The sequence below is a fragment of the Rhamphochromis sp. 'chilingali' genome (genome assembly GCF_963969265.1).
Source record: "Rhamphochromis sp. 'chilingali' genome assembly, chromosome: 1".
Classification (NCBI taxonomy): Eukaryota; Metazoa; Chordata; class Actinopteri; order Cichliformes; family Cichlidae; genus Rhamphochromis; species Rhamphochromis sp. 'chilingali'.
Window position 1 is genome coordinate 51,391,824 of NC_137929.1, and position 72,089 is coordinate 51,463,912.

The 72,089-nt window shown below is 39.2% G+C and overlaps 3 protein-coding genes and 1 long non-coding RNA gene across 8 annotated transcripts; 3 read left to right on the top strand and 1 right to left on the bottom strand.

The window, feature by feature from the left end:
- Positions 1–2,831: 2,831 nt before the first annotated feature.
- LOC308412123 (uncharacterized protein) lies at positions 2,832–14,381 on the bottom strand. The gene is made up of 6 exons (XM_080906239.1): positions 14,288–14,381; positions 8,539–8,889; positions 7,263–7,476; positions 5,823–5,887; positions 5,111–5,221; positions 2,832–3,850 (listed from the first exon to the last, which is right to left on the bottom strand). The coding sequence occupies exons 1-6, from the start codon at positions 14,334–14,336 to the stop codon at positions 3,186–3,188; spliced, it is 1,455 nt and encodes a 484-aa protein (XP_080762365.1). The 5' UTR covers positions 14,337–14,381; the 3' UTR covers positions 2,832–3,185.
- On the top strand, positions 12,302–32,904 carry LOC308412130 (butyrophilin subfamily 2 member A2-like). 5 transcript variants are annotated; one of them, XM_080906253.1, is made up of 7 exons: positions 12,302–12,437; positions 16,346–26,709; positions 27,597–27,696; positions 28,590–28,931; positions 29,965–30,246; positions 30,327–30,417; positions 30,730–32,904. In XM_080906253.1, exons 3-7 carry the CDS (start codon positions 27,606–27,608, stop codon positions 30,779–30,781), a joined length of 858 nt encoding a protein of 285 aa, XP_080762379.1. In that variant the 5' UTR covers positions 12,302–12,437; positions 16,346–26,709; positions 27,597–27,605; the 3' UTR covers positions 30,782–32,904. The 5 variants fall into 5 exon arrangements, with proteins under 5 accessions (XP_080762379.1, XP_080762376.1, XP_080762378.1 ...); XM_080906250.1 differs by having other exon boundaries at positions 16,346–16,501; XM_080906252.1 differs by having other exon boundaries at positions 16,346–23,339; positions 25,597–27,696; positions 30,730–32,903.
- A 13,019-nt stretch (positions 32,905–45,923) lies between these two features.
- LOC308406017 (ladderlectin-like) lies at positions 45,924–47,874 on the top strand. Its single transcript, XM_080896825.1, has 6 exons — positions 45,924–45,981; positions 46,076–46,153; positions 46,541–46,650; positions 46,751–46,885; positions 47,172–47,283; positions 47,623–47,874. The coding sequence occupies exons 2-6, from the start codon at positions 46,093–46,095 to the stop codon at positions 47,688–47,690; spliced, it is 486 nt and encodes a 161-aa protein (XP_080752951.1). The 5' UTR covers positions 45,924–45,981; positions 46,076–46,092; the 3' UTR covers positions 47,691–47,874.
- Positions 47,875–65,401: 17,527 nt separating this feature from the next.
- LOC308395603 lies at positions 65,402–66,357 on the top strand. The gene is made up of 3 exons (XR_013971419.1): positions 65,402–65,515; positions 65,802–65,913; positions 66,252–66,357. It is a non-coding gene; the product is annotated as an uncharacterized lncRNA (long non-coding RNA).
- The last annotated feature ends 5,732 nt before the right edge of the window (positions 66,358–72,089 follow it).

Below are 72,089 nucleotides of genomic sequence, written 5' to 3' on the forward strand. Positions count from 1 at the left end.
AGTTATAATTTTACATTTCACTCAGTTCATGCATGCAGATGAATTATGATCGGACATCATTTTCCAGCTAATTGACTTACAAAAGGTAGCGGCATCAGGTGAAGCAGTTTATATAAACACTTTCCCATAGCAGTGGAAGATAAACAGTAGCAGTACTGCTTGCATCTCCTCAGTACATACACTGAAACATCCTTGTGATGTGCTATACCAGCTTTAACCGGCTTTTCCGGTTAAAAAAAGAAAAAGAAATAAGGACATTTAAAGAAATCCAAACGCATGCTTGTTGTTTTATCTATTGGCTCCTGTGATTCTTATTCTGCCAACAGCAGAAAAAAAGCATTTTGCCGTCAACTGTTCTATTAATTTTGTCTTTCAGCGAAATGCTTAATTTGTTTCTCAAGTCACGTTTCCATTTGAATAACTGTAATTTAACTTTGACATGCGCAATGTTAATTTAAAGCAACCCGGCTCTCTTTCTTACCTATATAAGCTGACAACAGACCGGCAATCACGAGAAGACGATGATACATCATCAGTACACAGTTATTAATAAAACCAGTTAAATGTTTCGAAAGTAATCATTCTCTCCTCAGACACAAGCGACTCTTTAAGATCAGACTTGCGAAAACAGTCACACTGAATGAGAACTGAATTGTCAACTTCAGACTTTGGACCTGGGCTTGGGTGTGTGCTATGGGTGGGTGTGTTAAAGATTGCTACACTTTTACTTCTCATTCGCTTACACATGACACGCCAACACCAGCTCTAACTTCCCTGTAAAATACAACAACAACAACAACAAAACAAAAAATGAAAACACTAACTTGAACTCCAAGACGTTTAAAGGATGGCTGGAGGTCCATAATATTGAATTTGCAAGTCAAGTGGGTGGGTGGTGGTTCCGCTCTTCTATTTAGAGCGGTATTTCCTGAGATGAGCTAAAACACACACACACAAATATTTATGAATATTTAATGTAGCAGGTTCACAAATAATAATTAAAAGGCCTCAGCTACAAAAAGTAGAAAATACAGATTTATCATGATAGTATTAGACAAGCTTTCACTGACAGATCCGTGTTGGATTTTTTTCCTTTCATTAATTGTTAGAAGACTTTTTTGTGTAACCCTGACTACACTGCAAAACGAGAATTCATTTATTTTAACAGGTTAGAATGAGACGTGCCATCAAAGGTGGTGTGACAGCTACCTGAAAAATCTGATTAAAAATTATCTTAAAATATAGTGATTCTTTTTTTTTTCTACGTTTAATTAGACAATCCAGCAATATCCACAATAATACTTCAATAGAAAAACTTAACACTTAACATTTTTTTCAGATACTGAACTATATTAAGCTATTTGGTAATTTGACTCCAACGACCCATCAAAGCAGAAATAATTCCAGTGGTGACATGATTTAGGACAGGATCCCCAGACTCTACATGGGAGTGAAGATGAAGATTGCAGCTTGGACGGGTCCAGGATAAGACAGAGATGGGGAGGAGGCTTATTGCACGAATTGGAGAATGAAAGACAGAAGAACATTAAGAACTAAAGCAAGCAAAGTAGAGCCTGGTTGGCGCGGAGAAGGCAGGCAGGAACATGATTAGATTAATGACATCAGTCACGAGTTTGACAGCGTCATTTACAGTGGAATGTTTCAGTTCCGCCACAAGAGGGTGCTCTTCTTCTTTAATCTGTCTTAAGGTGATCATTTAAATGTTCCTCAGTTTCACATTAAAACAAACAATTGATTTATGCCAAATAAGATGAGGAAAAACGGATGAATATTAAATGTATTATTCTTTTTACCTTTCAAATTGCTCTTAACTATAAAGATTCAGTAGAACTTAAAAATCATCTCAACTGTTAACAGGTATGTCAAAATATAAAGATTAGAAAATCCAACAAACTCTTAAACTGTGCAAGGTCTGTGTGTGTGCTCGCGTGCATGCATGTAAGTGAGTAACTGAGTAGTTACAGAAACTTTCTTCACATAGCATCAAGTTAATTCATGTTTGAAGTCAGAGTATCGCACTTCATTAGCTTCTTATATTCAGGAAATGTCTAACCTGCCCAGAGGAGGTGGTATTTCTGGATCATTTTCACATGCTCAATTTCCCTCTGGGATTAATGAAGTTTCTCTGATTCTGATATGTCTTTTCAGCTGCAACAACATGTTGTTGCATCTCTGGCCGATGCAGTTCCGCATTTTAAGTGTTGCACTGAATGCTTTTGTGTTCTTTTTCCCTATTAAAGCCCAAAGATGCCACCCAAATACACATTTAGGGGTTGAACTATAAAAAATAGGAATTTTTTGCAGTTTTTCACAATTCGCAGGTGCTCTATGAATGTAATCCCTGTGAATTTTGGAGGTTTCCTGTACTTCAGTAGTGTTCACACTTTATTTTCTTTCAGGTTTCAGACTAATATTGTCTGAAGAAATAAACAATGAACTTGAGTGTGGAAGACATACAAAGCATAAGCTTGAGAAAATGATCATTTTTGTTTATATAACACATACAAATATTTCATTAAGTATTTAGCTTTTGAAACCTGAAACATTAAGCCAAATAGAACATTTTAAATTTGTATTACAAAGCAGTTTTAAATAATGTAAACCCTCAATACAACCTTTGACATCAAATGTTATGGTAACATAAAGCAACATTTACAATACAGTAAAACAGAAATCAAAATTAAGGTACCAAAATTCAATAAAACATCAACACACACACACACACACACACACACACACACAAAATATGTTGGTTATATAATACATGCAAATCTAATTCATTCAAATAGTCTATGTTTAATGCTCATTAGCTTAAAACCCAAGACTTCATTTTCAGCTCTTACCTTTTAAATATCTGTTGGTGTAAAAAAAATAACCATCCATAAACAAAAATACAAAGAGCAAATAGGAATTAAAACAGTCGGTTCATGAATGTCTGTCTATGTGTTATCCATCAGCATTCTAGCCATGCTTTACATGGATTTTTCCCCATAGCACAACCAAATGCAAATCTTATAAAAGAACTATAAGGCCAAAGTAATTTCAAAGTTGATATCTTCTAGTTTCTGAAGCCAAGCTTGTAAAACATCTGGCTAAGATGCAGTCATTAGTAGATGTTAACTGAAAGTTTTCCAGTTTTTGTTCTCCTTTTGTGAATTGGCAGCTCATGACTCTTCAGTTAAATCTTCCAGTACATAAAAGCGGTTATTACTGCAAGCTAAATGAGAACCTCCTGAATAACTTCTATGCAGTGGTGAGAATGCATCTTGATCTAGCAGGGCTTCAGCTTCACTCTTTGAGCTGCTAATGTGGTCCAGCATTTTCTCTGCATTGCTGGTTAAAGACAAGCTAGGTAACGCTAAAGACATAATAGCAGGACTACTTCTGTTGCGATGTTTTCTTTGGATTGGTTGGCCCGGTCCTGGATTGCTGTTTTGCCTCTTGACTCCTAAATGTGAACCTTTGTGGTGTAAGCTGCCAGATTTTGGAGGGTAAGTTTTGGTTGAAGCTGTGGATTTTGGATTATAGTCATCAGCACAGTAACTAGCGTTGGAGTCAAGGTCAGAATAATGATTGAAAGGTTTTTTGGGGATGTCTGGTTTGGACGTGAAAAGGCCCCAAATTGGTTGGTCATGCTGGGTAGCAACAGCACGAGACGGCTGATCATTTCTTTTTAGCTGGCGAATGATCTCTTCTTTCTCCTGAAGCTCTGACTTGAGTCCAGCCAATCTTTCTTTTAGCTGCTCAGTTAAACTGTTTAACATATTTTCAGTGCTGCTATTCTTTCTTTGGTCTGATGACTTCCTGTGAAGACGCTTCTTTTTTTGGGCTGTGTAGACAGAAAAAAAAATGTGTCATTAATAATGTGACATTAATTTACGGATTAACAAGAAGGGAAAGTAAAAGCAACCCAAACTATTTTTGTAAAAGAAGACATAATTTTAAAGTGACTTTAGCTGTGAAGCAACAAAATGAAGATTTTTCCCACCAAACATTTGAATCTGAAGGTAATAAAAACATTAAAACACTTATAGGCAACTTTTCACAAGCTTGTCGCCCGTCCTTAACTTCACTGCATAGTTGTACTTTCTTTTTTTTGATTGGTGACAGATACAGGACCACCAACAAGGGAGGCACTGGGCACCCACCAAAATTTGCTGGCCCCCCAAGTGACCCCCAGCACCAAGAACACAAGTGAACACAAGAGAGGGCAAGACACCCTACAATGAGTTGAAACATTAACTTGTTATTTATTCCTGCCTATATCATTTTTGTCACTTTAGATGTCCCTCACTGTTCTGTCTTTGGTGTGCCACCCCCATATTTTTTTGGCCCCCATATGAAAGATTTCTAGAGGTGTCCCTGAATAGACATGAAACAAGTAGAGGTACTAAATAAATATATTTTGGTGATTATGGAGAAGTAAATGTTATGGACTGGTACTTGTATATCACCTTTCAACTCAGTTGAGCAGACATCTAAGTCTCATTCACCCAATCACGTGTTCATGCAGCGCTTAAGTACTTTATAGCATTTACATGAATGCACTGGGGTCAAAATGGGGTTCAGTATCTGAACACGGATACCTCAGCGCGTAGTCAGTCAGACAAATCCACCAGGCTTACGATTGGCAGATGACTCGCTCTAACACCTGAGCCACAGCTGCCACTATGTGTGCCCCTTTGGCCATTAAGAGCACTGCAACTATATTTCTAGCTTTTGTTTTATAATATGTGACATTAATAGACTTTCACAAGTCTTACAGGACATTGTTTTTTTTTTTTTCTTTTGAAGAGTGGGTTGATGTTTTTGATAGCACTAAAAGCAAAGCTGTTGCTATTGTTTTTTCTACTGAAACAAGCTGTCTTTAAGTACGAGTAAGTACTCAGCAACAGCACTTTGAGGTCTGTGGTCTCTTTGAGCATGTGGTTCTTGTTTGAGAGGTGCATGTCTGCCATCCTGTGGCAGTTGGACGACACTACAGACGTGAACCTTTTCAAGGCAGAGAAAACACTTAGATGCTCACCACTTCGCTCATGTCCTCACTTTTTAGCTGTATCATCTTTGTTAAATGAAGACAGTGACTTACTTGATTTATTGTGTTCCTTATATATCAGTAGAGCTAATATAGCTGAAAACAAGACAGAAGCCAGCCCTCCAGCAGCAAAGGCAGCGGTGCAAATGTCGGAGCTGCAGGTGGCTGAAATAACACCATGCATGATGTTAACATCTGATCACATTATCTGCTAAATCACAAACATGATGTCTGCAACATAGAACTGGTTTTCCAATATCTAGGAACTATGGCAAACTAAGCAGCTTCCTTTCTTAAGAAGTGTTGCATAATCACATAAATGGCTCCATGTATACAAAATAAAACACACTTATGTTTTTATTTTATTACAACAAGATGTTTCCCGAGCTAATTATCGGAAGACTTTGCAGACTATACCTGAAAACAATTGAATCACCTTCGACTTCCTACAACTCAGATGTGATATAATGCAAGAAAACTGTTTATTTAATGAACAGATTAATCAAAATGCATATGATTGGATTTGAGGTTGGATATGTGTGGTGGTAGTTCTTTTTTTATTTGTTTTAGTTAAAAAGGGACAATGTATTATATAAAAATGATTGTTGTCATTTGATGCACTGTTCCAGAGTTTAACACTAATTTGCATCTGCAGTTCCTGAGCAGATTGGAGTTTTTAAAAGTAAGTGAACTTCCTACAACAGGCTGCATTTCTCTTATTCTGTTAGCCAGCAGGTACATGTGTGATGTTGAAGTCCCCGTGTACCTGATATGAGGATCTTTGTCTCTCTGGTCTGGTTGATCTCTGGCTGGTGAACCCTGCAGGTGATGCTGTGAGAACAAATATGGCACATGCAAGTTGGTTAGTTTTAGAGTAAATTAGTAACATTTTATGTGGACAAAGGTGTTTTGTTTTCAAAAGATTTTTAACATTAAGTGCCCTTTGTCACCGATTCTGTTTAGAATTTTTATGGACAGAATTTCTAAGCGTAGCCAAGCGGTGGAAGGCTTTCACAGAGAATCTCATGTCTGCTTTATACAGATGATGTGGTTCTGTTGGCATCATCGGGTAATGGCCTCCAGCTCGCACTGGAACGGTTCGCAGCCAAGTGTGAAGCGGTGGAAATGAGAATCAGCTGGAAAAGGGAGGAGTGCCCACTCAGGGACGAGTTCCTGCACCATGAGTGATTGCAGTGATGCAGACGCCATACTGGTCCGTCATGATGAAGGGAGAGATGAGTGTCAAAGTGAAGCGCTCTGTTAGCCGATCAATCTACCTCCCTACCCTCAATTATGGTCATGAGCTGTGGGTAGTGACTGAAAAAACAAGATCGCAGATAGAAGCGGCAGAATTGGGCTTCCTCCGAAGAGTGACTGGCCTCTCCCTTAGAGAGTCGGGCCATTCGGGAGGGGCTCAGAGTAGAGCCGCTGCTCCTCCACATCTAAAAGAGCCAGTTGAGGTGGTTCAGGCATCTGACAGTGTCAAATGCCTGAACCACCCGGGCCTCCTCCCAGTGGAACACTCAGCTGCTTGGGAATGCCTTGGTGTTGCTCCGGGCAAACTGGAGGTGGCTAGGGAGAGACAGGTCTTGGCTTCTCTGCTTAGACTTCCAGCCCCGGATAATTGGAAGAAGATAAATGGATGGATAGATGTTTTTTAAGAAATTAAATATAATGATGAGTTGGGAAAAAAACTGGCTGCTTGTGTCTGATTTACTTACCAAACATGGTATATCACTGGTTAAATCTTTTAAGAAAACAGGATCAATTTAATAGAACCAAATTTAAATGTTGTTTTTGGGTGCTCCCTTTAAGGGTGACTGCAGCAAGTCATCCATGCACATCTCACCCTCTGCCCTCACTCTTTTCTTCACATCTCTTGTGTCTATTGCTTTGGACGTTTAAGACTTCACAGAGAGAAATACGTTCATACACAAGAGTTTTACCTTTAAAGAAATTCCAAATGCCAATGACCAGTCAAAATAAGGTCATAAGATTTAAAACTATTCCTGTTCACATTGCACTAATGATGTCTTAACTCAACAACAAGTCTGTTTCATGATACATGATGTACTGCATTGCAACCTCTCGCATATGAGAGAGCAACTTCTGATGTGTCTGAGGCATAAGGAAACCATTTTGTTTATGTTACATAAAATAAATTATCAGTGAGTTTTGAAAGACGGAGCAATGATGTCAGTTGAACCTGCTGTTTCCTTCCTGCAGAGTAACTCTTTGTTTGATGATGAAACGTCCGCTGGCATCTCGATCTCTTTCTGAACCTTGAGCAGGGATGTCATTTCCTTGGTGATCCAGAAATGTTACCTGAGGCTCTGTTGGCCAGAAGTTCACCTCACACTGCACAGTCACCCCACATCTTTCAACCGAAACCACTGAGAGCTTTGGCTCCGAGACTGCACCTGTAAACAAAAATAATCTAATCAGGTGTGCCAACTGAATCTTTCATCTGTCATCACTTCCTGAATAACCAGCTTCATGACTAGTTTTATGTGCATAATTCAAGCCATCGTCTTAATTAAGCTTCAGGCAACCAACTATACCAAATGTAGTTCACTGCGAGTAGCTAAAGATAACCAAGTTATCAAAAGGTAAATAGGTAAAGATTAAAATCTTTCTTAATAAAATTAAACACTATAAAAAGTCTTCTTTAGAAGCTTCATTAGAGGGAAAAATCGACCAATTAATCACATAAACTTGGTAAACAACTTCAAAGAGACATGATTTTTAGAATAACTACATGGGGAAAAATAGTGTACACAGTTTACTCTGTACGCAATTTAAAGTACTGGAGAGAGCACATAATGACAACATAATGAGGACAAAACCAGTTGAACCTGAGACACTCTGACGCACATGTGTGCACAGACTGAACTCTCAGCCTTTGTTGACACAGTACTTCACACAAGCTTAGAAGTGTCAGTTACTTCTTGTCCATTCACAAGCTTCATTTCATACTCACAGTAAACACAGGTTCTAGATTTACCCACAAAGTGTAATGGAGCTGCTAAAAAATGTTTTCTATCATGAAATTACTATTGAAGTATTAACAACTAGCTGTTTTTTGGGGGGTTTTTGTCATTTTTATGGGCCAAAAATTGCTTAGCACTGTTGCCTCACAGAAGCCAGCTGTACTGCAAAAATGTCTATCTAACCATGTGTTACAATCTTACAATCAGCCAAAAAGTCTTTTTGATGCTGTTTTGAGAGGCGAATACTATGAAAATTACACTCAAGCAAGTGTGTTATCCTCTTTCATCATTTAGACGTGACTTGGCTTAATCCATCAAAATGCCGTCGCTGGGTCTATTTGGACACTGAATCTGAATAATTCACAGAAATGTATAAAAGGAGTCATTCACATTACTTGGTTCGTTCAGCCTACGATTTGATAAACTAGACAAGGTTCGAGGCCTGTGCAGCATTCCTAGCTTTGGTTATTAAGTGAACTTGAGAGGACGTACCAACAACAAGCTCCACTACTGTGACCTCCCGAGGAGCATTCTTCCAGAGCTTGAGGCATTTGTACTTCCCTGCATCAGACATTTTCACATTGGAGATCCTTAATGAGATGTTTCCATCTTTCAGTTCTTTCATGATCAAGCTTGTCCTGTACTCAAAGATTGGATTCTTTATCTCGTAGGTCTCACAGCCATCCCGATACAGGAAGACCACGTCTGGGTTCAGACCTTCTTTGGACCACTCAACAGTCGGAAAGTCAGTGCTGTCAGAGATCCTGAAGTTGCATGGTAGAATAACATCTCCACCAGCAAATGCTAGAACCTGCCTCTGTTTACCATGTGCAGCATGTTCACCTAGGAAAAAAATACATAAATATATGAATAAATGTATTTATTTTATACTGCATTTTATACTACTTATCTCTGGGTGAGGGACGAGCAGTCTAAACAGACCTGCCCAGACCTCCTTCTCCATGGCATTCCCAAACCAACTTAATAATGTAATTACTCCAGTTATTTTCAGGTGTGTCCTCAGCAATTCTCATACCCGAATCCACCCAAAACACCCCACCTAGGAGTCATCCAGTCATAATTACTTCAAACGGCTTCTATGAAGGAGAAGCAGTTCTACTCTGACTCTGAAGGCCTGAATTTGTCACAGTCCCGGGTCGGTGACCCAGTGTTTTTGGTTTTTGTACTTTTACTTTTGATACTATTATGAATTATGACTGTTTTGTGTTTTGGTTTCCCAGTGTTTATTCTGTGCTCCCTCTGTTTTGTGTCACCCCTGCCTGTGTATCCCCTCTAGTGTAGTCAGGTCTCTAAGCCTGTGTCTTTGCATGTGTGTGTGTTTCCTGTTTTACTTTGAAGGTCCGTGTCTGATCGCAGTGTGTTCAGTTATCACCTGTCCCGCCATGTCAGACTACTCCCAGCTGTGCCCTCCTTCTGTGTCTCAGTCCCTTGTTATCCCTCTGTGTATTTAAGCCTTGTGTCTGCCTGTTAGTTGCTGGTTCATCTGCGTTATCTCCCTACAGCATGTTATGGTTTTCTCTCTGTGTCTTCCTGCATCTCTGTTTCTGGCTTCAGGTTTGTTTTATGCTTAGTCTTCCCAGTTTAGGTTTTCTCAGTTCTGTTTTTTCGCCACCGTCGCCTTTTTGTATTTTCAATCGCCACAAATAAAGCTACCTCACATCAGCAGTGCCTGCATCTTGGGTCCTTTACTAATTCTACACGGCTCGCCCCACCGGCCTTGACAGAATTCTTCTTCTTTCAGTCACTATATTTATAACTTGGGCTTGTTTTCATTTATTTCAGTTATGCAGTTAACAATCAGACAAATAATAAAACAAAGACATGATTGTTTTTTTTTAAAGCTGCACTGGATAGCACTACTATTCCACTGACTCCTATAGGATGGTATTGCATTTACTTGTAATAATGAGACCTTGGACCTTATTTGTGCAACCTTAAAGGAATTGAACTTTTTATTTTGCCATACTTTTCAGTTTTTTATACTAGTCAGTTTCCTACTTGTGACCAGATTGAGATATAGCATTTGCATTTGCCAATTGCTGTTTGGCTCTTTAAATTATTCAGTGGCTTGCATTTGCTTTCTTGCGCAAGAACAATTGTTTGCTTACGCAATCTTGTGTTTTTCCTTCCTTGATATGGCAGCAGATATCATGTCATCATGATTGTCTCATCAGGCTGCACAAACGTGAGATGATTTGCAGCCACCGACTGTAAAAACTATAAAATAAAGAAGGGCTGAGTGACTTTCTTTGAGCAACACTGTATCACTCACAAATGGCAGTGCATAACCAGATAAGATAAAAGAGATGGTTAATTAATAATGATCGAGGAATTACAAACAACTGTAAAACCAAAGACAAACTCTACCACCTCACGTGGCAGATAGAGAGCGCTTCCTCATACTTTCAAAATCAAGCAGCATAAACAAAAGTTAAAAAAAAAAAAAGTCCACTGCGTCAGACTGACAACTTCATAGTTTTATGCTGCGATAATTTAGTGCAACAATGCATGTAGGAGATTAAATAAACAAGATCCTTTTTCACTTGTGACACAACACAGGTAATAAGATAATGATTATTATTAGTAGTGATAGCTAAACAGTAAAGCTATGGGTTTTTGTTTTTTTTTTACCTATGGCGCTCATTCCGACTGTGAGACTGATGGAAACTCCAGAGAAATGCAATGTAATTGTGCACATCTAGGAAATCTTTCGATGAATATGCCTCAAGAAGATTTAAATCATAAAAATCATGCTAACATTTGTGGATGCAAGAAAAATGCTTTAACAATCAAATACATTTATTTTTAAAGAGTGTTCAATTAGCTATACTTCATTAATTTCCAGGACATTAAAAAAATGCAACACTGTACTTATTAACACCACATCACCAGTGGATTAGCTTTCAAATAAAGATCTTACATTTCAGGAGTCCCCAATTTTTTAGATTGTATAGTTGTTTCTGTTAAAGGTTTTTCCATAAACATTCTTTAAAAAAAAGTTCTAAATGTGACCCGATTAATGTTGATTGATGTTGCAAAATTTTCCCATAAATTTCCATTAAGGGTGCTTTGAGTGCTGGATCACTCTTGTGCCTTTGCTTTAACTGCATAAAATCAAAGGCAGCTTGGTCTTTGTGACTGAAACGATACTCAGAGTTAGATACACAAACAACTGCCACAAAAATAGTGCAGTGTGATAAGGCACAATAGCAGCAATCCCTGTAAACATACAACTATTCAGAATATCTGGACAAGGGACAAACATTGTGGTGCTGCACACTTTCGGGTTTCCTGGTTGGGGTTCCTTTGATAAATCATAGGCGCACCAAATATTCCGGGCCACCCATGAGATCCAGAAAATTTGGCTGTTGCCCTTTAATCCAAGTTAGCAAACTAGCACGGACTCTCAAACGACACTAGTAAGGAATAACAGTAGCAGTAGTAAAATATTAAAATATAACAATATTGTAAGCTGCATTATTACAGTGATGATCACATGAAACAGCCGGAGGCATAAAGCAAAATCTCTGCTCCCGGAAAAATATTTGCACCTCTTGCAGAAGAACAATGATTTGTATTGTTGACATAACCTTTTGCATACATCCTACCACAAGGTATAAATGTGAAAACAGGTCTTAAGTTAATCCGACTCATGAGTGGAAACTATGCAATAACTTATCTCATATTCCAACACTGTGAATGCAAGAATGTGTGAGTCATACCTAGGGATGGGCATTGAAAACCGGTTCTTGTTGAGAACCGGTTCCCACTGTTTCAATTCCTTGGAATGGTTTGCCATTTTAACAAACGATTCCCTTATCGATTCCAGTCGCCCTGAATGACGTCACCACGTTGCAGAGCGTCATTTACCTGGCAGGAAACATGGCGGCTCAAACGCTAAAAAGTTTGGTTATACTTTACAAGAACGGATGACAACAGGGCAACTTGCAATACTTGCAAAGTAGATACTTAATTTAAGGAAGGAAACACCACGAATATGCAAAAGCATTTGCTCACAAAACACGTGATAGCCTTAAATGAATGTCGTGTTTTTAATTCTGCTCCGGACTCGTGAATCTCAGCCCAGCAGCAGCGGTAACGTTTGTACGTCCTCTCCCGTTAATGCGGCAGGTAAATAATCAACTAACAGTGCATATTATGTTAGCGCGATCTGCCTTATTACAAACCTGTCATTACTGTGCATTTAGGTGACCATGATGAGAGAGACAGAGTCTGGCTGGCTCAGATGCTGGCAGTTCTTGCTGCAGTCTACCGGTAGCATCTCCTTTCAGGCCAGGATAGACGAATGTCACCGAGCAGAGATTAAGTTTGTGGTCAAAGGCTGCCACAGCAGATGCCCCCGATTTTCGGTAAGTGAATGTGTTTAATTGTAGGCAGGGACATTACTGGATATTCTTGTGTAATTGCTACAGAATAATTTATGTTATACTTTGTTATTGCTACAGAAGAATATTTATTTTATTATTTTACATTTACAATTTTTTTCCTGGGGACCCTGTGACACCCCATTGAAGAGCCGTAGGCTGGATCTCTTAAGATCTCACTGTTGGGTTTGTAAGGCTATGTTACGCCTAAATTTCTATCTTGTTCAAAGAGAAGATATAAAACAAAGTTCTAAGCTAATCGACCTTAGTGTTCTCCTTTTTAAAAAAGAATCAATAAAGAATCGAATCGTTAAACAGAATCGAAAATGGAATCGGAATCGTGAAAATCTTATCAATATCCATCCCTAGTCATATCTCCCTCGTATCACTCTGTGGGCCTGTAATTACTGTTATAATAGCAATAACACGAAGGTGGTTCTGTCAACATACAGTTTATGATGTAATTGCATTCCCATGTAAACATTTTGCACTTATAAAAAGATTTAGGAAAATCCAATTAGAATCGGGGACTTTGTTGGGACACCGAGGCCATCTGAGAGAGATAATCTCTCCAGTGTGTCCTGGGTCTGCCCCGAGGCCTGCTCCTGGTGGGACATGCCTTGAAGACCTCACCCAGGAGGTACTGTCAGTGCGCCCCAGGGCAGCTGTGGCTACAATGTAGCTTGCCATCACCAGTGTGTGAATGTGTGTGTGAATGGGTGGATGACTGAATGTAGTGTGAAGCACTTTGGGGTCCTTAGGGACTAGAAAAGTGCTATACAAATGCAGGCCAGTTTGCTTTTACACTCAGCTGTCTCTTCACCACAACAGACCGGCACAGCATCCGCATCCCTGCAGCCGCAGCACCAATCCGCCTATTGATCTCCCCTTCTCCTGTCACATGTGAACAAGACCCCGAGATACTTAAACTCCTCCAATTGGGGCAGGAACCCGTCCCTGACTCATTCTGAGACCACCCAGTTGAAAGCCTTCCGCCACTTGCTGCACCTAGAAATTCTGTCCATAAACATTATGAGCAGAATAACTTTTATATCACTCCATTTCAGGCTTTTACACTGGCTTTGTGTCAGGTTTAGACTTCAGTTTAAAACCTTGGCTCTTACTTTTATCCTTTATGGCTTTATGGGGTGAGGTCCCCACCCTTATTGTCAAACTACTTCACCACTACTCTCCGACGTGGTTTCTTAGGTCTTTTTTTAGTGATTTCACATGACCACCTGAAAAACTATGGATCCAAAACTTTGGAGCAGCCTGACATATATTCTTGGCCTCCTTCACTCTGCAGGCTGACTAAAGGAGGCAGGAGAACCAGCCTAAAACTCATTTGTTCAGACAGGCTTGTGTGTTGTTTTATGTGTATCTATCTGGACTTTGTAAAGCACTTCTTTTCTTGAAATGTTCTGCATCAGATTTTGCTTTTTTACTAAACAGAATTACTGTCATTACTCTAATATGCTAAGCACAGGAAATGAGTTTTCTGGCTCCATTAAATAGCTTCACTTGTAGTAGACGGTTTGTACAAACAACAGCAAGACTATCATTTTAACAATAACACAACGATCTTCTTGCTGTCATGTTCATGGAATTTAAAGCTGGTAAAACAAGTTTGTCTTATTTGTTATTTAGCCTTAAACTTTGTGTTACTCAAACGTACAAATCATGGACATTTGCCTCTTTGCTCTTCTGTGTAACTTCATTTGTAATCTTTTTTGTCATTACCATTGGGATTACATAAATTTGCAGCTCATTTATATAGCTATAGACACATGTAATATAAGTAATAATAGCAGCTGAAGTAGTATTCCCCTCCTTACCTGTAAAAAATAGCAGCAGCCTGGCACACAGAAAAAGGCGCTGATACATCACCAAGGGGGAAAGGCTGAAGTTTCCCTTTAGTCTCTGAAATGGTGTAAAAGTTCATAGAAAGTGTACACCGGTCTGAAAACAGGACGAGCCCATTAAAGATGGTACGGTAGACAGGACGCACAGAGACACTGCCTGGAGTTCATTCATGAGGTTTCACTATCGGTGTGTGTGTGTGTGTGGTGCGTTCAAGTACACTCCGTGTTTATAGCTACCTAATGTGCTAAACTGTCATTAAAATATAAAATAAAATACAGTGATAAAAGCATTTTGTGCTACCAGTTTCACTGTAGCACAATGGACTAAACTTGCCACTTGATGCCTTGACTTTTTTCTTTCTTTCTTTCCGTTTATGAGTGTGGGAGAACATTTTCTCCCTCCACACAAGGACGTTCCAACCTGAATATATACACGGATGACACAAGTCACATGACAATGCATTGGGAAAATGTATGAAGTGGTTATTTTTGACTGTGAATGCACTTCAGGAAGCCTGAGGCATATTCTTGAAGACTACCTAAAGAAATTACAAGAAACATTGCCTAAGAGCGTTCGGACTTTGTACCCATTTGTGTTTGTACTTTTCAATGTATTAATCGTTGTCGTCAGTGTGTGCAAATTCAACAAATGCCCTACAAACTTTACAAACTACAACTTTTTAATTTTAATAATAATAATAATAATAATAATAATCACAGTTGAAGACATAAAAGTAATACCAAAGACTTACATCAATATACATTATAGATATGAAAAGATACAATGAAATAAATAAACACTTAACACCTGGGTTAAGTGTTCCTGGTGGAGTCATCTGACACTTAAAATCGGGGCAGCGATAAAAGCATTTCCTGAGTAAAAAGTAAAGTCAGGGAAATTAGCTCTGATTCATGGCAGCAGAAAGTACACTGGGATAATCAGGGCAGCAAACAAAGGCACAAATGACCTTGTGCAAAACATTAGCAAACAAGAATGATTTGGGAGCCTTTTTCTTTTTTTCGGATAACAAAACATTTTTGTTACATGAGCCACTGAAACAGAGCTCAATGTCCAATGGTTCATCTATAAAAATACAAACATATCAATTTCCATTTGCACAGTTTATGCAAAAACATAATTGGAAATATATTTTTTTTCCTCAAGCACATTAATACATAACAGTATACAAAAAAATACAATAGCAAGTAAAAAAAGGCTTTAAAGTGCAAGAAAAAAATTAGCTAAAATTATTTCATCTATTGGAAAAGCACTCCTATATGTTAACAAAGTGATGGTGAAATGGCCTGCATTTGTACAGGTTTACTAGTCCCTAAGGACTCCAAAGCGCTTCACACATCCAGTCATCCACACATTCACAAACTGGTGATGGCAAGCTACATTGTGGCCACAGCCACCCTGGGGCGCACTGACAGAGGCGAGGCTGTCGAACACTGGCGCCACCGGGCCCTCTGACCACCACCAGTAGGCAACGGGTGAAGTGTCTTGCCCAAGGACACAACGACCGATACTGTCCAAGCCGGGGCTCGAACCGGCAACCTTCCGATTACAAGGCGAACTCCCAACTCTTGAGCCACGATCTCCCCACAGAGTGTTAACAATGTTAACAAAGAAATGGTTTTTTTTCTCCAAACAAACAAAAAGATACAAACTAGCCCCAACTCTTAATATGAAAGTAAAAAGAAACAGCCTTTTATATATAAGCAAAAGTATCGCAAGCACCATACATCATGGTCTGGTCCCATTTTTTGACTGGTAATGTAAAGAAAAAGAAAGAAATCATGCTTAATATTAAAAACATTCAAAGAACAGGAGACACTGCAGCTGACTGTCAAGCCCCTACTCCGTGCTTCCATCACTGGTGTGAAATTTCAGTTTCTAGTTATTGCTCAGTTAAGGAGTTTCAGTCATTTAAACCGAGCAAGCATTGTCTTGCCTTATGCTTGAAATGTACAGCTTACATTTCCTTTACTTTTCATTTCTTAATAAACTTCTATGTTCATCTTCTTCAGGTAAATTTCTCAGGAGGCTGTGACGGTTATGAAATTCAGCTAACTGTGGAAGTACTGACGAGTGTCTACGCTGAGGATGGTGGGTGCTTTGATGGGGTGAGACACTGGAGTTGATCATCTGGTGGCTACTGAGAGCAGAAGAAGGGTTGGATGTTGGTAAGTGTAGTTGTAAAATATCTGGACTGCTGTACATACGGTGGTTTCTTTGAGATATGTGACCAGGTCCTGGAAAGCTGTTTTGCCTTTTGATGATAAGCTTTGAACCCCTGCTTTTGGGTAAGTCATCAGATTTTGGAGTTTTAAAGCTGGTTGAAACTGAAGATGGGTTTGGATTGTACACACTGGTCAAGCTCTTGTTGTCAGGGCCGTGAGTTAACAGTAGTTTGGAGGGTTTTGAAACGTCTGCTGTGGTTGTGGAATGACATTGGACAGTTGTTCCACTGTTGTAGGAAACAACTTTGCTGTCCTCTAGTTTTTGGGTCTCATCTTCGATAAGAAACCCAGACTGTCTTTTCATCTGTCCAATGCTGCCATTTACCGAGCTGTCTGTGCTGTTAACTCTTGTCGGGTGGAGGAGGCTTTGATTTGATGTCTTTCTGTTCACTGGCTGCTTTACAATAGCTGTGTAAAATAAAATACAAAAAAGCTGAATCATCTTGTGGCAAATAGAATTCAAACTGTATAGCTGGCTATAGGAAAATTATCCAACCTTTCACTTGATTTATGACTTCAGTAAAACAAAACAAAACAAAAACTATGATCACTGTACAGACAAAGGAACTCCAAGAAATACACAGATCAGGCAAAACAATATGATCACCCATTGAATATTGTTTTGGTCCCTTTTTCACTGTCAAAACATCAAGATGTTAGAAAAATGTCTTTCAAGTCGTGGAAGTTGTGAAGTGGACTGGACTGGACTTCTTTGCCCAAACACATGTCACAGACGAACAGATTGGATTGAGCTTCATAAACCATTCATGATCCGTTTTTGCTTTATTACGTTGTGTATTATGTTGCTAAAATGTTCAGGGAACCATTTCCACGAAAGGGGTACATGGTCTGCAAAAACAATTCTTAGGTAGGTGGTACGTATCAAAGTATTACCCACATGGGTAGCAGGAGCAATGATTTTCCAGCAGAACACTATAACAGGATCTGCTGCTTGCCTTTTTCCAAAAGTACATTGTGGTACCAGGTGTTTCCCAAGTGTTTCCCAGTGTATGTATTCATACACCTTTTATCAGAAACAAAATTAACTTTAATTAATTCTTTAATTTGAGCTCCAGTAGCTCGTCTGTTGGATCGGATCGCGCATCCATCAGTGAGCCTTGGCTCAACATGAACTCGTTGGTGCTCTGACTTCGTCATCTAGCCATCACAATTTAGGCCCAAACTAATGCTCAAATGCCTATACCAGTTGTTCCTGCTTCTGACATTAAGTTTGAGGACAAATGTTCACTTGGCTCCCACTTATCCCACCCACTTACTGGTGCCATGTCAGTTATTATTAATGTTATGCCTGATCAGTGTATACTATTGAGTCAGTCTCAAAACTCCTGAGTTTCCACCTTAAAGACTTGCACTTCTGTCTTTGTGTTCTCTATGTAAAGAGCAGCTACATTTTTCTTCATCCTTAAAACAACAACAATAAAAAATAAAACACCAAAACCACTTTGCTGTCATTTCAAAATGTTTCTCAACTGCTCACTGGCAGTCTATATCAATGGCCCTTGCTATGCATTTTTTTGTATAATTCAGAACTGTGACTCACCAAATCTGAAGCATTTTATGCATGAAAGGGCAATGAATCCAGCTGCAACTAAGAAAAGAAGTGCTGTTCCTCCAATGGTGATGGCGATAGTGTGAGGATCAGACTTCATGCAGACACCTGAAATGACATAACATTGTGTTGACATATGAACAGATAATTCTCAGACAGACAGACAGATCTGCCAACAAAACTCAACAGGACTCCAGACAATGTCAAGAATAGAGGCGATATGCAAACTGGCAAGCATGTGGTGCAGAGGCTGTACATAGGTTGTATTGGAGTAAAGATACAATTTGTTATCATGATCTCTAAGTAGCACAGTGACACGGTGGTAAGCACTGTTGCCTCACAGAAAGAATTCAATTTCAGGGCGGGGTCTTTCTGTGGGGAGTTTGCATGTTCTCCCTGCGTTTGCGTGGGTTCTCCACAGGTAATCTGTCTTTCTCCCAGCATCCAAAGACATGCATAAGCGGAAGAGAATGGATGGATGGATCGGTTTCTAAGTATAGATATTTTGGCTAGAACTACATTATCAATCACAGGTGTGTTCTGCGGTGCCGCTGCAGGGAAGGCAGACGCACCTGTGCATTGCAATCAGCCTAGAATCTGTGTAGGGTTGTATGTTTGGGGTTCATCGTTGATGTGTATGACTGGCAGCCAAGCGTGTACAACAAGCGTGACAGAGATAATAAAAGATGCGCAAAGCATGAGGGTACACCCAGATCTGGTGTGGATTTCTTACAGCTTAGAATAAAGACAACAGTGGGTTAGGGTGTCAATCCTGGTGTGAAGTGACATGTGGAAAGCAACAAGAGAGCAAATGGTTAACATAGGGGTCATCTGATAAAACTCCACACACGAAATCCCAATAAAACCTACACATAAACCCTAAATAGATAGCAAATGCATTAAACAAAATGTGAATATGGGTGTTTGAATGCACACGTGAAGATCTGGCATACCTGGTATGAGGATCTTTGTTTCCCTGGTCTGGTTAAACTCTTGTAGATGAACTCTGCAGGTTATACTGTTTGACAAATACACAGTTTATAAATCACATCATATAAGTGAAAATCTAATTTTACAGTTAGTTGGTTAAACATAATCTGCAGTATTGTGCAAAAGTCTTGAGCCAGTCTACGTGCAATAAATCACTGCACTTTTTCCCACCTAAAGAATTCAATGGGGGGAAAGTGCAGTGATTTATTGAAAAGTACAAACACAAATGGGCACACAGTCTGAACTCTCTTAGGCAATGTTTCTTGTCATTTCTTTAGGTAGTCTTCAAGAATACTCATCGGGGTTTCTGAAGGTCACTGAAATTCTCCTTTGGATGTTTATTTTGTGTTGTGTCATGATGATCTCACAGTGTGAATATAGGGGTCCTGGCTCTCAGGAGGCCAGTCCTCAGTAGATAGGGTTACACTGCACGAGAACTACTCCTGACAGTTACTTAATGAGATTAAAGCCAGAGAAACAATGAGTTCTGACGCTGCGTTTTCCTGTTGTCCTATCAGAATATAAAGAGAGAGATTCAAGACTTTTGCACAGTACTGTAATAAAATTAAAAATGCTTATCCAATTATTAATGTCTAAAAAAATATGTATAACCTGCTGGTAGCTCTTTGCAGAGTGACTCTTTGTGTCACAGTGAAACATCCACGGGCATCTTGTTGTCCTTTGGGGTTTTCCCCATAGATGTTCTTTCCATTGTCATCCAGAAATGTTACCTGAGGCTCTGGCAGCCAGCATTTTGCTTCACAATGCAGAGTTATGGCATCACCCTCCGCTGAAATCACTGAAAGCCTTGGCTCAGAAACAGCCACTGTAAAAACAACAAAACCAGAAGGTGTGATCATAAATCTTCCATCCGATGCACCTGTCCTTATTTCTGATAAACCTGTTATTGTTTTTATGTTAAAGTTACATCTATGACGTCAATCCCACACTTTATAACACTCTTGGCTTCTGAAGAAGAATGAAAGACACTAAGTGATACACAGACAATACAAACTGCTTTTACACAATTAAATTACACTATTTATAGACAGTGTCAAATCACAACAGCAGTTGCCTCAGAGCGATTTAAACTGTAAGGTCACGACCCTATGATAATTATATGGAGCTGTGCTTTTTATAAAGTAAACAACTTTTCTAAAGCTCCTTGAAATTGAGCGTTTAAGTAGATGAGTGTCTCCTCCTATAAAAAGACATCCTGAAAGTCTGTTCCTCTGATGAAAGAAAGATTATCTCATGTGAACCAATCCTTAACCATGGCAACTTTTACAGAAGTTTAAATCTTACATTGGACAAATATTATTAATAGTATAATATGCACTTCTGAGCAAGGCCAACTGGCCATATTCCCAGTAAAATAATGAAATAAAGCTGGTGTCATTTGAAAGTTTAGCACACACAATTTACTTTACAGACCCCCCCCCCAAAAAAAAAAAAAAAAATGATGCAGGTATCACCATGGTTTCTGGTTGTGTTAATATTTTTCATTCATTAGGGACAAAAATATATCCAAATTTGTAACAATAACAGAATTTTATCAACTACCCCTGGCAGAGGTTTGGTGATGCAATGGTTGCTTGTTTAAGGTCTAATGACTGTGACTCAACTTCAGGGATTTAATGAAGACACGAATGAAACAAGAATTTCAAGAAATGCAATAGTCTCATTTCCTGTTTTTCATTATTGGCAGTGGCAGCTTGATTTAATGTCCACATTTGGTCTAAATCACATTTAAACAGAGAGACATGAAACCAAATGAGGACACACCGGATATGTTCTTCCGGTCCAGCCCACAGGTGGGCGATTGCTACATGAGCAATGAGGCTAATGATCAACCAGTTCAGCCTGTTATGAAACACCCAACTATTAAAAAGAAAAGAAAAAAAAAAAAGAGTCAAATGTGTACACACACTGAACTCAAAGGACATTCCTGTGGATGAAGCTGTTGTTTGTACTTTAAGCTTCAGAAATGACGCAGAATACAGTCGCGTATTTTTAACCCATAGGATTAAATGTTATGTACACAATGTATTACTTAAAGAGCAAAGTGGAATTGATTCTCGGTGTTTTTCATAACTGCTACTATATTTACAGCCTATACTCGGGATACTTGCCACTAAAGTGTGATATTTAGCTGAAAGTAGTGGCTTGTTCTGTGTTTAAATAATCTCTGTTCTGTTCCTTCCATTTGGAAATCTGTTTAAAGTTTCCTTTTTTGGATCTATTATGTTATGTTTTTATCTTTGAACTCAACTAGAGCAGCTTTGTATATGTCACAGTCAAAATATGGTCTACTCCTCTTTTATTGGTCGTTGGTGCAACTCTTCTGTTCAGCTCCACTGTCTAAAAGAAGCTAGTTTCCCCTGTTTCCTATGCTTTCGTCTGTTGACCTCCATAAACAGAACATTTGAGCAGAAGGAAAGTTTGCTCTAGCAAGATAGTGGCTAACCTTATCAACCAATAAAGCTCGATACTCATCAAGACTCATTTAACTTTGAAGTAGTTTTAGACTGTTGACAACCAAAGGCTGAAATGTGAGAAGTTTTACAAGTGTGTGGATTTATGGACGTATCATTGATTTTTATTCAGTTGCTATACGACCCGAAGAATGGATTCAGATTTTTAGGTATAATTAATAGCTCAATTGTTTATTCAAAAGGAAAATCAAATAGATAGAAGATGAAATGAGATACAGATGAAGAAAAGAAGCAGCTCACAGATACTGTCTATGTTTAAAGCCAAGAGCTCTGTGCTGTTAGGGGTAGGGTCAACTTATATCAATGACCACCATCTAACCTAGCATAAACTTTGTGGAGCATAGTTTATCCTCCTGTAATTCAAAATTGTGCCCCTTCAAGCTCTGACTCTAAAGTAAAACCCAGATCCTGATCGCATGTTAAATGAATTTAGCTGAATTGGACAAGAATCCAACATTTAAGTGGGTGGAGCACACTTAGGCAATTCAATGGTGAACTCTTTGTGTAGAAATGAACATGAGTGGACATACCCACAAACAGCTCCACTGTTGAAACCTTCCTGGCGACATTTTTCTGGAATACGAGGCACTGGTACTTTCCAGTATCAGACACCTGCACATTGGAGATCCGTAATGAGATGTTTCCATCTTTGAGCTTTTTCATGATGAGGCTTGTCCTGTACTCGAAGGCTGGATTCTTCATCTCGTAGGCCTCACAACCATCCCGGTACAAGAAGACAACATTTGGCTTCAAGCCTTCCTTGGACCACTCAACAGTCGGAAAGTCTTCCTTGTCAGAGATATTGAAACTGCACGGTAGAATAACATCTCCACCAGCAAAGGCAAGAACGTGCAGTGGCTGATCCTGAGCAGGGGATCCACCTAGAAAAAAGAAACGAAAAGGAAAAAGAAACACAAAAAGGATAAACAACCATATTAAAATGATAAAAACTAAAGTTATTGAAGTAGGCAATAAACAATGTGAGTAAAACTTTACGCCTCCAGGTGGATTGACTCCTATATGTTATTCTATAGGTGAAGAGAGCACGGAGCTGCAAGGCAAACTCTGCAGTTTACCAGCCTTTTTCAAATCCTGATCAATACTCTGAGTATTGACCAGCAGGATTACAGTTACATTACAGAGACAATCAAGTCTATCCCATATATTTTTAATGCCACATTAAAGCTATAAGGGCATACATCTGTAACAAAAGTACGACATTCAGAAGAGAAAGCCCCTTTTTAAGAGAAAAAAAAATATTCTGACACATTAAACTGTTGTTTTTTTTGTTGTTTCTTTGTTTGTTTTTTGGTGGCATTGTTGATTTATTTTTTCTCTTATCCAGGTTTGGCCATCGTATCTTATTTGAAATGAAAGAAAATTGCCACCCAAAGAGCCCGACAGAAAACAAAGCTGCAAGACTGACAAGGACGTTTTGTTTCTGAGGACTTTGAATGCCACAATCAGCTGCTTGCACTTATTATCTTTTTCACCTGCATAACATTGCAGCAGTACTTTCCTGTGACGCAACAATGACGGCTTAGTCACTCAAATATTCTCTCATCCAATTAATCATGAACTTCTGAATGCACTGCATTTCTGATGGCATTTATTTTTAAATGCATAGTATTTGGTTAATGATACAACTATTGGCACGAGTCCATCTATTGAGGTTTGCACTGGTTGGTTCAGCGTGATTAAGATATTGGCCAGTGATGTTCATGAGGTAAGGTGGGGAAGTCCCCAAACCTGTAAGATGTATACTTTGTACATACATGAAAATGTCCCACACTGTCTCACACATACTCTATGTCCCACACTTTTTCAGGACACAGATAATTGTGACATTTACGTAAGCAAGATGCATAGAAACACACTTTATTTGGTACACCAGTTCAACTGCATGTCAGTGCAAATATCTATTCACACAAATCACATGGCAGCAACTCCTCATTAAGACATGCAGACATAGTTAAGACTGAACATCAGAAACTTTGAACATGGTGCACAGTTCTGCACCAGTTAACAAACCGTACATTTCATTTGATTCAGGCATGCAGTGTGTGCATCTTTAACAATTAAAGAACAATTATGATTAAATGATTGCACATCATTGCTGTTCACAATTATGTTTGTGTTTTTTCCTCTTTCAAGTCCCCCAAATTCCCTCTGCACTAGACTGTGGCATATTTAATTGACATATCTGTTATTTTCTCTTCCTCTCTTATCCATTTATAGATATTATATTCGTATTGATTTGGGGTTACTTTTAAATGCATTATGGTTTTGTTTTTTTAAACTTTGTGAGTAATTACATTAAATAACCATAATTTCAGCACTGGTTAAAAATACTATGACAACAGTGTTTGTAGTAATTATACAGCACGACTACAGAATGTATAATATGAAATCCTGTCTATAATGTTGAAAACTATTATTTTATTCTGAAAATCTCTTAACAACGTCCTGAGATCACTGCAGATTTGAAACTTGACCTAAGGACGCTGAGTTATTATTTTTCAGCTAACTGGTTTGGCATGATTTACACAGGTAACGGCAACAGGTGAAGTTTAAACAAACACTTTCTCGCACTAGTGGAAGACAAACAATCACAGTATTGCTTGGATCCGCGGCACGTGCAATGAAAGGTCATGTTGAGCTTGTGCTGTTAAGTATCCTGTTGACGGCCAGGAATCACTGTTCACCGCTTGGAAAAAGTTAATTTAAAGAAATCCTGAAAAAAAAAAAAAAACTGTTGGCTCCTGTGATCTTTATCTGATAACAGCGATGCATGACGAGGGCGTTTTGCAGTTAACCGACCTTTTAAATTTTCCTTTCAGTAAAATCCCTAACGTTCTTTGGCACTTCTGATTTAGGGGAGACCGGGATAGTTGTAACGTGGGTCAGTTGTAACACTTCCAATTTCTCCAATCAGGGCTAAGTTTCAAATGATGTGACTCATCCTGTGCATGCCCAATTCAGTTCTGCTATCACATGTGAAAAATCAGCACATTTTGTCAAACACAGACAATTTAACATGAAAAAAAGTAATTTGTATGACAAAAAGTACGTTTTTCTACTTAATTTCAACTTCTAATAGCATTATCTGCTTTGCAGTTAAACTCATCAAACTTAAATTATGTTATTTGTATGTCTATGGGGATATATTCTGTGTAGGTCTTTAGTGCTAATGTTTTAGCTGTTGGCTGTAATGTTAGCTAGTTCATGGCTATAGGAGTCTGGGTCAGTTGTAACAGCAACAGTCTGGGTTAGTTGTAACAATAATGCAGATGTTACAACTTTGCAAACCACACCAAGGTAAGCCAGGATAAAAAGTAATGGAATTGCGATGCTGGTGAACAACTACATTTTTTCAGCTTCATTGTTATGTTCAAAATTAGTGCAAGAGTTGTAGGTTATAATGCCCACTGAGCCAATGAGGCCAAACTCAAGGAAGACCAACCAAAATTAATGAAATATTCAGTTGCAGAAAATTACATAATTTGTCTTTTTGGGGGGTTGGAATATGTTCAAAAGCTGGATTTCTGCATTCTGTCACACACACACACTGCTACATAAATGGCTCTAAGTGCATTCATGTGTTGAATAAACAAAGATTACACGTTAATGTTTTGTTAGTACCCTTATTTCATTGTGTTACATTTCACCCCAGGATATGTTACAACTAACCCAGACTATGGGGTTAATTGTAACATTTCACTCTTCGTGTTTGAGACCATACCATGCAATGGGTAATTGTGCTGCAGAGAAAATAGCTGCACTATTTAATAGCAGAGACATGTAAATACTTTGCATTACATTTTGAATCCACTACCTTAAACGAGCTCCAATTTACAGACAGAAATGTCAAAAATGTTACAACTATCCCAGGTCTCCCCTACTTTAGTCTTTGACTGAACGTGAATTAAATCGTTGCACTAAACAAAATCAGCATAACCCAGCTCTCTTTCTTACCCATATAGGATGACAGCAGACTGGCAACCACGAAAAGACGACGATACATCCCTAAAGGACAAAAGACTTTCCCCCTCAATTACTGAAGAACCAAATTAAATGTTTCGGAAGTTATCATTCTCTCTGCAGACACGAGAAGCCTTTCAGATCAGTGTGATCATACACACTGACTGACACTCACAACCTCAGACTTTTGATCTTGGTTTGGCTGTGGGCGGTGCAGCAGTTACGCTGTTTCTCACCTGCTGACACACTGACGCTTCAACACCAACAAAAAAAAAAAGAAGAAAAAAGGTGGTGCTCCTGACCTCTCCAGGGGTCGCCATCTGGTGTTAAAAATGAAACATTACACTCGATTTACACAGTAAACGGGCTGGTGGTGCTTCATCGACGTGTCAACTTTCCAGCTCTATAGTTTGATTCGTGGAGTCTGCCATAGTATATAGTTTACTTATCTTTGTCGAAGCCCTGTGTATTACTTTAGTTATTATTAGGTCTGAGGCAGCTTCAGGCTGAATTACAGAGCAGGTAAAGCACGTCGTTTTTGCAAAACCTCAATGCAATTTTGCACTGATAACGAGGCTTTGTAGGGTGTTTCTGTTCTTATAGAGAGACTGTACGAGTCCAGTTTCACGTTTATGTACAAAAACGTGTTGATCTAACCCAAATAAAATATATTTTTAAAAGAACGTTATTAAATCGATTTATTTTACAGCCTTCAAACAAATTTGTCAAAATATGAAAATGATGAAATCAAAGACCACAGTGTGTGTGTGTGTGTGTGTGTGTGTGTGTGTGTGTGTGTGTGTGTGTGTGTGTGAGAGAGAGAGAGAGAGAGAGAGAGAGAGAGAGAGAGCGTTATAGAGAAAAGTGACACCAGAAATGCCATATCAGTGAAAGCTCACGGTAACGCTGAGACACGAGGTTTTATATATATGTTGCTATATATTTACATATACATGGCATCTGCAAACAACGTTTAGCTTAAAAACACTGAGCTATATTATCGTCGTCACGATTTCCTCGTTTTAGACAGGAAGCTCACGCGGCTGATCGCACGTGACAGTGTAAACAAACAACAGCTCTTGCGCAGCAAGTCGTAGACTTTTGTTCTCTTTGAGGTAAGAATTCCTCTTAAATACTTTTGATTATTCTCATCAGAACTGTTATAGAAGTAAAACACCTTACAGTGTCGATGTAAAGGTTTTAACGTTTATGTGCAATTATATAAATATATCGTAACAAATAATACAAAGAAGAAACAGACAACAATACAGTGAAAGTGAACGTGGTATCCGTAACTTTCAGATAGGGTCCAACAACAAAAGAGGCATCAATGCCTTATAAAAGATGAATGCAAGTAAACAAGGACACAATAGCAGTAAGTCGCAATTCCCAAAAGGTCGATTCTGTCATCCCGCTGTAGCGTTTTCAGTGGGAGAAACATTTCGTTACCTATCCAAGTACAGTCGATTTAAATGTTAGAGTTTTCTCAGCTGACGAAAGGGGTCACAGCAGTTCGGGGGATTTTAAAACCGTCCAACATCGTTTATATGTCTTTGTCGTTTTCTGGCTTTGAGATTAAAACAATAGAATAGAATAGAATAGAATAGAATAGCTTTTTTCGCATTATATGACATGATAAAATCACAGTTAAGTATCTCTTGTGAGTATAAATTTTTGATTTAACTTTGATACTTAATGTCATTTAACACAAAAGCAAGAAGCTTATGACTACAGCGACAAAACTAAGTCCGGAGTCAATGCAGAAACTTAACAATCGGTTTATATGAAAAGATCTGGAAGGGGGAGTTCATTGTTTTGAAAGCAAATATAAAAAACGAATTAAAAACGACCAGAAGAGGGAGAAAAAACAGTCAATGATGAAGAAAAGAGGACAAAACAAACAGAAAATGCCTTTTCTCTTGGAGCAAAATCGTACAATTAGCATGATTTATTTCGATTGTCTTTAATCTCGTTAATTTTACAACTTTTCTTTTTCTTTAAGATTTCCAAGATGCATCTGTGGAGATATAAGTTATCGTTGAGAGGCTACAGAGCCATGATTTTACAGCACATGATTTTCTGCCTTCTCCTGATACACAGAGGTGAGTTCATAGTTTTATCAGCATGGTGTCACTTCACATTGCACACGCTGCCTCTTAACTGCGTGCAAAACATTTGTGGTTGAGATCAGTAACTTCCTCCTCCAGAATCAAAGAGCCAACCCACAAAGCCTTTCACAATACAACCCCTATCAAGCATTTCTTTGTGTAGTCTTTTGTGTTTTGAATACTCTTTTCTACTGAACGCTCATTTGATGTCGCCATTGGATTATTAGACATTTTTACTGCATAATTGCATTATATGTTTTGTTATGCAACCTTTTGTGTTTCTCCTTCTTAAACCAAAAAACAGAAGCAAAGGCCACATTTTTGGTTGCCTGAACAGGTCATGATTGTTGTCATATATTATATTATATTATATTATATTATATTATATTATATTATATTATATTATATTATATTATATTATATTATATCGTAGTTTGTTTGTTTTTTATTATATCCTGGGGTCAGATGCCTTCTGTGTAAACGACTGTCATGTGGTTTGACAGCAGTTTACAGTACAGTTTGTACATTTTTTTCATTTTCTTCTCTGAGCTCAACGTCACCAAGGTTAAGTGCTTGGTAAGTTAAGATAAGATAAACCTTTATTAGTCCCACACATGGGAAATATTTGGGTCATGTAAGAAAGTACAAGTTTAAGACGTGAAAAAACCCCCACAATAGGTTAGATTATTATTATTATTATTATTATTATTATTATTAGTAGTAGTAGTAGTAGTAGTAGTAGTAGTAGAAGTAGTATTTCCAGTTTGGTCTAATTTTATACAGTATAAATGTCAACTTGTTTGTAAACTGTAAGAGGTTTGACAGTAACTGTGACTTACACTGTCAGGAATGCTCACTTTACTCCGCTGTTTCCATTTCCTCCTCAGGGCGGCCTCTCATTGTCGTTCCATTGCGAGCAGTCGTGGCCACAGTTGGGGAAGAGGTTGTTTTGCCGTGCCACGTTAAACCAGAAATGAATGCTAATGGGATGAGACTGGAGTGGGCGAGACCTGACCTAACACCCGGGTTTGTTTACGAGTGGGCAGACGAAAAAGAACACGTGGTGAACAAACAGCCGTCGTACAGAGGAAGGACATCAGTGGTTAAGGAAAAACTGGAACATGGAGACATTTCACTGAAAATCTCAAACGTGACCATCTCTGATGAGGGAATATACAGATGTCTTGTGCCACAAGTGGGACAAGAGGCCTTCATTAAACTCATTGTTGGTAAGTAAATGCACGTTATATTATTTTTTTATGTCCTTTCTTTATGTATTAATGTGTTTTAAAGTACTTTGAGTGCTCAATTTGAGTTTAAAAATCTCATGTAACTGAAAGAAAAGAATGGAGACACTGGCTTCTTGTTCTCATGGAAACATTACATCTACTCATTACAACTACTTCAGATCAAGTTATCCTTTAGTGTCATGGGACTGGATCCCTGCATGGAGTAGAAGGATTTTTCAACCTTGAGGGAAGAAAGCTTGGGATCCTCTTGTTAATATGTATGCATGACTCAGGATATGTCATTAACTTCGAGAGATCTAATTCTCCACTGATGACCTCAACCAGATCTCAAACCCAAACCATAACTTTTGTCAAAAAAGCAAAAATTAAAATAAGACTTTTTTTTTTCTGTGCTTTCTGTGCGGCTTAAGAGGTTAACTTATTTATTGCCCCCTTAATAAGTCAACAAATGAATACATTTATGATCAGCATGCTGTTGCAGTGATACCTCACAGTAGTGTTTTGGGTATTAGCTCTGATGGGTTTGACTGGTGTTTTCAGTGTGGCGTTTACATGTTTTTCCCACAACTGTGTGGATTCTCTCCCAGTACCCCCACCTTCTCCCACAGTCTAAAGACATGCAGTTAGTGGGGTCAGGTTAACTGGCAGTTCAAAATTGTCTGTAGGCGTGAATGCTTTTTGACTTTATGTGTTAACCTTTCCACAGATTAGCAAACCATCCAGGGTGTACCGTGTCAAAATGCAATAATATTTTCTTCAAAATGCAACACTATGATAGTAATTTGCTTTCATAATAACTAACTTGTATAATTAACTTAAGTGTATATGTGTCTCTTTGGTTATTTTAGCAAAGTTGTTCCATCGATTCATTTTCTTCTGCTTTTCCTGTTCACTTTTCTAAATTACTGGTCACACTGATACCTTTTACAAACATAATCAACCAATAACCACAATGTTGGTGCTGTGAATTTAAAGTATTTCTCCTGGTCTTGGTTTTCTTTTCTTTTTTTAGGTGCTGTCTCCTTTCCTAAAGTCACTGTAATAAGTAAAACCAGCAGCAGGGTGGTGTTACAGTGTGAGTCTGCAGGCTGGTATCCAGAGCCTGAGCTGCTGTGGTTGGACGGTGAGGGAAACCTCCTCTCTGCTGGCCCTGCAGAGACCCTCAGAGGTCCTGATGACCTCTATACTGTCAGCAGCAGAGTGACCGTGGAGAAGAGACACAGCAACAACATCACCTGCAGAGTCCAACAGAGGAACACCAACCAGAGCAGAGAGACACACATACATGTTCCAGGTAGATTTCATGATGAAATGCTTCATATGCCATATGTGAAACTACTGTGGTTTTTAATAATGTTACATGATATCTTCCAGTCCCGTCCTGGTCTTTGAAATTGGTCTTAGTTCCGGGCTTACTCGCCGTGTTTCTGAGTATTCTACTGACCATTCACAGATGCCGAGTAAGGTAAACAAGTCTCTCTTTTTTTCCATTTTAAAATAGTGTTTTTGTCATTACAAGAACATTAAATTTTCTCTACTGAGATCTGAGACAACATGGCAAGCATGTCAACAATGTGCCATGACCCTAAACTTCTTTTTTCATTCATGAAGAATCAAAATAAAACCAATTCCAAATAGGGGGTAAATACTTTAAAAAGCCTGATAAACTAAGCCAATATTCAAACACAAGTGAATCCTCTTGTCTGTGAATTGTATACATTGTTCTATGTGACCACAAAGAACACAAAATGACAAGTTAACACTGTATGTTTACTAGGATTCATGAACATGATGAAAAAGAGGTGATGCTCAAGAATCCAGATGTGTAAACACCACAAGGAACAGCTTTGATAGATAACCACACAACTCCAGAGGGGCAAGAACTTCAGATGAAGTAAGATCAGGAAGTGGAGCTTCTGAAATATCTGGAGGAAGCAGGAGAGCAGCTGAAGAAGCTACACATTTCAATGACAGGGAAACAGGCTTTGAAAAAGAGTTTACATGAATACAGTGACTGTCATTGTCAATATCCCTGAACAAAGCACCTGTGCTTAAACAGTCTTCAGCATGGCTTTAGTCTCTCTGTATGTATTTCTAAATGGCAATAACTCAACTCAGTTCATCTGTGCAAATTGATTGTTACATTTCTTACTGTGTTAGATGACCTGTAGTATCTGTTTCATGTGATGAGGTCATGTAATCACTTTTATTGCATTATAGAGAGTGGATATCGTCAATATTTTCATCTGAGACATGTAGTTCTGACCATGAGCACAAAAGGTCCCCTTACCATTCAAACCTTCTGTTTATGAGGGAAACCAGTCAGTCAGACAAAAGTTGGCTTATAGGGAGAGGAGCCAAGAAAAGACAGAAGACGAACTGAAATGTCAAACTGAGGCTTAAAAACAAAGATAAATAAGTATTATTTTGAACTGTGAACCATCCGAAGCTGCTTAGGAGTCCAAGAATAAAACATATTGTCTTGGAAACAAGGAGAATATGCTCCATTTCCCATTCCAGTGCATTATTGTAACTTTGTAACTACTTTTCTGGTTGTAGTCGCACCATTTCAGAAAAAACAGCTACTTTGGGTCTCACCCAAAGTCACAGACTGACAATCCTAGTGTAGCTAATTTTGCTTTAAAATGGCCAATCAGGAGCGGTGAGCCTCAGGATTGGACCATGTCCATGGCCATAATATAGGAAGTAAAATTAAAATCACTGTAGAAACCTCAAAAGACCCAAAATGTTTTAACTTCATCTAGGCAACCAAAGAAGGGCTTCTTACCTCTAACCTACAGTCGATGACTGTCACTTTCACCAGCTGTTAAATTTGCACTGAGTCTAATAATCTGTGATAGCTACAATGCTAAATCAGAAGCAGCACTTTTCTGTGAGGCACCATTCATAAAGGTCTTGTATTAGAAAGAGTTTTCATAATGAATTTAAGTGCCATGCATGGCAGAGTCGATCTGACTAATAAGAGCCAAACAACATCGTTTTAAGGTCTAAATAGGCTATATTTATATACAGTCCAAATCAAGAAAACTTTATTTGCAAATGAGGCAGCACAACTGTACAATATATAATCTGTAGATAAATAATAAGTTAACAGCTTTATTTATTTTGGTTCTCGTTGTATTGACCTATTCTTAATTGTTGTGACAGTCTTCCTTTTTAACTGTATGCACCTCTGTTTCTCTCCTTTAATACCAATTAATGTATTTCTATTGAAAAATAATATTTGTTAATACAATCTTTGTAAATAATACATTCTTTCTCATTTTTCTTAAATATAAGCCTATTTATTTACTGTGCATGTATCTTGTAACTCGAGCAGGTGCAGCTATGTTACAGCTGTGCTACTTAGTGGTGCAATGAGCAGCTCAGCTTCAACTGAAACTGCTGTTTTATTTTATTCTGAGAGAGGACGAGTTGCAACATGTCTCTTGTCATCTTGTTATTCCAGTTTCGTTTTTTTCTTGGAATAAATACAGTTTGGTCGACCACATGCTAAGCCCTGCTTCACTAATGTCATTTTTCCTTTTTTTAAATTTATGTCCTGTCTGGCAGTTTTTGCAATCAGAACTCTGATCTGAATGCTTGTGGGGCCAAACACATTTTACTTTTTGAAGATCAGCTCTATACATTCTCTATTGGCTCCACTTGTGTTTCTTTTATCTGTTTCTTTATTCATTAGTATTTGTTGTTTCCATTATAAAATTTTATATGGTATGGTATTATAATATCTAATCAGGGACAGGAAGAAAAAAATATCTAGGCCACAGCCCCCAAAACTACTGAAAACCTGAGACAACACATTTCTTCGACATCCTGTGAAGAAGGACGGAGGCACCAGATGGGGCAGCCATCCAAGAGACCAGAGGCAAGGGAGGGCTGTTGCAGGGGTGTTATTAGTATCATTATTATTGTCACGGTATGGCATGGCAAACCGTGGGGATGTGGGGAAAAGGAGGACCCAGGCGCGGTACTCTGTGTATAAACAGTGCGTTTATTTACAGTGATGGTAGAAAGTAACAATAAACCCCAGTGTATTCCCCAGACTCCCGTGTCGTGTCTCCCTCGTGCTCTCTGCTCCCGTGTCAGCACCCCCCGGTGCTCGCTGCTCTCCCAAGCCTTCCACGCTCCTCCTGCGGGGAAACAATAGCGGCAGCTGTCAGGACACTCCGTAATGGCAGGCATACACTTTCAGACTAAACAGAAGACTAACGTGGAGTCTCATGCAATGATCCCGCGCCAGTGGAAGCTCCAAGACTCTCTTAAGTAGCTCCCCCGACGAGGCCTGATCAGCAGCAGGTGTGTGGCTTCGGGTGTGGCCAGTCCCCTTGCAGGGCCACACCCTCCAGGCCTGACGCCGCCTATAAACAGGTGCTCAGCCACACACACACACAACAGATATCAGGTTCCTGATGGAATTTTCCAGTCATACCTTTGGATCATGACACTTGGTCTGTGTTACAAAAAAACAACTCATCTTCCAGTTCCTGCTGCTGATACACATAGTGGTAATAGTATCATGCAGTAGGGCATGACACCACTACCACTATGCTTCACCGTGATGATGGTAGCCAGCTCCACAGTCCTTTTATCCTCTAGATATATTGACCAGAAAATTTTGTTTATCATGGTCTGGTCATGGTTTCTCTAACCCTAAAATATGTATGAAAAGCATTAAATTAATTAATTAATTAATTAATTTCAAAGAGTCAAAGCATTTTGTATTCTGAATAATCAGTGTTTTGTTACATTCACTACAATCTTGTATTTTTTGGCTAAGTCCACACACAAATATTTTTTACACATACAAATCCTGATTTACAAGTACAAAATATTTATAACCACAATTTGAGCCCATACAAAACACAAACTTAACAATGTGGTGTATGCTGTACAGTGCAGCGAGGAATGCCCAGACCTCTACATCGGAGAGACTAAACAGCCACTTCACAAGCGCATGGCACAACATAGAAGAGCCACCTCCACAGGACAAGACTCAGCAGTCCATCTAAAGGATAAAGGACACACTTTCGAGGATGCCAATGTCCACATTTTGGACAGAGAGGACAGATGGTTTGAAAGAGGAGTGAAAGAAGCCATCTATGTCCACTGTGAGCGACCATCTTTGAACAGAGGCGGGGGTTTACGACACCAACTCTCTGCCATCTATAATCCAGTTTTGAGATCCCTTCCCAGACGCCTTAATGCCCACTCACATCCTGGGCCATCTCATCTCAGGAATTCGCATGATAAGGTGGGGCCAGGTTTCACAATGAACACACCCGAAACTCTGGCTGATTGTGACCCACACCCGTTTTCAAACCTTGGCTCAGGTGATTAGAGGATCATCAGGGGGTCCTTTGTCCCTCTGTGGGGGGATACTCCCACTAGATTTATATCTGGGACTCTCCACCATTTGACCTTAGAACTGAAGAAGCTTCTCGGATGAGAGGTGAAACGTCTTCAAGCAACTCAAAGAAGTCCAGACGCTTTTCTTTGCAAGCTCCTTAGACTACAATCACCTGGATGACTGTGTATGTGACAAGCAAAGCCACTAGAGGGAAGCAGAGTATCAGATTGATAACCAGTGATTTCCATTAACTTGGTCTTTTCTAAGAGTGCAACAATGATTAGTTTAATAAGAATTTAAAAACACAGATTTTAAATAGATATTTAACTGATGTTGCTTTCTTTTTTCTTGTTTTCCAGCAATTCACAGAATAAAAGTATTTGTGTAAGGCTTTCTCATTACTGTCAACCAATTGGCCTGGTTTGCTGGCTGCTTGGGGCAATCTGCTGTGGGAGCGATAGCGGTTGCTAACCCGTGGCCGCCCTGATTACACAGGCGTGGCTAGCTACAGGTTCATTTGAAGTCTTTTAGATGCTGGTATGGTTTGGTTCTTGTATATGCATCTAGTTATCTCAAATCTCTAAATGATTTCACACTGTTTGTTCTAAAATAAGATGAAGCGAGAATCCTTGAAAAACTGGTAAGGTCAGAAATTATAAAGAATAATTCTGCATGTTCTTGAACTCTTGCCGTTTGCCTGCAAGCCAAAAAGCTGAGTAGAAGATGTTGTGTTAACTTTATTTTGCTTGTTTTTAAGCATCTTGCAAACAGTTATATATTAACCAGTTAAAGGGATTTGAGACACCAGGGCTATTATATTTTTATAGACCAGTCACCACCCATGTAAAATCTAGGAGGACTTTATTTTTTTTTGTCTGTGAAACACAATATCATTCTCTTCTTAATAAAAGTGGCAGATAAAAGCATTGATAATGGAGAATAAAATTTGTAATCATTACTTTGTTTCAGCATGGTTTATATTACTACAACCAGTCACCATCTGATAACCCCCTTATGTATTTCTTAAGTTAAACATGCAATTTCCTGTTTTAAAGCACTTTCATCCAGTTGAGGAAAACTGGTTAGTATAGCATGAAAATGATCACCCCAATGTGAACTTTAGGCCAGTTTTATTGTGACCAGTCAAAAGTTTTGATCAGTCACTGCAGAGGTGCATTTTTCCCAAGTAGTAGCATGTGCCTTTAAAAAAAGAGGAGCCACTCCAGATGTTACTTTGAAGCAACACGAGGAGTAGGTCGGCTGTTACCCTTCAGGTAAATTCAGCTTTCATTCTTATTTAGCAGTTTTTAAATGAAACAAACCAGAGCAGAATGCTAGAATTGGCTATCTTTGATTTGTGGAGAAGAAAAAGACCCAAAGGAAACAAAGATTTAAAAAATTAAAAAATACATTAAAAAGTTGAGTCTTTGGTGTTGATCTCTAGTTTCCAAACTATAATAAAAGAGAAAGAAAAAGTCAAAATTCCTTCTCCACCAGTTCTTTCAAAGCTTTGAAGTTTTCAGTATGCAAGCAGGTGGCTTGGTGATGCAGGGGAGGCTGGATCTTTGCATGGTTAGAGGTCAATTATTGATGAATGCTGCACAGGACAGTGGTGCTGCGCCTTCCACAACCCTGGATTGGACAAGAGAACATGGAAACATGGATGGCATCTCATTTTTGTGTACTGCACATTTTAAATATGTGTTCCCCTTTCTTTCTTTTCTTTCCTACCAGAAATATTTTGAAATACTTTGAAATATTTTTCAGGTTGACAATTGTATATTGTCAATTTGTATTTATATTATATTGTATTGACTATTTTCTGGTAACATTTCTGTAAACAGACACTCTCTATTTTATAAATACAGGACAGGTTGGGCAATGAACTGCCAATTAAAGAAATTAAAAATACTTTATCATCATTACACTGAACTGTCACACAGTTAGTCTGAGAAATAAAATATGCATACCTACTGACTTGTGAGATAAAGCAACAGAAACTAACATTGGAAATATAACGAGACGTTTCAAAATAGATCAGTCATACAGCAAAGTTAATAATGAGCTGTGATGACATTGAGCTGTGTTTGTTCAATAGGAGTTGGTAGCAAATGGAGAGGTGATTCTTTAACTGATACAGTGGCTTTGTAAACATTCTCATATTACAGTACACAGAGTGAATCATATATTATTATGTGAAGTGGCGCGATATAAATAAAACTGAATTAAAAATTGAAAGGAATCATTCTGTGCTGTAGTTGTGTTTAACTCCTGCATCTCTGTGATCACTTCTAATGACACATAAATCAATGTTCAGAATTCTTGAAGTTCAGAAGTCATGCTATTGCTGAAACTGACAGAAAAGATCATTAACCTCTTTTTCTCTTCGTGTCTTTTGAGCAGCTGCTTTGATAAACTACTTGTTTTGATTGTCATGATCACCATTGCTCTCACTGCCTGTGTGTGAGGAAATCTGAATTCTGTTTTTATGTGAATGACGCTAATCTCCCATCTGTCTTTGGCACTGCTGTCATGTGTTATCATAATCTGTTATCATTCCATCACTGAAACAAACTAACAGTTCACCTGTAATTCAGTTAGTTTGTAATCCATATGTCTGAATTACAGATGAACGTGATTGGCTAATTTTTCTGCATTTTTATTCTCTCTTTTGTTCTGCAGCTTAAGGAATGAGGTAGTGTGTGCATTACACCAGAGATTTGGGTTTTCTTCTGCTTTTAATAAGCCTGAATAAAAAGAATGCTTTCTACTCCACTCTATTTTGCTTGTAACTGTAGGGGTTTTTTTTTAAATATGAAATAAAACCATTTAAGCACAAACATCATAAATTATCTAAACATCATATATTATCTGAGGAGTACCAGTGAGATATAGTCAGGGTCACCTTAATGCACAACTTGGGCTCTTGAACCCAAAATTTTACCATTTATATAAAGAAATTTAAAACGTTGACGCACTGATCATCAGACACCTTCACTAGACAGTGACTAATAAATCAAGCATGAGTATGAGTACGCAAATATTTGTGGAGATTTTTTTCTGAGGTAGGGTTACACCGAAGGACTGCTTTGTCACTCACTCAATGACAAAGCAGTCCTTCATCTGATGCAATATTGACCTGTCAAGGATGTGCTTATAGTTTTTGTTATTGCCAATCAAGCCAGTAAAGCAAGATGTTCTTACAGCATTTAGTCAGTTGAGCAAGGTTAATAAGGTTTGTATTTTTCCACATATGTTCAGCTTTTCTAGATTATCATCAATGAATATAATCATGCATCTAAGAGGAAGGATTGACAGTTTGAAATAAGCTGTATTTTTAAGGGGCTACACAATGGAGAGCTAATCAACATATATTATTAAAACAACAAAGGTTATCACAGGTTTTTGAAAGCTTGGATGTTTAGATGGATAAATAAGTGCAGAGATTAGAATATAAGTGCAGAATTCAAATATCGCTTCTGAACTTCAGAATTAATTCAGAATTTAAAAAAAATATATATATAAGCCATGTCTTCAGTTGTAAAAAAAAATATAATGAAAGAAACCAATGCGATGAAGGAGGTGGTTACGTTATTGAGCTTAAATAAATGAATAACCAAAATGGTGCAAGTAAATTATTTATAGACAGAGCAGTTAAAATATAGTAACATGAAAACTGTTTGAATTGAATGACTGAACAACCCTTTGGATTATAAAACAAAAAGAGAAAAATGTTTTTTCACATAAACTATTTAAAAAACACTTTCTATGTGTTCGTTTAACTGGAGATTTGAACATTGTTTTGTGGGTCCAGTGTTTGTATGTGTGGATCTGTTATTTCCAAAGAAGAAAAATCACTGGTATTCTTTATAAAATACATAAACTGTATATCAGAGTAAAACAAGTTGTACTTACAAGGTGAACTTGAGTTTCTGCCTGAAATAAAAAGAAAAGAAATCAAAAAAAAAAAAAAAAAAAGAATTAATTCTGGAAGTAGTAACTTGGTGGACATTGAGTATTTCTTATATAGCTTGTTTTTGCTCTACCTGATCACTCACACCACTTTATACAACATGCCTCATTAATCACAGAAGCTTTTTTTCTATACTTAAGTGCTTTCTATCCCACATTCACACACATTCACACTGCAGTGGAAACACTGGAGAACAACTTGGGGTTAGTATCTTGCCCAAGGATATTTGGCATGCAGACTGGAGTGCACAGGGATTAATAGATGTGCTACCTTCGTAGCTCAAAAGTTGGCAGTTCATCTTATAATCAGAAGGTTGCCAGTTCGAGCCCTGGCTTCGACAGTCTTGGTCGTTGTGTCCTTGGGCAAGATACTTCACCCGTTGTTTACTGGTGGTGGTCAGAGGGTGGTACGAGTGTCTGGCAGCCTCGTCTCTGTCAGTGCGCTCCAGGGTGGCTGTGGCAACAATGTAGCTGCCATCAACAGTGTGTGAATGTGTGGACGACTGAATGTAGTGTAAAGTGCTTTGGGGTCCTTAGGGACTAAGTAAAGCGCTATACAAATACAGGCCATTTACCTTCTGAACCACAGCCACCCTATGAGATCATATCATTCTAATTACAAGGAATTGTATGGCCACTACCAGCTCCACCACCATCATCAAGTTTGCTGACGACACCGTCGTGGTGGGCCTGATCTCTGATAACAACGAGACGGCCTGCCTGAAGGAGATTAGGAATCTGGAGAACTGGTGCCAGAGGAACAACCTCCTTCTAAACGTCAGTAAGACAAAGGAGCTGATAGTGGACTTCAGCACTAAGCAGGAGAGGAACTACCAGACCCCTGTCATCAACGAGTGCCCAGTGAAGAGAGTGGACAGCTTCAAATACCTCGGAGTTCACATCACGCAGGACCTGTCATGGTCCTGTCACATCAACACCGTGGTGAAAAAGGCCCGACAGCGTCTCTACCACCTCAGACGCTTGAGAGACTTCCAACTGCCCTCCAAGGTGCTCAGGCACTTTTACTCGTGCACCATAGAGAGCATCCTGACGGGAAACATCTTAACCTGGTTCGGGAACAGCACCATGCAGGACAGACGAGCTCTACAGAGGGTTGTGCGGTCAGCTGAGCGCACCATCCGCTCCGAGCTCCCTGACCTGCACTCAGTTTACAGCAGGCGGTGCTGGACCAAGGCCAGGAAGATGGTGAAGGACCTCAGCCATCCCAACAACAGACTGTTCTCTCTGTTGAGGTCAGGAAAGCGATTCCGCTCCCTGAAGACCAACACAGAGAGACTGAGGAGGAGCTTCTTCCCACAGGCGATACGGTCTCTCAATCACAATCACACCACCACACAGTACTGACCCACACATATGGTTCTTACACACACACTGGACATTCTGGACATTGTTTTCACTTCATCACTAAATCACTTTAAGCATATTTGCACTGCACAAGACATAATGTGGATTGCACAACACTGGTCACTATATTCTTCATTTCCAGTTAATACTTGTACAGCTGCTGTTATTATGTGTGTGTATATATATATATATATATATATATATATATATAAAACACCCAGCACGCCCCTGCGGGCGGTTTATCCTTCAAGCTCGGGTCCTCTACCAGAGGCCTGGGAGCTTGAGGGTCCTGCGCAGTATCTTAGCTGTTCCCAGGACTGCGCTCTTCTGGACAGAGATCTCCGATGTTATTCCCGGGATCTGCTGGAGCCACTCGCCTAGCTTGGGAGTCACCGCACCTAGTGCTCCGATTACCATGGGGACCACCGTTACCTTCACCCTCCACATCCTCTCGAGCTCTTCTCTGAGCCCTTGGTATTTCTCCAGCTTCTCGTGTTCCTTCTTCCTGATATTGCTGTCATTCGGAACCGCTACATCGATCACTACGGCCGTCTTCTTCTGTTTGTCTACCACCACTATGTCCGGTTGGTTAGCCACCACCATTTTGTCCGTCTGTATCTGGAAGTCCCACAGGATCTTAGCTCGGTCATTCTCCACCACCCTTGGGGGCATCTCCCATTTTGACCTCGGGACTTCTAGGTTATACTCGGCACAGATGTTCCTGTACACTATGCCGGCCACTTGGTTATGGCGTTCCATGTATGCCTTGCCTGCTAGCATCTTGCACCCTGCTGTTATGTGCTGGATTGTCTCTGGGGCATCTTTACACAGCCTGCACCTGGGGTCTTGCCTGGTGTGATAGACCCCAGCCTCTATGGATCTTGTACTCAGAGCTTGTTCTTGTGCTGCCATGATTAGTGCCTCTGTGCTGTCTTTCAGTCCAGCTTTGTCCAGCCACTGGTAGGATTTCTGGATATCAGCCACCTCCTCTATCTGCCGGTGGTACATACCGTGCAGGGGCCTGTCCTTCCATGATGGTTCCTCGTCTCCCTCCTCTTTCTTGGGTTTCTGCTGCCTGAGGTATTCACTGAGCACTCGGTCAGTTGGGGCCATCTTCCCAATGTATTCTTGGATGTTCCTTGTCTCATCCTGGACTGTGGTGCTGACACTCACCAGTCCCCGGCCCCCTTCCTTCCGCTTAGCATACAGCCTCAGGGTGCTGGACTTGGGGTGAAACCCTCCATGCATGGTCAGGAGCTTTCTTGTCTTTATGTCAGTGGCTTCTATCTCCTCCTTTGGCCAGCCTATTACCCCAGCAGGGTACCTGATCACGGGCAGGGCGTATGTGTTGATGGCCCGGATCTTGTTCTTACCATTCAGCTGACTCCTCAGGACTTGCCTGACCCTCTGCAGGTACTTGGTGGTTGCAGCCTTTCTAGCGGCCTCTTCATGGTTCCCATTTGCCTGCGGGATCCCCAGGTACTTGTAACTGTCCTCTATGTCTGCAATGTTGCCTTCTGGTAGTTCAATCCCCTCAGTTCTGACTACCTTCCCTCTCTTTGTTACCATCCGACTACACTTCTCCAGTCCGAACGACATTCCAATGTCATTGCTGTATAGCCTGGTAGTGTGGATCAGTGAATCGATGTCTCGTTCACTCTTGGCATACAGCTTGATGTCATCCATGTACAGGAGGTGGCTGACAACTGCTCCGTTCCATAGTCGGTATCCGTAGCCAGTCTTGTTAATGATCTCACTGAGGGGGTTCAGGCCTATGCAGAACAGCAGTGGGGACAGAGCATCTCCTTGGTAGATCCCGCACTTGATGGTAACTTGTGCTATGGGCTTGGAGTTGGCCTCTAGTGTTGTACGCCACATCCCCATTGAGTTCCTGATGAAGGCTCTTAGGGTCCCATTGATCTTGTACAATTCTAGGCATTCCAGTATCCAGCTGTGGGGCATTGAGTCATAGGCCTTCTTGTAATCAATCCAGGCAGTGCACAGGTTGGTCAGTCTGGTCTTGCAGTCTCGGCTGATTGTTCTGTCTACCAGTAGCTGGTGTTTTGCACCTCTGGTATTCTTGCCAATTCCTTTCTGTGTCCCGCTCATGTATTGACCCATGTGCCTGTTCATCTTAGCCGATATGATGCCTGACAGGAGCTTCCATGTAGTACTGAGGCAGGTTATTGGTCGGTAGTTGGAGGGGACCGGTCCCTTCTTGGGGATCAGGACCGTCCGGCCTTCAGTTAGCCATTCCGGGTGTCTCTCGTTAACTAGCAGCTGGTTCATTTGTGCTGCCAGACGCTCGTGGAGTGCAGTCAGCTTCTTCAGCCAGTAGGCGTGAACCATGTCGGGCCCTGGTGCTGTCCAACTCTTCATACTGGAGACCCTTTCTTGGATATCTGCCACTGTGATGGTTACTGGACCCTGTTCAGGGAGGTCGCTGTGGTCTGCCCTCAGATCCACTAGCCACTGAGCATTGCCGTTATGGGTTGCGTCCTTCTCCCATATGCTCTTCCAGTATTGCTCCGTCTCCAGCCTTGGTGGTGCTGTTCTCTTATTGTTCCCTTGCCACTGAGAGTACACCTTTGCTGGTTCTGTGGAGAACAGCTGGTTTATTCTCCTGCCTTCTATCTCTCTGGTGTACCTCCTCAAGCGGCTGGCCAAGGCTGTGAGTCTTTGCTTGGCAGTTTCCAAGGCCTCAGGTATGGACAGCTTGCTGTATTTCTTAGGCACCTTATTTGTCGCACCTTTCTGCAACTCTGTTGCTACTTTGATCTTGCCCTCTAGCCTCCTTCTCCATGGAGGGTACTGCCCCTTGTGGCTGTTCAACTTGTAGCCAAGCATCTCACTGATCACTGCTGCCGTATTGTAGATCAGCTTGTTAGTTGTAGGTATTGCCCGTAGTGCTGCATTAACATCATCTAGCAGACCTTCTGAGGGTACTTCACGTAATCTTGGTAACCGGCTACGGGGGATCCAGGTTTCAAGCTTGGCCATGATCCTATTTTTCAGGTCAGTTCCTCTCGCACTCAACGATCCTTCTCCTATCGCACTTGGGGCTATGTACCCAATCTCGGGTGGGGGTGATGATATCTCCCCCCTGACCTGGCGTCCTGACTCCTCCTTGCCGTAGCATTTGTGTTGTACCTCGTCAATCTCTAGCTGTGAGAGCAGTCCCTTCTTTCGAATGTTGGAACACTGAGCTACTAGTTGTTTCGCCGTCATTGTGGATGTTGGGTATCGAAGAATCCATAGGTCCCTCATCCTATTCATGTAGCCCCTTCCGCCGGGGTTACTTGCGTAGTAGCATTCCAACAACGCCCTGTTTTCGTCCCTTGCCCACCGATGCCTTCTTGTTCCAGTAGCCCACTTTTCGTCAGGGTGCCCTGGTTCCTCAACACCTGACGCGGACCTTGTTGATCCGGGCGACGTCCGAGCCGGCATGCCTTCATATTTATCTGTCTCGCTCATGTCTGCGGTAGGCTTGCTTAGCATAGGGGGTCTAGCCTTAGGACCCTTACTGGATACAGACGCCCCAGGCAGGAATCGAACTTGCGATCCTCTGTTCCAAAGGCGTGTAGTTTAACCACTACGCTATCCAGCTGCTATATATATATATATATATTTATTTATTATACATTCTTATATAGTTCTATACTGTGTATTTTGTTGTACAGTTATTTTATTTTCAACTTTAATTTATATATTTTATCTTATTCTTTCCCAGTTAAATTTACCCTTCATTCTAATTTGTGTTGTACAGTTATTTCATTTTTAACCTTAATTTATATTTTATTCCTTCCTAGTTAAATTTACCCTTTTTAATTTTTCATATTTATTTCCTATCTTATTCATAGCCTTTTCCTTTTTTTTCTTTAGGTCACGAGCAGTTGTCAAGCATTTCACTGCATATCGTACTGTGTATGACTGTGTACGTGACAAATAAAATTTGAATTTGAATTTATTTTTTATTGCCTCAGTAGTTGGGATAATGGGCAATGAATATGACTGAACATAGGGAATGGGAGGAGCTGGTGACAGCATGAAAAGTCAAATTCTGTTGACAGCCAGAATAATTACAGTAAACATTAGAGACTGTTCATTTCTTTGTAAACAAACACGCAAACAGCAGGGCCTCATATAATATTTTCTCCCGCTCTTGTTGAACAGCTGGGTGGAAATGCTTAGAGAAGAGGAGCTAATGCTACTATCTTTTTATATTTTATGTTGTTTTTATGTTGTTTTAGTGCAACACTGGGGCCGTGAGAGCACTGCAGTTTCAAATTCCGGTGTATTATCTGTACATATGAGTTTTGCTATTAGGCAATAATTTTCTACATGGAAAGTCTGTATAATTAAAAGAAAGCTTTCTATACAACTTTGTTTTGCAATGTGAGCTTTACTTCTAATTGTAGAAGTAAATACAAATATTTTTTCTCTTATACTCGGTTTAATTCTGTTGAAAAGAATGTCCCATTGGCAAAGCTAGTTGGTTTAGGCCTTTATTGATTTTCACATTATCTCTGAGCTGCAAACAGAAGCACTATTTAGGAAGGAAATAAATCTCGATCAGAACGAACTCTGAGAAATTCAAACATCTTCCTTCACAAGTTGGGAATGAGGTGAGAGTGATGAGAGAAATAAAGAGCTTCATTAAACACGTTATTGGGATAAATTCCTTTCAACCTCTGTGCAATACTCAGACAACCTCACATAGGCACAGACACACACAGCGCACACTGTGGACACAGGCTGAGTACACACATGAAATGAGCACTACAAGCCTTGGGTACATTTGGGAGCTTCAGATATATAGAGTTACTTAAGGTTATTGTTGAGTGTTAGTAAAAGGCGTATACGTGACAGGCGTACTCTTTGACTTGAAATGTTTCTGAGGCCAAGGTAAGAGGGCCAGGTAGGCAGCCAAGATCAAGAAATGGACCCATCAGACCAGAATTTTTATATGTAGCAAAGAGTAGCACTTTCCATTATGAAGGACATTTGTAATAGCAGTAGTGGCTTAGGCCAGAATGCGAGCCACTCTTCCACGGTACTCATGTGGTTCTGGGGCACACCACTTCTCCTGGTTGCCTGGTCCACGTCTTTGCCTTTCACCTTGAATCATGTACGCTGAAGGCTGTACTTTCCATGTCTCACCTGTGTGGACAAATCAAAAAAACAAAAACAAATCAACTGTTAGACAGCCTACATGTTTGTCAGCAAGCTGGCTTTATTGTCCTTATTAATGTCGCAATAAGGACATAGCTAAAGTCTTGTTTTACTGAGGGAGTGATTCCGTATCCTTTTCTGAATTGCCTCCAACACTTTTATGGCATACAAACATTAGATTCAGAGACTATAAGCTGCCCAAAGACTGATTATTTTTATTAGTCACTTTCCCAAGGAACTTTTGTTTCAACTCCTGAGTCTGCCTTTTCTCAGCCTTTTATTGTTTCAGTTTTGAACTCAGTCAGTTAGCTGTCCTACCCCATGTGGGGCTACACCAGATCCTTGCTCCAATGGTCAGGGTGGTCAGGACCCAGTCTATTGTTGCATCCGTACCTGACTACTGTCCATCTAACCTCTGCACCCACACTCTCCCAGGGTAAGGGAATCCTCCAGTCACCAGAGGAAGCAGCTGAGTTCAACCCCTGACTATGCATCCAGAGCTGTCAGAGTATTCAGAACACCTAGAGTTCCCAAGGTACTGTAGGAGAAATATCAAATGACAAACACAGACTCAGCAGATACGTAAAGCTTCATTTTATCTTGCAAGAGGACTAACAGCATTCAGAGTCTATGCAGAAACCTGAATTGGGGAAGTCTGTCACTCTTTTATATATTTCTCCTTCCTAGATGAAAATCATTGTTCATTGGTGTACTAATAGACAATCTAATGACTTTTATTTTACATGGAAGTCATTCCTAACTGTCCTTTTCTGTCTCATTTTCCAATTGGCAGAAGAAAAAAGAAACATACTGTTGGCATGTTTTGCCAACAGTATGTGTGGATAATGATGAGTAAAGGACAAAAAAAAAACACTCTGACTCAAAGATCAGGTGATGTATCTTATTGTTGAGTCAATGTGCATAATTAAACAGCAGTGGAATTTTATCTGGGTGGAGGTAGAAAGGTTGTTATAAAGTGAAATGCGAGAAAGCATGGAGCTAAAATAAATAACAGTGTATTTTTAGTGTGTTTGTTCCTGGTTTGGAGTTAAGATCCAGAAACAGTATATAAGTGCTGGTGTCAGGTTTGATCAGCACCACCACACTTGAAGGCTGAAGTTACAAGCTGATGCTGATAAGAAGGAAGATAAGGTATTATATCAAAGGCTTGTTGGAAACTGTCAAATTACTGTCTATCTTTTCTTTAATAAACTAACAGCCACTTTAAATTTTCTGATTTGTGTAGAGATACTAAACATCACCATGAAGCTGCTGACTGTGTGTACACTTCTGTGCGCAATGGTGGCTCTGGGCACTGCTGCTAGTGAGTATTCCAGTATGCTGTGCATCATCTATACATCTTATGCATGAATATATTAAACTGAAAATGAATGACCAAAATCAACATTTGCTGATGTAATTTGTTTAGCACGTCGGGGTAAAGTGGCCAGTAATGGGACAGAGGCATTAATTCCAGCAGGTCACCCAAACTAATCACATTTTTATCATTCTGAACAGAAGAAAGAGTACATCAGCTTTCCTCTGCCAGTTTTTATAAATTGTTTTTTCATGTATGATGGACAAGTACATTTATAGCTAAAAAAAAAAAAAAGTTAATCTTTAACACTTAAACATATTTTTCATGAATTTATATTTTAACATTTTTTTTCTTATACAGTAAAGTAACTCAATAATCTTTGATTGCCTTCAGGACGACATCATGTTGAGAAGAGAGCAGCATCTTGTCCAGGTGGCTGGACTCAGTATGGGAATCGATGCTTTCTCTACAATCACAATCAAATGACTTGGGCTCAGGCGCAGGTAAAGGCAGTGGTCTAAATTTATCATTTATTCTTTGTGAAATCTTAAATCTTTCTGTTTACGTTGTCATTTCTATGAACTCTGTTGATTTCCATTGTAGAGAATCTGCCTAAACTTGAATGCAAACCTGGCATCTGTACACAGCTACGACGAGTATCAGTTCATTCGAGGCGTCATATCTAGTGCCACTCATGAAAGTGGACTAACATGGATTGGTGGCTCAGATGGTCAACAGGTATAATTTCACTTATCATTATTCAGATGACCCTTCCCCATTAGCAAACACTTGGTGACAGAGGGGAAGAAAAACATCTTTTAACAGAAAGAAACCTGAGGCAGAACCAGGCTCAGGGATTAGCACACATCTGCAGTAGATAAGGAGGTCTTTAAGATCAGATGGGATCTGATTTTTCAAGACTTTTAAATTCATTCTTGATAGTATTGTCTATAACTGCACATTTAGAACTTGGAACTGTAGCTTAATTTTAAGTGTATTCTGGTCTGTTTTTTCTGTTTTCTAGGAGGGTTACTGGTTTTGGATCGATGGAACCTCTTTCACATTTACGCAGTGGTGTCGGGGAGAACCTAACAACTATAGGGGAAACGAGCATTGCTTGCTGGTGAATTTTTCAGGTAAACCTTCTGTGAAATCCCTAAAAGTACGATGTATGAGCACTGTAAATGTTAAAGAAAAAAAGAAACAATACCCACAATTCCCCAAATAATTTTTATGCATTTAATGTGACAAACAGTAATGTGTGACAGAAATGTAAAACAAGTAGTGTCATTTATTTTTAACAAAGACAACAGTTCAATTTTTTATCATATTGAATATTTACATAGTGTTTTGATGCAGCAGTAAACACATGTATGCATCAGGTGCTACTGTTATACAGAACAAAATATTTAGATTAGTAATCATTTCTCCTTGTGATTATGATTTCAGTTCATTCTGATTTTATCTACTTACAGGAAGCAAGTGTTGGAATGATGGGACATGTGACAGCCAATTCCCATTTATTTGTGCCAAGGCCATCTGATGATTCCTGGGCTGTGATGAAGGTGTGGCCCACCTGACGACAAAGCAAATACTCTAATATATCACAATAAGAATCTGGTTCTGATTTGATTTACTTCTTTTCTTTTACTGTAATGCTGCATAAGGAATGAAGCGACACGTGACATAAACTGGAGGAGCTCTTTTATCAGGAGCAAATTGCATGTGTACATGAAAGAATGCTTTTAGCAAAACTTTGTTTCCCAGAATGAATTGTTATTTCTCATCTTCTTCATCATTAAAATCTTAAGCATTGAATCAAACTGGTCTGTGCATTTAAATGCTTAATACTGATGAGTGTACTCTTAAATTTCACATATATCTGTACTGTAAAATCTAACTAGTTCTCTGAGCTCAAAAAAAACCCAAACATATGCAAACGTGTTGCCTAGAAAAAAAACTAACACTTACTTAAGATGACTAAGTTAGGACAACTTAATCATTGTGAGTACAAAGGACCAGAGATGACTTTTTTTTTTCCCGAGTGAGCAATACTAATTGTTTAACCACTGAAAAAGATTTCAAATTTAAAAAAATATATTTTGTGGTAGCTTACTAGTTTCAATTTTGCTTATGTTTTATCATCCTTGAACTTGAGATTTGTAGTAGAACACTTGAACACTATAAACACTATAAGTATAGCTCAGAAAAATTAACAGCACTTCTTGTAATGCAGTTAAACTCAGTCCAACTGTGATTTTCAAATGCAAAAAAGTATATCAGTAAACATCCTGGACACTGTTCTGCTGAATAACAAACAAGTATATTCCTACTATTGTAGCTTGTGCTATTTAATAATACCTAAAAAAATATTAAATTGGCATTTGCATATCTTTTGTTACACAATTTAAAACTTTAAAAAAAACCTTTAAAGTATTTCTCACCCTCATGCACTAGCTCAGGGTCCCTCGACACTGCAGAATGCTAAAAGAAAAAGTTATTGTGTGGAAAAATTAAAGAAATGATAAGCTGTCAGCTGACCATAGTTGGTTTTAGTACACAAATATTGGCTTGACTGTGTATCTGGTGGGGCCAGGAACCATTTTGACAAAATTAGCAGCACTAAGTCTACCCTGTTGTTGGAGTTGCGCAAGGGACCGTGATATCTTTCCATTCTGAAAGGAACTGTGTCTGCTGGTGCTTGAGAGGCAACAGCAGGGCCACCACTGTTATTCTTATCACATGAGAATGAATCAAAATCAGGGTCCTTCTCAACACAATCCTCTGTCTCTGACACATTCTCCTCTGTGTCACTTTGACCGTCAAAGAGTTGTGCCAAAACCTCACTGACAGTAAAGCTTTTCCCAGAGGACATTTTTTTAGAGAGCATACAGATTGCAAAGTACACAGTGCGAGTAATGATTTAGATAGAAGGCTCCCTTATTTGGCTTTAGCTGTCAATGTCCTTGCTGAAAATTCCTGCCCACATTCCCCCTCACAAGAAATATCCACTCTGATACTTGGATGTGAACAACTCGCAAGCCACACTGTGGCAAATATCATAGTCCTCATGGGAATGTTGTTGGAGGCTGTGGAGAGCCGGTCCAGCCATCGCCTGCAGCTTCACTGCTTCCGCTGGCGGCTCTGGAGAGCCCTTGGTTCTTCTTACCTTGCCTTTCCCGTGTTCTGTGTGTTTTTTCCAGTCAGTCATGTCTCAGTGTCATGTCTGCGTTTCCATGTCTGTCTTGAATTTCCTGTTTTACTTTAACAGTCATGTGTGAGTGTATTCGGTTTTAAGCCCTCGCTGTCTTGTCTCATCAGATTTGGTTCAGACTAAGTTAGGGCAAGTTGTTCATTATGAGTACATGATATTAAGATAACTTGATTTTTCTGACTGAGCAATACTAAAGGAATTAGTTCCCCTGACATAACATTTTTTAATGTAACTGTCATGGTTCTAGGTCATTTTGACCCAGCATTTTCAGTTTCTTGTATTTTTGTATTTATCTGTATTATGGTTTATGTTCTGATTCTTTAGTTATCTGAATATTATAATTCTATGTTTCAGTTTGTTGTGGTTTAGGGTTTTGTTTTTAGGTTTTGTGTCTTGTGCCCTCGTGTTTAGTGTAGGTTTAGTTCAGTGTCAAGTCTGTGTCTGAATTGTTTCTTGTTTCCTATTTTACTTTGAAGGTCCATGTCTTATTTCATTGTATTCAGTTTTGCTTCCCCCCGTCTTGTCAGGCTTATCAGGTCCAGCTGTGTTCCCCACCTGTGTGTAATCTCCCTGTGTTCTTCTGCGTGTATTTAAGTCGTGCCTACTTTTGTGCTGATTGCTGGTCTGTCTGTGTATCAACCGTGTGTTCTCCCTGCTGTCAGCCTTCATGTGCCATCGCCCACCTTCCTTTGTGTTCAGGTTTGCTGTTTAGTAGTGACGGGCAGATGAAGCTTCATGAAGCACTGAAACTTTTCATCCAATTGGTTCATCCCAGCGCAAAGCGTCTTGAAGCTTCATTTGCTCTAGTAGGACATCTACTGGACGTAAAAATATTAGTTGGCATGAATTTGAAGAGTGTGGCCTTTTGCACACAGCCTGCAAATGTCAACAACAAAAGCAGTGTGTAAAACATCTATATTGTAGTGATGGCATGATACTGTGTATATTTATACTGGCAGTATGTAAAATGATTATTTGGAAATGCTTAAAATGGAAACAATCATTTACTGTGAGGTGAGGTGTGGTTGGGGTGTGGACAGTGGTTGTGCTTTTGTAACGTTGATATGTGGACAGCTACACACTGAGGCTTTGAGCCTCAGTCCTGCCTGTTCACATTTTATTCTGTAAAAACTAAATTTTCACTGCTTTTATGACCTTTTTAGTGGGGAGAACATAACTAGGATTTAATGATTTAACAAATCTTTTAAATCTTTTGTCCTCCACAATGCTAAATGGCTGGGAGTCCTCAATCACCATGCTAACCAGGTCTTTATCTATTTGAGATTGTTCTCCTGAGGAAAGACAATAAAGACAAAGCACAAATATAAATATCACACACGTAACTTATTACAGCTGTATAATATTGTTATATCATTTAGTAACTGTTGTAATAGTAATTTTACAATGTATGTTGAAGGGATATTACTGCCCTCTGTTGGTGTCTTTGTGCATTACATGCAAAAAAAGGTGTTCGTTAAAAACATCAGGTTATGGGCCCAGAGGTCGCCAAGGGAAGCTGCTAACATGTTTTCTTTTGGGAGTCATAAACAGAATTGTGGGATTCACAATGGACGATAGACTGTTTATTGACAAGCTGAGCGGACCGGAGAATTGGGCAACGTGGAAATTTCAACTGGAGCACCTGTTGAAGGCAAAAGGACTGTGGGGTATGATAGGGGAGACAGAGCAGTTAGCTGTGGATGCTAATGCCCAAGCACGAGCTGAATTTGAACGGAAGAAAGAAAAGGCTTTTTCAGTGCTGGTACTGAATGTAAGTACACCCCAATAGTACTTGATAACAAACTGTAAGACCCCCAAAGAAGCATGGGAGATGCTAAAAGCACAGTTTGAAAGAGATACTGTTGCTAACAAGCTATTTCTGAAGAAGAAATACTTCCGGTGTGAAATGAAGGAAGGAGAACATCTCAATGATCATTTAAAGAGGATGAAGGAACTTACTGATCAGCTAGGGGCAATAGGTTCTGCAATTGAAGAGGAAGATCAAATTGTCACCCTTCTAGGTAGTTTGCCACCCAGCTATGCAACTGTTGTTACTGCTTTGGAGACAAAGATGGACAGTCTGACACTACAGTTTGTTCAACAAGCCTTGATAAATGAGGAACAAAAGCGAGTGCTTACTGACAACACCACTGTGTACCCCTTTTGTAACAGGTTCAACACGGACAGCCAAACAAACATTTGCACTCACATCCATCCCTATGGCCAATTTAGATTTATCCTAACACGGATGTCTTTGAACTGTGGAAAGAAGCCATGGTGTCCAGTAGTGTATCAGCGATGTCATCTCAGATGCACAGAAATGAACAGAGTGGATCAAAAACAGTGGGAGCAAACAGCTCCGACTCATGGAGAAGTTACAAATGTGGGAAGGAAGGACATATCAAGCGTGATTGTCCAAGCATTAACCCTTTAAGACCTACCATAGAACCAAGTCCGCCAGAGCTTATAATATATTTTTACATGGTGTGGAGCCATTTTTGGGAGCATTTCAAGTTGCTATACATCAATACAACAATTATAGCCCAGATTTTAATAATATGTATTCATTAAGTGCATAGTAATTACATAAATTGCAAAAAAGTGCAATAAACTACAAAAGAATTGAAAATCGTTTTTGCTTTTTTAACATATATTTCTAGTTAGAGAAATTTAAGAGGCTTATCCCTCAAAACTGTAAATACGGCTTCCGATGACATCACCGTAGCGATCGGTCGAGCTCTGAACTGCTCCTGCAAGAAACTTTGTTAAATCCTTAAAATTAAGGAAAAACGCTCCGAAACACGAAAACGAAATACATTATAGACCCACGATGCCTGGACCCGGTAAAACTACCAAGGAGAAGACTAAGTCAACCACGCAAACCAAGATATCGGTGTTTGGCGGTGAAGCTAGCGCGTCTGAGACCTGCGCAGCTAACAAGCCAGCCACCATGAGCGAACACGGCCCCGCGGATAGTGGCAACATGGAGGAGAGGTTGCAGCGTGCCATACGAGAGAAGTTTGCAGGTATTGAAAACAAGCTTGCAAACGACTGTGTGGGGAGAGTAGAGCAAACGGAGAAACGCATTTCAAATGTAGAAGATGAACATGTGGTGATGGGGACCACCATTTCAAGATTAGAAAAAGAAAATAAAGCACTGATGGATAAAGTAGTGGATTTGGAAACCAGATCCCGACGCAATAACCTCAGGTTGGTTGGAGTTCCAGAGGGAGATGAGGGCGCGGACACCTGTGGATTCCTGGAAAACTGGATAACGGACGTATTGGAGTTGAACACATCAAGGAGCCCTCTGGTTATCGAGAGAGCACATCGCATTGGCCCAACAAGAAAGCCTGAGGAACCTCCAAGAACATTAATAATGTGCTTTCTTAACTACAAACAGAAAGATATGGTGCTCAGAGCAGCAAGATCGAAAAAGGATATTTTGTACAAGAACAAAAGGGTGAGATTCTATGAGGACGTCGCCACAGAGGTGCACAAACAACAGAAGAAGTTTGGAGGGGTACGACAACAACTCTGGAAGATGGGACTGAGAAGTGGCATCGTACCACCAGCTAAACTGATAGTAACATACATGGAACAAGTTTTTTTGTTTAAAGAAAACAAAAAAGCAGTTAATTATTAAGTATTAAGGAGCAGTGCAATATTAGCAAAGCTAAAGGATTCATTAAAGATACAGGGAGCAAGGAAGAGCCAGGCTGTCACGGTCCGTGGAAATAGACCGTGTGGGAATGTGTGTGTTGGACCCAGACGCGAACACAAGCGAAGATGCAGGAGTGGATTAAACAAAAGCGAGCCTTTTATTATGGCTGATAACAGAACAAACCAGAGCGAGGGCGGTATAAGGGTAATAGTTCAAACAGAAAACCTAAACTGGACATAAACTAAGGAAAAGCTATGGCTGGAGATACGGAACACAGGGGGTGGTAACACAGACGACGCGACACAGACTGTATGAAACAGAGACTAAATACACATGAGGGATGATCAGGGGAAGTGGATGCACACGGGGAACACAGGTGACACTGATAATCATAACAAGACACGGCAGGAGTGAACGCAACACTGATGGGAGATGGGCAAAGTAAAACAGGAAGTACACAGAGGTTCAAACAGGAGGAGAGAGAGCACAGGGAGAACGCAGACATAACGGGCTGGGGAAAACATAGAATAAAGCACAAAGAGAGACGAGGGCTCATAAATACACAGAGGGGCACACAGGGGGTAAGAGTCACGAAGGGAAAACACTTAGGGAACAACACAACAGGGCAACTCAGGAAACATGGCCTAAATAAGGAACGAAATACAAAAATACAAGGAACTAAGAATACTGGGCCCACATGGCCCAGGTCCATGACACAGGCATAAAGCCATAGTCATTTTACGTTAGCAGATCTTAAAACTGGGATCTGTATATGGTTAACGTTGGAAGTAGAACATTTGCATGGGTTACCCAGGAACTGGGTGGGTGGGGTTTTTTGTGTTTTTTCTTTTATACGGTTTGTTCATTTAAAGCTTGTGTTTTGTGTTCTGTTTTGTATGCACTCTCAGACAAGTTTAAGTATTTAGCAATGCATGTGAGGTATGTTGGCTCGGAAATTGGAAGTTAAATGTACCTCTTGGAATTGTAGAGGCCTAAAAAGTAATAAAAAGATTAAGCAAGTAATGAACAAAATGAAAGATCTGGAAGCAAAAATAATTTTTCTTCAGGAGACGCACTCGCTGGAGGAGGAGCATATTAAGGTTGGCAGGAGGTGGCAGGGTTCGTTGTATGCAGCACCATTTAGATCCAATGCTCGGGGAGTAATCACATTAATACATAAATCAGTACCTTTTCAGGTCAAAAATGTAATCAAAGACAAACTTGGTAGATATTTGATCATCCAGGGATTACTTGTACAAGAAACCATTAACTTAATTAATGTATATGGACCAAATACAGATGATGATACATTTTTTACTAATCTTTTTCTCACAATCTCATCACTCCACGGAAAATGCATCATAGGAGGAGATTGGAACTGTGTTCTGGATCCCAGTAAGGATAGACAGACTGGGACTGATCAGGCCCATAACAAAAGCCGTAAGACAATTCTTAACTTCATGAAGGAACTGCATTTGATAGACATCTGGAGACAGTTAAAACCTGATGATATACTTTTTTCTTGCCATTCAAAAACGTTTAATACATATTCCAGAATAGACTATTTCTTAGTATCAGCGAGCCTCCTATCAAACATCAAGACATGTTCATATGACAGTATATTAATACCGGATCATGCTCCCTGCAATATCATATATACACATAACAACTTAATAATTGAACATAGATGGTGCTTACACCAGAAATGGCTGAATGATGAAGGATTCCTCACTTTTGTAGGAAAAGAAATAGATGAATATTTTACTATAAATAGCTCACAAACATCAGCTAGCATTAGGTGGGAGGAATTTAAGGCATGTTTAAGGGGAGTTATGATAGCATATACTTCATCGAAATCTAAAGAAAAATGCAAAACAAGACAGCAAATGGAAAAGGAAATTAAAAAATTAGAGGAACTAGTGTTTAAAAGTAGAGACCCATTAATAGAGAAAGACTTGCTAATTCTAAAAGCACAATATAATAAAGAATCGGCAGATAGAGCAGCTTCGAACATTTTGAGATTAAATCAGTCTTTTTATGAACAAGGAGAGAAACCTGGAAAAATATTGGCATGGCAAATTAAACAATTGGAAGTGCAGAAAAATATAACGTCGATTATAAACAGCAAAGGGGAAATGATAATGGATCCGATTGAAATAAACAAGGAATTTAGAAACTATTATGAAAAACTTTATGAATCCCAGGATAGATCAGATCAAAACTCCAGAAATGCGTTTCTGGAAAAAATAAATATTCCTACTATCACTGATGACGTAAAACAACAATTAGATGCAGAAATCGCCGAAGAGGAAATAAGCAGGGCAATTAACAATATGAGATCAGGTAAAAAAGCTGGACCAGATGGATTCCCAATTGATTTTTATAAAAAATTTAAAAGTAAATTAATGAAACCACTATTGGAAATGTATCAGGAATCATTAAGCAAAGGAAGTCTTCCTAAATCAGTAACAGGATCACTAATCATTTTGTTACCTAAACCAGGAAAACCGAGTAATAAATGTGAAAATTTGAGGCCGATAAGCTTACTTAATTCTGATTTTAAGGTGTTGGGTAAAATATTAGCAACACGTCTGCAAGATACTCTCCCCTCAGTAATTCATAGAGATCAAAACGGTTTTATATTGGGGCGCCAAGGTCTACATAATGTGAGAAGAGTCTTTAACATTATAGACGGACTAAACAATTCTTCAGAGAGGGCCTTTCTCTCACTGGATGCTGAAAAAGCATTCGATAGGGTCGAGTGGCCTTATCTTTTTGATGTTCTGACTAGATTTGGTTATGGAGATGTGTTTCGAAGATGGATACAATTATTACACTCAAATCCAACTGCTGAAATCTTGACAAACAAAAATATCTCTAAACCAATAAGGGTGAAACGGGGATGTCCACAAGGCTCGCCGATAAGCCCACTGTTGTTTATATTAGCTATGGAACCCTTTGCTATAGCCGTACGTTCGAGTTTATCATTGACAGGAATTATGGTAAATGAAGTAGAACATAGGATTTCGTTGTACGCAGACGATGTAATAGTATATCTCTCTAAAATAACAGAATCTATACCTGCTCTGCTTAGATTGATAGGGGAGTTTGGTCAAATATCAGGGTATGTCATTAACAAATCTAAATCATCAATTTTATTACTAAATGAAGAAGAAAGGAAAAACCCACCCATAGTAACATCTCATTTTAAGACAGTAAAGGACTTTATGTACTTAGGAATAATGATTTCGCCCAAATTAAGTGAGATCGTGGAAAATAACTATGAAAGACTTTCTAAAGAAATAACAGAGATAGTGGACAGATGCATGTCTCTACCAATTTCTTTAATTGGTCGGATTATTGTATACAAAATGAGTATACTGCCAAAGGTGCTTTATGCGTATCAGAACATCCCCCTGCCGCCTCCTGTTGATTGGTTTAGCAGGATCAAAAAGCTTGTTCTCGGTTTTCTATGGAAAAATGGGAGACCAAGGATAAGATTATCATTGTTGCATCTACCATACAACGAGGGTGGTGTCATGTGTCCAAATATTGAGTGGTATTACTGGGCATGTCAAATCAGGTCTATAAGATACTATTTTGACTTAAATAACGCCCCGCAATGGTCAGAGATGGAAAGTATTAATTTGAATCCACCTTTGCCTTTATATTTTTTCTCAGACACAGCAATAAACTTGATTAAAAAGGCAAAAAATCCGATGGTAAAGAACATGGTCAAAGTGTTGTATGATGTAAAAAGATATATGAGGGAACCTGTTGTATTGTCACAGTTTACACCAATGTGGGGAAACCAGGACTTCAGACCTGGAAGAGAGGATGAAGTTTTTAGACAATGGTCAATTAAAGGACTCCAAAAAATCCAAGATTTGTATGCAACATATTCTCAAGATATGATGTCCTTTGATATGCTTAGACATAAATATAATATAGATAGAAAACAATTTTTCAAATATCTCCAAATTAGAAGTTACATTCGAGCGAATCAAAAGAATACCTGCACCAAACCACCAAAATCAGAATTGGAAGACATAATTAGCAAAAGCAGTTCAAAAAAAGGGGCAATATCAGAAGTATATAAATTGATTAGGTCCAAAACATCTGACAATTCTTTGGGAAGGTTGAACGCCTGGAAAAATGATTTAAAGAAAGACATATCCGTGGAACAATGGGCATTGGTTTGTGCAAAAGCTCATAAACAAACTATCAATTCTAGACTAAGGTTGTTGCAATACAAATGGTTAATGCGAACATATGTTACTCCCGAAAAATTAAATAAGTACAACTCTAATATTCCAGACGCTTGTAATAAATGTAATGAAGATAAAGGTAACTTTTGGCATTGTATTTGGGATTGCAGGAAGATAGGCTCTTTTTGGGTTGCAGTAACACAAACTATGAAACAAATATTATCCAAAGAGATTGTTTTGGATCCTGGCTTCCTTATTCTGGGATTGTACCCAGAAAACATGAGGTACACAAAAAGTGACAGAATGTTTATTGATATGGGTTTGTTACAAGCAAAAAGATTAATCGCACTAAAATGGAAAAGAACAAGGGAACCGAGTATCACTCAGTGGATAAAACAAATGATGGTGGCTTTGCCATTGGAGCGGATAACATGTATACTGAAAGAGAAATTGGATGTTTTTGAGAAGGTGTGGAGACCATTTGTGAATTTTGTAGAAGGATTTGTATTATCTGAGGAGGACGAGGACTGAGGGCAATGACATTTGATTTGGGATAATGAAAAATTTAGGCCTTTAACGGAGTGATAAATCTGATGACTTTTTTGTTTTCTTTTTGCTGTCTGAGAGGAGTGTATGTTCATGTAGTATTTAGAATGTTGGACTGTTTGTAAGTCATTAAAATGTTAAAAAAAAAAGAAGATATTGTTGGAAAAAAAAAACCTGTAAATACAAAAAAGTTGCACAAAATAGTTTCCCACCACAAGAAATTTATTTTGAGTGTCTTCATAGTTTTATTTTTGAAATACACCAATTTTTATATACTGCAGGAAAAAACGAAAATAAATATTATACTGCAAATTTGCAAAAAAGCAGCATATGCATCAAAATAAACTATTTCCAGCAGTGCAATATGAGTCCTAAGCATCCCAGAAAAGACACAGAAAATCATAAAGTCAAACATAACTTTTAAAAACACCAGTATAGGCTCATGCAACCCGTTCTCACTCCCAAAGCGTAACATTTTACGCTAGGTGACAAATCGTCACCATATTACGTTTTCGGCTACCCACCACGTTCCTAAATGACGACCTCGGAAAAAGAGGAAATATGAGAACCGTCTGGACTGAACCTACACATGTTCGCTCTTTTTCTTCAAATCGCTTAGAAACACGCTATTTAACATCATTAAAGTCCTGGTTAAGGTCAGGAATAAGGTTATGGTCAGGGCTAGGGATAAGGTTAGGTTTAGGGCTGGAATACAGGGCTGGAACGTCTACTACCGCGGGAGCGTCATTGCACTGGATTCCAGCCATAACCCGCCGCGTACCATAAGAACGCCGAAGGTCTCCTTTCGCGTTCCTCAGGAACGCCGCGGGACGTGACAAAACGTCGACATGTTACGCCTCGGGAGTGAGAACGCTCTGGCTCATGAGGCCTTGATGGTAAAAAACTACATTTCCGCGAAAATGACGTCACTTCCGGTTTCGGGCAGCTCATGCGGGCATGCGATAGTTTACGCTGATGGACATAGGAAGTGTTATGAACAGCTGATCGGATCGGCAAAGCGTGGAATATTATGTTTTTGTTGCTGCAAGTGCTTTTTATGCAGTTTTTGCAAAGCTATATGTGGAAGGAAACCGTGACCTAGGGCAAGCTGACGGCATAAGATGTAAGTACAACTCCTACAGTTTCATATGCAAAAAACATTATTGCACCTGTAATTCAGTTAGTTTGTAATCCATATGTCTGAATTACAGATGAACGTGATTGGCTAATTTTTCTGCATTTTTATTCTCTCTTTTGTTCTGCAGCTTAAGGAATGAGGTAGTGTGTGCATTACACCAGAGATTTGGGTTTTCTTCTGCTTTTAGTAAGCCTGAATAAAAAGAATGCTTTCTACTCCACTCTAGTTTGCTTGTAACTGTAGGGATTTTTTTAAATATGAAATAAAACCATTTAAGCACAAACATCATAAATTATCTAAACATCATATATTATCTGAGGAGTACCAGCGAGATATAGTCAGGGTCACCTTAATGCACAACTTGGGCTCTGGAACCCAAAATTTTACCATTTATATAAAGAAATTTAAACCGTTGACGCACTGATCATCAGACACCTTCACTAGACAGTGACTAATAAATCAAGCATGAGTATGAGTACGCAAATATTTGTGGAGACTTTTTTCTGAGGTAGGGTTACACCGAAGGACTGCTTTGTCACTCACTCAATGGCAAAGCAGTCCTTCATCTGATGCAATATTGACCTGTCAAGGATGTGCTTATAGTTTTTGTTATTGCCAATCAAGCCAGTAAAGCAAGATGTTCTTACAGCATTTAGTCAGTTGAGCAAGGTTAATAAGGTTTGTATTTTTCCACATATGTTCAGCTTTTCTACATTATCATCAATGAATATAATCATGCATCTAAGAGGAAGGTTTGACAGTTTGAAATAAGCTGTATTTTTAAGGGGCTACACAATGGAGAGCTAATCAACATATATTATTAAAACAACAAAGGTTATCACAGATTTTTGAAAGCTTGGATGTTTAGATGGATAAATAAGTGCAGAGATTAGAATATAAGTGCAGAATTCAAATATCGCTTCTGAACTTCAGAATTAATTCAGAATTTAAAAAAATATATATATAAGCCATGTCTTCAGTTGTAAAAAAAATATAATGAAAGAAACCAATGTGATGAAGGAGGTGGTTACGTTATTGAGCTTAAATAAATGAATAACCAAAATGGTGCAAGTAAATTATTTATAGACAGAACAGTTAAAATATAGTAACATGAAAACTGTTTGAATTGAATGACTGAACAACCCTTTGGATTATAAAACAAAAAGAGAAAAATGTTTTTCCACAAAAAGTAAAGTTCACATAAACTATTTAAAAAACACCTTCTATGTGTTCGTTTAACTGGAGATTTGAACTTTGTTTTGTGGGTCCATTGTTTGTATGTGTGGATCTGTTATTTCCAAAGAAGAAAAATCACTGGTATTCTTTATAAAATACATAAACTTTATAAAATACATAATCAGAGTAAAACAAGTTGTACTTACAAGGTGAACTTGAGTTTCTGCCTGAAATAAAAAGAAAAGAAATCAAAAAAAAAAAAAAAAAAGAATTAATTCTGGAAGTAGTAACTTGGTGGACATTGAGTATTTCTTATATAGCTTGTTTTTGCTCTACCTGATCACTCACACCACTTTATACAACATGCCTCATTAATCACAGAAGCTTTTTTTCTATACTTAAGTGCTTTCTATCCCACATTCACACACATTCACACTGCAGTGGAAACACTGGAGAACAACTTGGGGTTAGTATCTTGCCCAAGGATATTTGGCATGCAGACTGGAGTGCACAGGGATCAAACCCCTACCTTCTGATTAATAGATGTGCTACCTTCGTAGCTCAAGAGTTGGCAGTTCATCTTATAATCAGAAGGTTGCCAGTTCGAGCCCTGGCTTCGACAGTCTTGGTCGTTGTGTCCTTGGGCAAGATACTTCACCCGTTGTTTACTGGTGGTGGTCAGAGGGTGGTACGAGTGTCTGGCAGCCTCGTCTCTGTCAGTGCGCTCCAGGGTGGCTGTGGCAACAATGTAGCTGCCATCAACAGTGTGTGAATGTGTGGACGACTGAATGTAGTGTAAAGTGCTTTGGGGTCCTTAGGGACTAAGTAAAGCGCTATACAAATACAGGCCATTTACCTTCTGAACCACAGCCACCCTATGAGATCATATCATTCTAATTACAAGGAATTGTATGGCCACTACCAGCTCCACCACCATCATCAAGTTTGCTGACGACACCGTCGTGGTGGGCCTGATCTCTGATAACAACGAAACGGCCTGCCTGAAGGAGATTAGGAATCTGGAGAACTGGTGCCAGAGGAACAACCTCCTTCTAAACGTCAGTAAGACAAAGGAGCTGATAGTGGACTTCAGCACTAAGCAGGAGAGGAACTACCAGACCCCTGTCATCAACGAGTGCCCAGTGGAGAGAGTGGACAGCTTCAAATACCTCGGAGTTCACATCACGCAGGACCTGTCATGGTCCTGTCACATCAACACCGTGGTGAAAAAGGCCCGACAGCGTCTCTACCACCTCAGACGCTTGAGAGACTTCCAACTGCCCTCCAAGGTGCTCAGGCACTTTTACTCGTGCACCATAGAGAGCATCCTGACGGGAAACATCTTAACCTGGTTCGGGAACAGCACCATGCAGGACAGACGAGCTCTACAGAGGGTTGTGCGATCAGCTGAGCGCACCATCCGCTCCGAGCTCCCTGACCTGCATTCAATCTACAGCAGGCGGTGCTGGACCAAGGCCAGGAAGATGGTGAAGGACCTCAGCCATCCCAACAACAGACTGTTCTCTCTGCTGAGGTCAGGAAAGCGATTCCGCTCCCTGAAGACCAACACAGAGAGACTGAGGAGGAGCTTCTTCCCGCAGGCGATACGGTCTCTCAATCACAATCACACCACCACACAGTACTGACCCACACATATGGTTCTTACACACACACTGGACATTCTGGACTTTGTTTTCACTTCATCACTTAAATCACTTTAAGCATATTTGCACTGCACAAGACCTAATGTCGATTGCACAACACTGGACATTATATTCTTCATTTCCAGTTAATACTTGTACAGCTGCTGTTATTATGTGTATATATATATATATATATATATATATATATATATATTTATATTTCTTCATACATTCTTATATAGTTCTATACTGTGTATTTTGTTGTACAGTTATTTTATTTTCAACTTTAATTTATATATTTTATCTTATTCTTTCCCAGTTAAATTTACCCTTCATTCTAATTTGTGTTGTACAGTTATTTCATTTTTAACCTTAATTTATATTTTATTCCTTCCTAGTTAAATTTACCCTTTTTAATTTTTCATATTTATTTCCTATCTTATTCATAGCCTAATGGGAGGAGCTGGTGACAGCATGAAAAGTCAAATTCTGTTGACAGCCAGAATAATTACAGTAAACATTAGAGACTGTTCATTTCTTTGTAAACAAACACGCAAACAGCAGGGCCTCATATAATATTTTCTCCCGCTCTTGTTGAACAGCTGGGTGGAAATGCTTAGAGAAGAGGAGCTAATGCTACTATCTTTTTATATTTTATGTTGTTTTTATGTTGTTTTAGTGCAACACTGGGGCCGTGAGAGCACTGCAGTTTCAAATTCCGGTGTATTATCTGTACATATGAGTTTTGCTATTAGGCAATAATTTTCTACATGGAAAGTCTGTATAATTAAAAGAAAGCTTTCTATACAACTTTGTTTTGCAATGTGAGCTTTACTTCTAATTGTAGAAGTAAATACAAATATTTTTTCTCTTATACTCGGTTTAATTCTGTTGAAAATAATGTCCCATTGGCAAAGCTAGTTGGTTTAGGCCTTTAGTGATTTTCACATTATCTCTGAGCTGCAAACAGAAGCACTATTTAGGAAGGAAATAAATCTCGAACAGAACGAACTCTGAGAAATTCAAACATCTTCCTTCACAAGTTGGGAATGAGGTGAGAGTGATGAGAGAAATAAAGAGCTTCATTAAACACGTTATTGGGATAAATTCCTTTCACCCTCTGTGCAATACACAGACAACCTCACACAGGCACAGACACACACAGCACACACTGTGGACACAGGCTGAGTACACACATGAAATGAGCACTACAAACCTTGGGTACATTTGAGAGCTTCAGATATATAGAGTTACTTAAGGTTATTGTTGAGTGTTAGTAAAAGGCGTATACGTGACAGGCGTACTCTCTGACTTGAAATGTTTCTGAGGCCAAGGTAAGAGGGCCAGCTAGGCAGCCAAGATCAAGAAATGGACCCATCAGACCAGAATTTTTATATGTAGCAAAGAGTAGCACTTTCCATTATGAAGGACATTTGAAATAGCAGTGGTGGCTTAGCCCAGAATACGAGCCACTCTTCCACGGTACTCATGTGGTTCTGGGGCACACCACTTCTCCTGGTTGCCTGGTCCACGTCTTTGCCTTTCACCTTGAATCATGTACGCTGAAGGCTGTACTTTCCATGTCTCACCTGTGTGGACAAAACAAAAAGACAAAAAACAAATCAACTGTTAGACAGCCTACATGTTTGTCAGCAAGCTGGCTTTATTGTCCTTATTAATGTCGCAATAAGGACATAGTTAAAGTCTTGTTTTCCTGAGCGAGTGATTCCGTATCCTTTTCTGAATTGCCTCCAACACTTTTATGGCATACAAACATTAGATTCATTCAGAGACTATAAGCTGCCCAAAGACTGATTATTTTTATTAGTCACTTTCCCAAGGAACTTTTGTCTCAACTCCTGAGTCTGCCTTTTCTCAGCCTTTTATTGTTTCAGTTTTGAACTCAGTCAGTTAGCTGTCCTACCCCATGTGGGGTTACACCAGAGCCTGTGCCTAACCCTACACTCATCCTTGCTCCAATGGTCAGGGTGGTCAGGACGCAGTCTATTGTTGCATCCGTACCTGTTCCTCAGGTGAGAATGACTACTGTCCATCTAACCTCTGCACCCACACTCTCCCAGGGTAAGGGAATCCTCCAGTCACCAGAGGAAGCAGCTGAGTTCAACCCCTGACTATGCATCCAGAGCTGTCAGAGTATTCAGAACACCTAGAGTTCCCAAGGTACTGTAGGAGAAATATCAAATGACAAACATAGACCGAGGAGAGACGTAAAGCTTCATTTTATCTTGCAAGAGGACTAACAGCATTCAGAGTCTATGCAGAAACCTGAATTGGGGAAGTCTGTCACTCTTTTATACACTTCTCCTTCCTAGATGAAAATCATTGTTCATTGGTGTACTAATAGACAATCTAATGACTTTTATTTTATATGGAAGTCATTCCTAACTGTCCTTTTCTGTCTCATTTTCCAATTGGCTGTTCGCCGAATTGCTCTTCAGGTTGCTCCTCAGTTTCAGGTGTGTTCCAGTCAGAACTGGGAAGAAAAAAGAAACATACTGTTGGCATGTTTTGCCAACAGTATGTGTGGATAATGATGAGTAAAGGACAAATACATTCACCATGCAAAAACGAAACAAAACTGTGACACAAAGATCAGGTGATGTATCTCTTTGTTGAGTCAATGTGCCAAATTAAACAGCAGTGAAATTTTATCTGGGTGGAGGTAGAAAGGTTGTTATAAAGTGAAATACAAGAAAGCATGGAGCTAAAATAAATAACAGTGTATTTTTAGTGTGTTTGTTCCTGGTTTTGAGTAAAGATACAGAAACAGTATATAAGTGCTGGTGTCAGGTTTGATTAGCACCTCCACACTTGAAGGTTGAAGTTACAAGCTGACGCTGATAAGAAGGAAGATAAGGTATTATATCAAAGGCTTGCTGGAAACTGTCAAATTACTGTCTATCTTTTCTTTAATAAACTAACAGCCACTTTAAATTTTCTGATTTGTGTAGAGATACTAAACATCACCATGAAGCTGCTGACTGTGTCTACACTTCTGTGCGCAATGGTGGCTCTGGGCACTGCTGCTAGTGAGTATTCCAGTATGCTGTGCATCATCTATACATCTTATGCATGAATATATTAAACTGAAAATGAATGACCAAAATCAACATTTGCTGATGTAATTTGTTTAGCACGTCGGGGTAAAGTGGCCAGTAATGGGACAGAGGCATTAATTCCAGCAGGTCACCCAAACTAATCACATTTTTATCATTCTGAACAGAAGAAGAGTACATCAGCTTTCCTCTGTCAGTTTTACATAAAGTATTTTTCATGTATGATGGACAAGTACATTTATAGCTAAAAAAAAAAAAAGTTAATCTTTAACACTTAAAAATATTTTTCATGAATTTATATTTTAACATTTTTTTCTTATACAGTAAAGTAACTCAATAATCTTTGATTGCCTTCAGGAGGACATTATCTTGAGAAGAGAGCAGCATCTTGTCCAGGTGGCTGGACTCAGTATGGGAATCGATGCTTTCTCTACAATCACGATCAAATGACTTGGGCTCAGGCGCAGGTAAAGGCAGTGGTCTAAATTTATCATTTATTCTTTGTGAAATCTTAAATCTTTCTGTTTACGTTGTCATTTCTATGAACTCTGTTGATTTCCATTGTAGAGAAACTGCCGAAACATAAATGCAAACCTGGCATCTGTACACAGCTACGACGAGTATCAGTTCATTCGAGGCGTCATATCTAGTGCCACTCATGAAAGTGGACTAACATGGATTGGTGGCTCAGATGGTCAACAGGTATAATTTCACTTATCATTATTCAGATGACCCTTCCCCATTAGCAAACACTTGGTGACAGAGGGGAAGAAAAACATCTTTTAACAGAAAGAAACCTGAGGCAGAACCAGGCTCAGGGATTAGCACACATCTGCAGTAGATAAGGAGGTCTTTAAGATCAGATGGGATCTGATTTTTCAAGACTTTTAAATTCATTCTTGATAGTATTGTCTATAACTGCACATTTAGAACTTGGAACTGTAGCTTAATTTTAAGTGTATTCTTGTCTGCTTTTTCTGTTTTCTAGGAGGGTTACTGGTTTTGGATCGATGGAACCTCTTTCACATTTACGCAGTGGTGTCGGGGAGAACCTAACAACTATAGGGGAAACGAGCATTGCTTGCTGGTGAATTTTTCAGGTAAACCTTCTGTGAAATCCCTAAAAGTACGATGTATGAGCACTGTAAATGTTAAAGAAAAAAGAAACAATACCCACAATTCCCCAAATAATTTTTATGCATTTAATGTGACAAACAGTAATGTGTGACAGAAATGTAAAACAAGTAGTGTCATTTATTTTTAACAAAGACAGCAGTTCAATTTTTTATCATATTGAATATTTACATAGTGTTTTGATGCAGCAGTAAACACATGTATGCATCAGGTGCTACTGTTATACAGAACAAAATATTTAGATTAGTAATCATTTCTCCTTGTGATTATGATTTCAGTTCATTCTGATTTTATCTACTTACAGGAAGCAAGTGTTGGAATGATGGGACATGTGACAGCCGATTCCCATTTATTTGTGTCAAGGCCATCTGATGATTCCTGGGCTGTCATGAAGGTGTGGCCCACCTGACGACAAAGCAAATACTCTAATATATCACAATAAGAATCTGGTTCTGATTTGATTTACTTCTTTTCTTTTACTGTAATGCTGCATAAGGAATGAAACGACACGTGACATAAACTGGAGGAGCTCTTTTAACAGGAGCAAATTGCATGTGTACATGAAAGAATGCTTTTAGCAAAACATTGTTTCCCAGAATGAATTGTTGTTTCTCATCTTCTTCATCATTAAAATCTTAAGCATTGAATCAAACTGGTCTGTGCATTTAAATGCTTAATACTGATGAGTGTACTCTTAAATTTCACATATATCTGTACTGTAAAATCTAACTAGTTCTCTGAGCTAAAAAAAAACCAAACATATGCAAACGTGTTGCCTAGAAAAAAAACTAACACTTACTTAAGATGACTAAGTTAGGACAACTTAATCATTGTGAGTACAAAGGACCAGAGATGACTTTTTTTTTTCCGAGTGAGCAATACTAATTGTTTAACCACTGAAAAAGATTTCAAATTTAAAAAAATATATTTTGTGGTAGCTTACTAGTTTCAATTTTGCTTATGTTTTATCATCCTTGAACTTGAGATTTGTAGTAGAACACTTGAACACTATAAACACTATAAGTATAGCTCAGAAAAATTAACAGCACTTCTTGTAATGCAGTTAAACTCAGTCCAACTGTGATTTTCAAATGCAAAAAAGTATATCAGTAAACATCCTGGACATTGTTCTGCTCAATAACAAACAAGTATATTCCTACTATTGTAGCTTGTGCTATTTAATAATACCTAAAAAATTACTAAATTTGCATTTGCATATCTTTTGTTCCACAATTGAAAACTTTAAAAAAAACTTTAAAGTATTTCTCACCCTCATGCACTAGCTCAGGGTCCCTCGACACTGCAGAATGCTAAAAGAAAAAGTTATTGTGTGGAAAAATTAAAGAAATGATAAGCTGTCAACTGACCATAGTTGGTTTTAGTACACAAATATTGGCTTGACTGTGTATCTGGTGGGGCCAGGAACCATTTTGACAAAATTAGCAGCACTAAGTCTACCCTGTTGTTGGAGTTGCGCAAGGGACCGTGATATCTTTCCATTCTGAAAGGAACTGTGTCTGCTGGTGCTTGAGAGGCAACAGCAGGGCCACCACTGTTATTCTTATCACATGAGAATGAATCAAAATCAGGGTCCTTCTCAACACAATCCTCTGTCTCTGACACATTCTCCTCTGTGTCACTTTGACTGTCAAAGAGTTGTGCCAAAACCTCACTGACAGTAAAGCTTTTCCCAGAGGACATTTTTTTAGAGAGCATACAGATTGCAAAGTACACAGTGCAAGTAATGATTTAGATAGAAGGCTCCCTTATTTGGCTTTAGCTGTCAATGTCCTTGCTGAAAATTCCTGCCCACATTCCCCCTCACAAGAAATATCCACTCTGATACTTGGATGTGAACAACTCGCAAGCCACACTGTGGCAAATATCATAGTCCTCATGGGAATGTTGTTGGAGGCTGTGGAGAGCCGGTCCAGCCATCGCCTGCAGCTTCACTGCTTCCGCTGGCGGCTCTGGAGAGCCCTTGGTTCTTCTTACCTTGCCTTTCCCGTGTTCTGTGTGTTTTTTCCAGTCAGTCATGTCTCAGTGTCATGTCTGCGTTTCCATGTCTGTCTTGAATTTCCTGTTTTACTTTAACAGTCATGTGTGAGTGTATTCGGTTTTAAGCCCTCGCTGTCTTGTCTCATCAGATTTGGTTCAGACTAAGTTAGGGCAAGTTGTTCATTATGAGTACATGATATTAAGATAACTTGATTTTTCTGACTGAGCAATACTAAAGGAATTAGTTCCCCTGACATAACATTTTTTAATGTAACTGTCATGGTTCTAGGTCATTTTGACCCAGCATTTTCAGTTTCTTGTATTTTTGTATTTATCTGTATTATGGTTTATGTTCTGATTCTTTAGTTATCTGAATATTATAATTCTATGTTTCAGTTTGTTGTGGTTTAGGGTTTTGTTTTTAGGTTTTGTGTCTTGTGCCCTCGTGTTTAGTGTAGGTTTAGTTCAGTGTCAAGTCTGTGTCTGAATTGTTTCTTGTTTCCTATTTTACTTTGAAGGTCCATGTCTTATTTCATTGTATTCAGTTTTGCTTCCCCCCGTCTTGTCAGGCTTATCAGGTCCAGCTGTGTTCCCCACCTGTGTGTAATCTCCCTGTGTTCTTCTGCGTGTATTTAAGTCGTGCCTACTTTTGTGCTGATTGCTGGTCTGTCTGTGTATCAACTGTGTGTTCTCCCTGCTGTCAGCCTTCATGTGCCATCGCCCACCTTCCTTTGTGTTCAGGTTTGCTGTTTAGTAGTGACGGGCAGATGAAGCTTCATGAAGCACTGAAACTTTTCATCCAATTGGTTCACCCCAGCGCAAAGCGTCTTGAAGCTTCATTTGCTCTAGTAGGACATCTACTGGACGTAAAAATATTAGTTGGCATGAATTTGAAGAGTGTGGCCTTTTGCACACAGCCTGCAAATGTCAACAACAAAAGGAGTGTGTAAAACATCTATATTGTAGTGATGGCATGATACTGTGTATATTTATACTGGCAGTATGTAAAATGATTATTTGGAAATGCTTAAAATGGAAACAATCATTTACTGTGAGGTGAGGTGTGGTTGGGGTGTGGACAGTGGTTGTGCTTTTGTAACGTTGAGGTATGGACAGCTACACACTGAGGCTTTGAGCCTCAGTCCTGTCCACATTTTATTCTGTAAAAACTAAATTTTCACTGCTTTTATGACCTTTTTAGTGGGGAGAACATAACTGGGATTTAATGATTTAACAAATCTTTTAAATCTTTTGTCCTCCACAATGCTAAATGGCTGGGAGGCAAGGCAAGGCAAGTTTATTTGTATAGCACAATTCAACAACAAGGTGATTCAAAGTGCTTTACAGAGACATTAGAAACAAAAACAAATAAAAGGCATGATTTAAAATTGATTAAAACAAGCAAGCAAACAAACTAACTAATTAACAAACAAACTGCCACCAGAAGTTCTTAGGTGGCTGCCTTAAAACTGTTTTGCATGCTCCTGTGTCGCATACTGTTGTTGGAGCGACAGTTGAGGCTCATCAGCGTCGTGAGTCCTCAATCACCATGCTAACCAGGTCTTTATCTATTTGAGATTGTTCTCCTGAGGAAAGACAATAAAGACAAAGCACAAATATAAATATCACACACATAACTTATAACAGCTGTATATTATTGTTATATCATTTAGTAACTGTTGTAATAGTAATTTTACAATGTATGTTGAAGGGATATTACTGCCCTCTGTTGGTGTCTTTGTGCATTACATGCAATAAAAGGTGTTCGTTAAAAACATCAGGTTATGGGCCCAGAGGTCGCCAAGGGAAGCTGCTAACATGTTTTCTTTTGGGAGTCATAAACAGAATTGTGGGATTCACAATGGACGATAGACTGTTTATTGACAAGCTGAGCGGACTGGAGAATTGGGCAACGTGGAAATTTCAACTGGAGCACCTGTTGAAGGCAAAAGGACTGTGGGGTATGATAGGGGAGACGGAGCAGTTAGCTGTGGATGCTAATGCCCAAGCACGAGCTGAATTTGAACGGAAGAAAGAAAAGGCTTTTTCAGTGCTGGTACTGAATGTAAGTACACCCCAATAGTACTTGATAACAAACTGTAAGACCCCCAAAGAAGCATGGGAGATGCTAAAAGCACAGTTTGAAAGAGATACTGTTGCTAACAAGCACCGACCGGCTGTAACCCTTTAAAACCGGTCAGAGTGGGCATGCTCTGTTTTGCGTAACTATTTTTAAATCCCGGTAGCACTGCAACCACGTAAGCTAGCGCAATAATTTTCATAGTTCACGTCCATCAGCGTGAACTATCGCATCTCCGCCATGACCTGCCCGAAACCGGAAGTGACGTCATTTTCGCGGAAATGTAGTTTTTTACCATCAAGGCCTCATGAGCCTATACTGGTGTTTTTAAAAGTTATGTTTGACTTTATGACTTTCTTTGTCGTTTCTGGGATGCTTAGGACTCAAATTGCACTGCTGGAAATAGTTTATTTTGATGCATATGCTGCTTTTTTGCAAATTTGCATTATAATATTTATTTTCGTTTTTCCTGCAGTGTATAGAAATTGGTGTATTTCATAAATAAAACTATGAAGACACTTAAAATAAATTTCCTGTGGTAGGAAACTATTTTGTGCAACTTTTTTGTATTTACAGTTTTGAGGGATAAGCCTCTTAAATTTCTCTAACTAGAAATATATGTTAAAAAAGAAAAATGATTTTCAATTTCTTTGTAGTTTATTGCACTTTTTTGCAATTTATGTAATTACTATGCACTTAATGCATGCATATTATTAAAATTTGGGCTATAATGGTTGTATTGACGTATAGCAACTTGAAAAGCTCCCAAAAATGGCTCCACAGCATGTAAAAATATAATATAAGCTCTGGCGGACTTGGTTCTATGGTAGGTCTTAAAGGGTTAATACAGCTTTTTTCTTTCTTTTTCTCTTTTTTAAGCCAGTTTATTCATTTACCAGTTTATTCATTTACCAGTTTATTCATTTACCAGTTGATTTATTTACGTGCAAACAGGACAGGAAGCCTGTGTTTAAACATTACTCATGGCACATTCTCTAAGAATAGTCATACATTAGAAGGGTTGATCAATGTGTCCTCAGATAATCCCCTCTGCCTGCCCTCCCATGGGTCTAACTGGATACAGCTTTGACCTCTCTGAGAGAGTCTGTTTGATCATCTTCCTGGGCTAAGCTGCCATCGCATCCTGACCACCGTTGATAGGCCCAGCTGGTTACAGGAAGTGGTGAGCTTATAGACTGCACAGTCATGTATTGCGGAATAGTCTGCACTGCAGAAATATAATAATTGCAGTGCTGGGGTTTATGTACTATGATCTAATTTATCTTAGCTGTATTCCACCACTCTTCTGTTAGTGAGACATTATGACAAAACCCTGTTAGCACTCTGAGTATCCCCTGTGAGCACCCCCACCCCCCCACCCCTTTGCTTTTTCATATCTGAAGATGAAACGAAATGTCCCTAACTGACTTAAACCACCTTAAGCAGCAAAAGGATCAAATTTGCAGAGCTATTTTTAGGATTTCTTTAAGAATTTATTTTGTGGTAAACTGATGACGGTATCGCTCAGGTTTCACAGAGCTTCATGTAAAGCAGACACTCCCTAGCAGATCGTTACATGGAGAAACCTTTGGAATGCAAGCATGCTGATCCACACAGGTGTACACATGGGTATTCACAGACGCGGACTACAGCTTTCTTGGCTGCTGCCTCAAAGCACATTGTGCGCTGTCTATCTTGCGTGCTGCACAATATCGTTTATTATTTAATATCTACTGATATCTACTGCTAGCTAGTTTATTGTGATGGTGCTTTTTTTTTTCTTATTATGTTGCTCTTTGTTGTTTGCTTTCTCTTCTGTTTTTTTTTCTCCATACAGGTGACCCAGGTGTTTTGTTTTTTTTGTTTGTTTGTTTTTTTTTCTCTCTTCCCCCCCTTCTCACCGTCTCTTCTCCCCTTTGGTTTTCTTTCTCTCCCTCTCTTTCATTCTTTCCCCCTGTCCTATCCCACAGTCATGTCTGTCCCGTTTGTAACAACTGAAAATAAAATAAATTCATAATTATAATAAAGGTCAATCAAATGGACCAATATGGCAAGGCCATGATG

Bases quoted from the DNA above. Each gene is read 5' to 3' on its own strand.
- LOC308412123 (XM_080906239.1), bottom strand. From the start codon at position 14,336: ATGTATCAGCGCCTTTTTCTGTGTGCCAGGCTGCTGCTATTTTTTACA. The intron at 5,888-7,262 runs GTTCAACTGACA...TTGTTCTCACAG, and splicing joins CTGCAGGAAGGAAACAGCAG to CATCACCTGCAGGGTTCACC. The intron at 5,222-5,822 runs GTACACGGGGAC...GTGTTATTTCAG, and splicing joins GACAAAGATCCTCATATCAG to CCACCTGCAGCTCCGACATT.
- LOC308412130 (XM_080906250.1), top strand. The intron at 30,247-30,326 runs GTAGATTTCATG...GATATCTTCCAG, and splicing joins GACACACATACATGTTCCAG to TCCCGTCCTGGTCTTTGAAA. The intron at 30,418-30,729 runs GTAAACAAGTCT...TATGTTTACTAG, and splicing joins ATTCACAGATGCCGAGTAAG to GATTCATGAACATGATGAAA.
- LOC308406017 (XM_080896825.1), top strand. From the start codon at position 46,093: ATGAAGCTGCTGACTGTGTGTACACTTCTGTGCGCAATGGTGGCTCTG. The intron at 46,154-46,540 runs GTGAGTATTCCA...GATTGCCTTCAG, and splicing joins GGCTCTGGGCACTGCTGCTA to GACGACATCATGTTGAGAAG. The intron at 47,284-47,622 runs GTAAACCTTCTG...ATCTACTTACAG, and splicing joins CTTGCTGGTGAATTTTTCAG to GAAGCAAGTGTTGGAATGAT.